Source organism: Hippopotamus amphibius, chromosome 10 (genome assembly GCF_030028045.1).
Source record: "Hippopotamus amphibius kiboko isolate mHipAmp2 chromosome 10, mHipAmp2.hap2, whole genome shotgun sequence".
Taxonomy (NCBI): domain Eukaryota; kingdom Metazoa; phylum Chordata; class Mammalia; order Artiodactyla; family Hippopotamidae; genus Hippopotamus; species Hippopotamus amphibius.
In genome coordinates, this window is record NC_080195.1 from 38,427,825 (window position 1) to 38,499,913 (window position 72,089).

A 72,089-nucleotide genomic window follows, 5' to 3' on the forward strand; every position below is an offset into this window, starting at 1 on the left:
AAGCAGAAAGAGCCAAAAAGGAAAAAGCAAAGAAATTAGGAAAAGTTCAATTTGCTTCATGAACTTCCACATGTCTCCTGGAAATATGCTCGTTTTCTCAGGGTCACAATGATGAAAACCAAAAGGATTTCACTGAGCAAACTTTCTCTAACTGAATATTTTACATAGACTGGTTTTGGAGATATGAAAATGATTCATTTGATGCCATGTTTCACCAGAATCTGTAGAATATGATGGCCATGCAATGTAAAAAAAAAAAAAAAATACTTGCTTGTCCCTTAGCGGACTACAAGATGGACTAGAGCTCTGCTGATCACAGCAGGTGTTATCCAATAGCAGAGAGACAAATGCAATGCCAAAAGGTCTCTCAGGATCGCAGTTCCCAGGCACCAAAGGGGAGATTCCTACCCATTGGAAAGGGAATATGTCAACCAATGTTCCACCACAGCTGAAACACAACGCATGAGGGAACGATACCTAGTGTGATCATATGCAAGCTCCGTTACTGACCAAAGACGTCTCAAGTACTCAATGCAAGTGCTGTTTCACACACCTACAATGTACGAATCACAAACAGGATCCCACAAACCAAAGCACAGACTGCCGTGATTAACACCACATTGACACACACAAACACATGAAGAACAAATAAACACTCCAATCACAAAGACAGAAAGCCAGAGAAGGCATTTTGTCAACTTCCACTTCCACTCCCACATGGAGGCCCCCAGTTCTCAAGAGGGAATGGACTCAGAGGGGCTCCCATCCGCTAAGGGGAGCAGCCCAGTTGGAGTAGACCTATTTCCCAGCCTGTGCAAGCTGTAGCCACTTACGCCCAAATGACATGAACTGTATACCGTTGCTCTGGACCTGTGTCCAAAACAAGCAGCCTCGTGCTGTAGGGCAGCCACTGCATATCAGGGAGAATCCCTGCCAGTATCCTGGAGCCAAATGTACTCTGGCATGTGCTGGGAACTATAAATGGCGACGCCCCTGATCGAGATCAACACACCATGGGCACAGACCTCCTGGCTGGCTCGCTATAATTGGTAACCAAAGGCCAGGATGTGTGTGCGACGCACACTGAGGCCAAACAACAGCAAAACATTGGACTTTGGAGCCGAGAAATATTTGTTGTTGAGACATTCAAGGAAATGGGTGGCTTATGCTGGGTAATCCCCAACCTTGAAAGCTTTTAGCAAAGCCCTCTTAGAGGTAAGGTGATGGAGGGGTGTGGCTTTTCGTTGAAAACTTCTCCCTGTCCAATCCATTGTTCTTGAGGACAGGTCATAGTCAGGTCTCAATGTTCCTATCAATCTCCAGCAAACAAATGTCACTCTCTGGGTGACAAGAAAGGGCAAGGTCCCAAGGCACAAGACTCACCCTCTGAGGTCCAGACCCACCTAAGAGAAAGGGGTCCTTGGGAGGGGTGGTGGTCCTCCTGCCATGGAGGGTTTGTCCAGGAGCTGGTCTGGGTCCTCCCACCAGTGCCCACGCCTCCCAGAGGAGGCAGCTCTGCCTTGGTGGCTCCCTCAGGGCCAGGTCCCAGACCCTTGCTAGCTCTCATCACTGAGGGAGCCGGGTGCACATGACCCAACAGGTCTTAATGCTCCTCAGGCCACCCAAACAGTGGCGGTCGGGTACCCCGGACTGTGAGCCATACCCTTAGGGTCACAGTGGCGGTGTGTGGTAGAGGTTCAACACTGCCTCAAGGCCTGGTCTGGGCCAATGGTCATTCATGGCCTTGGCTCTGGAGCCCTGCAGGACACACCCCCAGCCTGTTCTCTGGGCCCCCCAACACACCAGCTGGCCCAAGGCCGTGTGAGCAGAAGAATGCTGGGGAGAAGGCTGGCACTTGCCTCTTACCTCATGCTCCAGGTCTGAAGGGGCAGCACTCCACTGACTGCTGCCTAACAAAGGGCCCCCACTAAAGATGGCTGACAGACAGTGGCTTGCTTGGGGCAGGGGCCCACTACACTGCCCACCAATGGCTGAGCAGGGTGGTCACAGTGGCATTAGTGGTCTCCTGGTAACCATTGCCTGGTAACGGGGCAGTGGGTCACAGTGCACAGCAAGGGCTGCCTGGGAAGGGCTGCATTCAGCTGGCTATGGTACAATTCCCCTTTTTCTTTGGTCCTCTGCAACCCTGAGGAGAATATGTGCGTATGATTTGGCTAGAGTGGTTAATCATAAACTCAGCAGCGGATCTCTGTTTTAGGGGACTTGCTTTCAACGTAGATTCCTGGTTCACATTTTCCCAAGTCTTTCAGGGAATGGGGTGACGACCACTCTAGCTATTTGCTGCTGGAGGAAAGCAAAGCCCTACAGTGCATTCTGAGTTGGAAGCAATGCCACGTTGCAAGTCTTGATCCAAGTCTTATAAAAACTTGTATAAGGAATCCAGGAGAATAAGCCTGAAAAGCAGCGTGAGGGTGGCACTCTGGGGCAGACGTTCTGGCAGGTAATCCAGACACGCAGAAGCAGAAGGGAAGAAATTGTTGTAAGTTGTTAGGAAGTTGAGGGGAAGAGCTTCCCTTAACGGGAGAACACAGATCAAAATCAGCATTATTGCGAAGCAAATCCACAAACGTTAGTAGCATATGCATCTGCTTACTCAGTTTGTCAAAACTGCATTGGTAAGAGTCTTCTTGAAGTTGAAGCACTTTGGGAAAGCCTCAGCCTAACTATCTGTTAGACACTTAAAGAGGCAAGGTTAAAGATCGGATGACAAGGGGTTGAGAAGGAAGCTTAATCAAGTGGCTCTCATGTAACCGTCAGCATGGCTGACCGATTATCCCAAGGCATACCTGCATTTCAGAAACTTTGTACCCTTTCTAGAATATCGACAGGTGTGCCATGTATCCATCCTGTGTAATTGGAGAAGCTTCTCCCCCATTTCACAATGTTTTCTCTGTAATTTCCATACCAGATATACGACTGAAATAGTCCTCCTTGAGTTGCCTTAAGGGCCCCTCAACTAATCCAAAGTTCACAAACTATTTCAAAACACCTGGTCCAATAAGCTCATCAGTCCTTTGAAGAGAATTCTTCTTTCTTCTCCAAAGTGAGAAGAGATCTTAAAAGCAAATCGAGATCCCTTAAAGGCAGGACAGTTCACATACCATGTTATTGAAAGCAGCATTCCAAGTAAATGTGTTCTCTTGGCAGAGGGGAACCCAATCCAGCCTTGAAAAAAACGTATTTTTAATAACAGTATCCATTTCCCGAAGTGGAGTTTCGTTTCAGCCCAATGATGCATCAAATGTTGGTTTTTGGCTCAACACATTTATCCCACCTTCCTACTCTATCCTGAAATGTGTTCCTTTTCATGAGTTTCTTAGCTTTAATTGCATATTTCGATTACAATCCTCAAGTCCTTAACACCTTCACTTAGTGAAAACCAAGAAGCAAGCAATTGTCAGCTGGATGCCATACCAGCATTTCTGATTGCAAACGGATGCTTTTGAGACCTTCTGCTAAGTAGGCAAAGGTAGGGAATCTTAGATGTTCCGAGCATCCAATGTCCCAATCCTCTATCCTCTTTGAAATGACCCGGAGAGTCAAGGAATGCTTGCCACTTACCTTGGTGAAGTTTCATGCTACCCAAATCTAGAGAGGCCATTTAGAAAGACTTCAAGTGTCATCATTTCAACTTATGGTCCTTGCTGTCAAATTGGCAACAGATATAAGGTCTTTTTGGATCTCTAAGAAACCTAGGGACCGCAGAAGGTATATACTTCAGAATGCAAGAAGCTTAAGGCAGCTTCCATACCAGATATCAGTTCAGTACTAGCTATTTGCCAGATCATCAGGACCTGAAATCCATGGAGGCCAATTCTCTCAAGAGGAGGAAGTATTGAATAGGTAAGTGCTTCCCTTTCAGTGAAATAGAGCTCATTTACACATCAACTCGGCAGTTGATGTCAATTGCCTTATCCCTAAAAGTGGCCCAAATCTGGAGAATGCACCTGAAAGGGGTGCGTTGGGGAAGCACATTTGAGTTTCCCAGAGCCACAACACTTTCACACAAAACAAACGCAAAAGTACATGCAGAAAAGAAACTCTCAGTCCTGAGGACCAAAGCAAAGGGTGAGGATGAACAACATCCTCAGTGTTTTCGAACTACGTTCCCTCATTTTAACAACAAAACGACAAACAACATGCAAATTGAAAGATAGGGAATCAGGACCACAGTTGTCATGCCTACTGACCTGGGAAGCAGAAAGAGCCAAAAAGGAAAAAGCAAAGAAATTAGGAAAAGTTCAATTTGCTTCATGAACTTCCACATGTCTCCTGGAAATATGCTCGTTTTCTCAGGGTCACAATGATGAAAACCAAAAGGATTTCACTGAGCAAACTTTCTCTACCTGAATATTTTACATAGACTGGTTTTGGAGATATGAAAATGATTCATTTGATGCCATGTTTCAACAGAATCTGTAGAATATGATGGCCATGCAATGTAAAAAAAAAAAAAATACTTGCTTGTCCCTTAGCGGACTACAAGATGGACTAGAGCTCTGCTGATCACAGCAGGTGTTATCCAATAGCAGAGAGACAAATGCAATGCCAAAAGGTCTCTCAGGATCGCAGTTCCCAGGCACCAAAGGGGAGATTCCTACCCATTGGAAAGGGAATATGTCAACCAATGTTCCAACACAGCTGAAACACAACGCATGAGGGAACGATACCTAGTGTGATCATATGCAAGCTCCGTTACTGACCAAAGACGTCTCAAGTACTCAATGCAAGTGCTGTTTCACACACCTACAATGTACGAATCACAAACAGGATCCCACAAACCACAGCACAGACTGCCGTGATTAACACCACATTGACACACACAAACACATGAAGAACAAATAAACACTCCAATCACAAAGACAGAAAGCCAGAGAAGGCATTTTGTCAACTTCCACTTCCACTCCCACATGGAGGCCCCCAGTTCTCAAGAGGGAATGGACTCAGAGGGGCTCACATCCGCTAAGGGGAGCAGCCCAGTTGGAGTAGACCTATTTCCCAGCCTGTGCAAGCTGTAGCCACTTACGCCCAAATGACATGAACTGTATACCGTTGCTCTGGACCTGTGTCCAAAACAAGCAGCCTCGTGCTGTAGGGCAGCCACTGCATATCAGGGAGAATCCCTGCCAGTATCCTGGAGCCAAATGTACTCTGGCATGTGCTGGGAACTATAAATGGCGACGCCCCTGATCGAGATCAACACACCATGGGCACAGACCTCCTGGCTGGCTCGCTATAATTGGTAACCAAAGGCCAGGATGTGTGCGCGACGCACACTGAGGCCAAACAACAGCAAAACATTGGACTTTGGAGCCGAGAAATATTTGTTGTTGAGACATTCAAGGAAATGGGTGGCTTATGCTGGGTAATCCCCAACCTTGAAAGCTTTTAGCAAAGCCCTCTTAGAGGTAAGGTGATGGAGGGGTGTGGCTTTTCGTTGAAAACTTCTCCCTGTCCAATCCATTGTTCTTGAGGACAGGTCATAGTCAGGTCTCAATGTTCCTATCAATCTCCAGCAAACAAATGTCACTCTCTGGGTGACAAGAAAGGGCAAGGTCCCAAGGCACAAGACTCACCCTCTGAGGTCCAGACCCACCTAAGAGAAAGGGGTCCTTGGGAGGGGTGGTGGTCCTCCTGCCATGGAGGGTTTGTCCAGGAGCTGGTCTGGGTCCTCCCACCAGTGCCCACGCCTCCCAGAGGAGGCAGCTCTGCCTTGGTGGCTCCCTCAGGGCCAGGTCCCAGACCCTTGCTAGCTCTCATCACTGAGGGAGCCGGGTGCACATGACCCAACAGGTCTTAATGCTCCTCAGGCCACCCAAACAGTGGCGGTCGGGTACCCCGGACTGTGAGCCATACCCTTAGGGTCACAGTGGCGGTGTGTGGTAGAGGTTCAACACTGCCTCAAGGCCTGGTCTGGGCCAATGGTCATTCATGGCCTTGGCTCTGGAGCCCTGCAGGACACACCCCCAGCCTGTTCTCTGGGCCCCCCAACACACCAGCTGGCCCAAGGCCGTGTGAGCAGAAGAATGCTGGGGAGAAGGCTGGCACTTGCCTCTTACCTCATGCTCCAGGTCTGAAGGGGCAGCACTCCACTGACTGCTGCCTAACAAAGGGCCCCCACTAAAGATGGCTGACAGACAGTGGCTTGCTTGGGGCAGGGGCCCACTACACTGCCCACCAATGGCTGAGCAGGGTGGTCACAGTGGCATTAGTGGTCTCCTGGTAACCATTGCCTGGTAACGGGGCAGTGGGTCACAGTGCACAGCAAGGGCTGCCTGGGAAGGGCTGCATTCAGCTGGCTATGGTACAATTCCCCTTTTTCTTTGGTCCTCTGCAACCCTGAGGAGAATATGTGGGTATGATTTGGATAGAGTGGTTAATCATAAACTCAGCAGCGGATCTCTGTTTTAGGGGACTTGCTTTCAACGTAGATTCCTGGTTCACATTTTCCCAAGGCTTTCAGGGAATGGGGTGACGACCACTCTAGCTATTTGCTGCTGGAGGAAAGCAAAGCCCTACAGTGCATTCTGAGTTGGAAGCAATGCCACGTTGCAAGTCTTGATCCAAGTCTTATAAAAACTTGTATAAGGAATCCAGGAGAATAAGCCTGAAAAGCAGCGTGAGGGTGGCACTCTGGGGCAGACGTTCTGGCAGGTAATCCAGACACGCAGAAGCAGAAGGGAAGAAATTGTTGTAAGTTGTTAGGAAGTTGAGGGGAAGAGCTTCCCTTAACGGGAGAACACAGATCAAAATCAGCATTATTGCGAAGCAAATCCACAAACGTTAGTAGCATATGCATCTGCTTACTCAGTTTGTCAAAACTGCATTGGTAAGAGTCTTCTTGAAGTTGAAGCACTTTGGGAAAGCCTCAGCCTAACTATCTGTTAGACACTTAAAGAGGCAAGGTTAAAGATCGGATGACAAGGGGTTGAGAAGGAAGCTTAATTAAGTGGCTCTCATGTAACCGTCAGCATGGCTGACCGATTATCCCAAGGCATACCTGCATTTCAGAAACTTTGTACCCTTTCTAGAATATCGACAGGTGTGCCATGTATCCATCCTGTGTAATTGGAGAAGCTTCTCCCCCATTTCACAATGTTTTCTCTGTAATTTCCATACCAGATATACGACTGAAATAGTCCTCCTTGAGTTGCCTTAAGGGCCCCGCAACTAATCCAAAGTTCACAAACTATTTCAAAACACCTGGTCCAATAAGCTCATCAGTCCTTTGAAGAGAATTCTTCTTTCTTCTCCAAAGTGAGAAGAGATCTTAAAAGCAAATCGAGATCCCTTAAAGGCAGGACAGTTCACATACCATGTTATTGAAAGCAGCATTCCAAGTAAACGTGTTCTCTTGGCAGAGGGGAACCCAATCCAGCCTTGAAAAAAACGTATTTTTAATAACAGTATCCATTTCCCGAAGTGGAGTTTCGTTTCAGCCCAATGATGCATCAAATGTTGGTTTTTGGCTCAACACATTTATCCCACCTTCCTACTCTATCCTGAAATGTGTTCCTTTTCATGAGTTTCTTAGCTTTAATTGCATATTTCGATTACAATCCTCAAGGCCTTAACACCTTCACTTAGTGAAAACCAAGAAGCAAGCAATTGTCAGCTGGATGCCATACCAACATTTCTGATTGCAAACGGATGCTTTTGAGACCTTCTGCTAAGTAGGCAAAGGTAGGGAATCTTAGATGTGCCCAGCATCCAATGTCCCAATCCTCTATCCTCTTTGAAATGACCCGGAGAGTCAAGGAATGCTTGCCACTTACCTTGGTGAAGTTTCATGCTACCCAAATCTAGAGAGGCCATTTAGAAAGACTTCAAGTGTCATCATTTCAACTTATGGTCCTTGCTGTCAAATTGGCAACAGATATAAGGTCTTTTTGGATCTCTAAGAAACCTAGGGACCGCAGAAGGTTTATACTTCAGAATGCAAGAAGCTTAAGGCAGCTTCCATACCAGATATCAGTTCAGTACTAGCTATTTGCCAGATCATCAGGACCTGAAATCCATGGAGGCCAATTCTCTCAAGAGGAGGAAGTATTGAATAGGTAAGTGCTTCCCTTTCAGTGAAATAGAGCTCATTTACACATCAACTCGGCAGTTGATGTCAATTGCCTTATCCCTAAAAGTGGCCCAAATCTGGAGAATGCACCTGAAAGGGGTGCGTTGGGGAAGCACATTTGAGTTTCCCAGAGCCACAACACTTTCACACAAAACAAACGCAAAAGTACATGCAGAAAAGAAACTCTCAGTCCTGAGGACCAAAGCAAAGGGTGAGGATGAACAACATCCTCAGTGTTTTCGAACTACGTTCCCTCATTTTAACAACAAAACGACAAACAACATGCAAATTGAAAGATAGGGAATCAGGACCACAGTTGTCATGCCTACTGACCTGGGAAGCAGAAAGAGCCAAAAAGGAAAAAGCAAAGAAATTAGGAAAAGTTCAATTTGCTTCATGAACTTCCACATGTCTCCTGGAAATATGCTCGTTTTCTCAGGGTCACAATGATGAAAACCAAAAGGATTTCACTGAGCAAACTTTCTCTACCTGAATATTTTACATAGACTGGTTTTGGAGATATGAAAATGATTCATTTGATGCCATGTTTCACCAGAATCTGTAGAATATGCTGGCCATGCAATGTAAAAAAAAAAAAAAATACTTGCTTGTCCCTTAGCGGACTACAAGATGGACTAGAGCTCTGCTGATCACAGCAGGTGTTATCCAATAGCAGAGAGACAAATGCAATGCCAAAAGGTCTCTCAGGATCGCAGTTCCCAGGCACCAAAGGGGAGATTCCTACCCATTGGAAAGGGAATATGTCAACCAATGTTCCACCACAGCTGAAACACAACGCAGGAGGGAACGATACCTAGTGTGATCATATGCAAGCTCCGTTACTGACCAAAGACGTCTCAAGTACTCAATGCAAGTGCTGTTTCACACACCTACAATGTACGAATCACAAACAGGATCCCACAAACCAAAGCACAGACTGCCGTGATTAACACCACATTGACACACACAAACACATGAAGAACAAATAAACACTCCAATCACAAAGACAGAAAGCCAGAGAAGGCATTTTGTCAACGTCCACTTCCACTCCCACATGGAGGCCCCCAGTTCTCAAGAGGGAATGGACTCAGAGGGGCTCACATCCGCTAAGGGGAGCAGCCCAGTTGGAGTAGACCTATTTCCCAGCCTGTGCAAGCTGGAGCGACTTACCCCCAAATGACATGAACTGTATACCGTTGCTCTGGACATGTCTCCAAGACAAGCAGCCTCATGCTGTAGGGCAGCCACTGCATATCAGGGAGAATCCCTGCCAGTATCCTGGAGCCAAATGTACTCTGGCATGTGCTGGGAACTATAAATGGCGATGCCCCTGATCGAGATCAACACACCATGGGCACACACCTCCTGGCTGGCTAGCTATAATTGGTAACCAAGGGCCAGGATGTGTGCGCGACGCACAGTGAGGCCAAACAACAGCAAAACATTGGACTTTGGAGCCGAGAAATATTTGTTGTTGGGCCATTCAAGGAAATGGGTGGCTTATGCTGGGTAATCCCCAACCTTGAAAGCTTTTAGCAAAGTCCTCTTAGAGGTAATTTGATGGAGGGGTGTGGCTTTTCGTTGAAAACTTCTCCCTGTCCGATCCATTGTTCTTGAGGACAGGTCATAGTCAGGTCTCAATGTTCCTATCAATCTCCAGCAAACAAATGTCACTCTCTGGGTGACAAGAAAGGGCAAGGTCCCAAGGCACAAGACTCACCCTCTGAGGTCCAGACGCACCTAAGAGAAAGGGGTCCCTGGGAGGGGTGGTGGTCCTCCTGCCATGGAGGGTTTGTCCAGGAGCTGGTCTGGGTCCTCCCACCAGTGCCCATGCCTCACAGAGGAGGCAGCTCTGCCTTGGTGGCTCCCTCAGGGCCAGGTCCCAGACCCTTGCTAGCTCTCATCACTGAGGGAGCCAGGTGCACATGACCCAACAGGTCTTAATGCTCTTCCGGCCACCCATACAGTGGCGGTCAGGTACCCCAGACTGTGAGCCATACCCTTAGGGTCACAGTGGCGGTGTGTGGTAGAGGTTCAACACTGCCTCAAGGCCTGGTCTGGGCCAATGGTCATTCATGGCCTTGGCTCTGGAGCCCTGCAGGACACACCCCCAGCCTGTTCTCTGGGCCCCCCATCACACCAGCTGGCCCAAGGCCGTGTGAGCAGAAGAATGCTGGGGAGAAGGCTGGCACTTGCCTCTTACCTCACGCTCCAGGTCTGAAGGGGCAGCACTCCACTGCCTGCTGGCTAACAAAGGGCCCCCACTAAAGATGGCTGACAGACAGTGGCTTGCTTGGGGCAGGGGCCCACTACACTGCCCACCAATGGCTGAGCAGGGTGGTCACAGTGGCATTAGTGGTCTCCTGGTAACCATTGCCTGGTAACGGGGCAGTGGGTCACAGTGCACAGCAAGGGCTGCCTGGGAAGGGCTGCATTCAGCTGGCTATGGTACAATTCCCCCTTTTCTTTGGTCCTCTGCAACCCTGAGGAGAATATGTGGGTATGATTTGGCTAGAGTGGTTAATCATAAACTCAGCAGCGGATCTCTGTTTTAGGGGACTTGCTTTCAACCTCGATTCCTGGTACATCTTTTCCCAAGTCTTTCAGGGAATAGGGTGACGACCACTCTAGCTACGTCCTGCTGGAGGAAAGCAAAGCCCTACAGTGCATTCTGAGTTGGAAGCAATGCCACGTTGCAAGTCTTGATCCAAGTCTTATATAAACTTGTATAAGGAATCCAGGAGAATAAGCCTGAAAAGCAGCGTGAGGGTGGCACTCTGGGGCAGACGTTCTGGCAGGTAATCCAGACACGCAGAAGCAGAAGGGAAGAAATTGTTGTAAGTTGTTAGGAAGTTGAGGGGAAGAGCTTCCCTTAACGGGAGAACACAGATCAAAATCAGCATTATTGCGAAGCAAATCCACAAACGTTAGTAGCATATGCATCTGTTTACTCAGTTTGTCAAAACTGCATTGGTAAGAGTCTTCTTGAAGTTGAAGCACTTTGGGAAAGCCTCAGCCTAACTATCTGTTAGACACTTAAAGAGGCAAGGTTAAAGATCGGATGACAAGGGGTTGAGAAGGAAGCTTAATCAAGTGGCTCTCATGTAACCGTCAGCATGGCTGACCGATTATCCCAAGGCATACCTGCATTTCAGAAACTTTGTACCCTTTCTAGAATATCGACAGGTGTGCCATGTATCCATCCTGTGTAATTGGAGAAGCTTCTCCCCCATTTCACAATGTTTTCTCTGTAATTTCCATACCAGATATACGACTGAAATAGTCCTCCTTGAGTTGCCTTAAGGGCCCCGCAACTAATCCAAAGTTCACAAACTATTTCAAAACACCTGGTCCAATAAGCTCATCAGTCCTTTGAAGAGAATTCTTCTTTCTTCTCCAAAGTGAGAAGAGATCTTAAAAGCAAATCGAGATCCCTTAAAGGCAGGACAGTTCACATACCATGTTATTGAAAGCAGCATTCCAAGTAAACGTGTTCTCTTGGCAGAGGGGAACCCAATCCAGCCTTGAAAAAAACGTATTTTTAATAACAGTATCCATTTCCCGAAGTGGAGTTTCGTTTCAGCCCAATGATGCATCAAATGTTGGTTTTTGGCTCAACACATTTATCCCACCTTCCTACTCTATCCTGAAATGTGTTCCTTTTCATGAGTTTCTTAGCTTTAATTGCATATTTCGATTACAATCCTCAAGGCCTTAACACCTTCACTTAGTGAAAACCAAGAAGCAAGCAATTGTCAGCTGGATGCCATACCAGCATTTCTGATTGCAAACGGATGCTTTTGAGACCTTCTGCTAAGTAGGCAAAGGTAGGGTATCTTAGCTGTGCCCAGCTTACAATGTCCCAATCCTCTATCCTCTCTGAAATGACCGGGAGAGTCAAGGAATGCTTGCTACTTACCTTGGTGAAGTTTCATGCTACCCAAATCCAGAGAGGCCATTTAGAAAGACTTCAAGTGTCATCATTTCAACTTATGGACCTTGCTGTCAAATTGGCAACAAATATAAGGTCTTTTTGGAACTCTAAGAAAGCTAGGGACCGCAGAAGGTTTATACTTCAGAATGCAAAAGCTTAAGGCAGCTTCCATACCAGATATCAGTTCAGTACTAGCTATTTGCCAGATCATCAGGACCTGAAATCCATGGAGGCCAATTCTCTCAAGACGAGGAAGTATTGAATAGGTAAGCGCTTCCCTTTCAGTGAAATAGAGCTCATTTACACATCAACTCAGCAGTTGATGTCAATTGCCTTATCCCTAAAAGTGGCCCAAATCTGGAGAATGCACCTGAAAGGGGTGCGTTGGGGAAACACATTTGAGTTTCCCAGAGCCACAACACTTTCACACAAAACAAACGCAAAAGTACATGCAAAAAAGAAACTCTCAGTCCTGAGGACCAAAGCAAAGGGTGAGGATGAACAACATCCTCAGTGTTTTCGAACTACGTTCCCTCATTTTAACAACAAAATGACAAACAACATGCAAATTGAAAGATAGGGAATCAGGACCATAGTTGTCATGCCTACTGACCTGGGAAGCAGAAAGAGCCAAAAAGGAAAAAGCAAAAAATTAGGAAAAGTTCAATTTGCTTCATGAACTTCCACATGTCTCCTGGAAATATGCTCGTTTTCTCAGGGTCACAATGATGAAAACCAAAAGGATTTCACTGAGCAAACTTTCTCTAACTGAATATTTTACATAGACTGGTTTTGGAGATAGGAAAATGATTCATTTGATGCCATGTATCACCAGAATCTGTAGAATATGATGGCCATGCAATGTAAAAAAAAAAAAAAGATACTTGCTTGTCCCTTAGCGGACTACAAGATGGACTAGAGCTCTGCTGATCACAGCAGGTGTTATCCAATAGCAGAGAGACAAATGCAATGCCAAAAGGTCTCTCAGGATCGCAGTTCCCAGGCACCAAAGGGCAGATTCCTACCCATTGGAAAGGGAATATGTCAACCAATGTTCCACCACAGCTGAAACACAACGCAGGAGGGAACGCTACCTAGTGTGATCATATGCAAGCTCCGTTACTGACCAAAAACGTCTCAAGTACTCAATGCAAGTGCTGTTTCACACACCTACAATGTACGAATCACAAACAGGATCCCACAAACCAAAGCACAGACTGCCGTGATTAACACCACATTGACACACACAAACACATGAAGAACAAATAAACACTCCAATCACAAAGACAGAAAGCCAGAGAAGGCATTTTGTCAACTTCCACTTCCACTCCCACATGGATGCCCCCAGTTCTCAAGAGGGAATGGACTCAGAGGGGCTCACATCCGCTAAGGGGAGCAGCCCAGTTGGAGTAGACCTATTTCCCAGCCTGTGCAAGCTGGAGCGACTTACCCCCAAATGACATGAACTGTATACAGTTGCTCTGGACATGTGTCCAAGACAAGCAGCCTCGTGCTGTAGGGCAGCCACTGCATATCAGGGAGAATCCCTGTCAGTATCCTGGAGCAAAATGTACTCTGGCATGTGCTGGGAACTATAAATGGCGATGTCCCTGATCGAGATCAACACACCATGGGCACACACCTCCTGGCTGGCTCATTATAATTGGTAACCAAGGGCCAGGATGTGTGCGCGACGCACAGTGAGGCCAAACAACAGCAAAACATTGGACTTTGGAGCCGAGAAATATTTGTTGTTGAGACATTCAAGGAAATGGGTGGCTTATGCTGGGTAATCCCCAACCTTGAAAGCTTTTAGCAAAGCCCTCTTAGAGGTAAGGTGATGGAGCGGTGTGGCTGTTCGTTGAAAACTTCTCCCTGTCCGATCCATTGTTCTTGAGGACAGGTCATACTCAGGTCTCAATGTTCCTATCAATCTCCAGCAAACAAATGTCACTCTCTGGGTGACAAGAAAGGGCAAGGTCCCAAGGCACAAGACTCACCCTCTGAGGTCCAGACCCACCTAAGAGAAAGGGGTCCCTGGGAGGGGTGGTGGTCCTCCTGCCATGGAGGGTTTGTCCAGGAGCTGGTCTGGGTCCTCCCACCAGTGCCCACGCCTCACAGAGGAGGCAGCTCTGCCTTGGTGGCTCCCTCAGGGCCAGGTCCCAGACCCTTGCTAGCTCTCATCACTGAGGGAGCCGGGTGCACATGACCCAACAGGTCTTAATGCTCCTCAGGCCACCCAAACCGTGGCGGTCAGGTACCCCAGACTGTGAGCCATACCCTTAGGGTCACAGTGGCGGTGTGTGGTAGAGGTTCAACACTGCCTCAAGGCCTGGTCTGGGCCAATGGTCATTCATGGCCTTGGCTCTGGAGCCCTGCAGGACACACCCCCAGCCTGTTCTCTGGGCCCCCCTTCACACGAGCTGGCCCAAGGCCGTGTGAGCAGAAGAATGCTGGGGAGGAGGCTGGCACTTGCCTCTTACCTCACGCTCCAGGTCTGAAGGGGCAGCGCTCCACTGACTGCTGCCTAACAAAGGGCCCCACTAAAGATGGCTGACAGACAGTGGCTTGCTTGGGGCAGGGGCCCACTACACTGCCCACCAATGGCTGAGCAGGGTGGTCACAGTGACATTAGTGGTCTTCTGGTAACCATTGCCTGGTAACGGGGCAGTGGGTCACAGTGCACAGCAAGGGCTGCCTGGGAAGGGCTGCATTCAGCTGGCTATGGTACAATTCCCCCTTTTCTTTGGTCCTCTGCAACCCTGAGGAGAATATGTGGGTATGATTTGGCTAGAGTGGTTAATCATAAACTCAGCAGCGGATCTCTGTTTTAGGGGACTTGCTTTCAACCTCGAATCCTGGTTCATCTTTTCCCAAGTCTTTCAGGGAATGGGGTGACGACCACTGTAGCTACGTCCTGCTGGAGGAAAGCAAAGCGCTACAGTGCATTCTGAGTTGGAAGCAATGCCACGTTGCAAGTCTTGATCCAAGTCTTATATAAACTTGTATAAGGAATCCAGGAGAATAAGCCTGAAAAGCAGCGTGAGGGTGGCACTCTGGGGGAGACGTTCTGGCAGGTAATCCAGACACGCAGAAGCAGAAGGGAAGAAATTGCTGTAAGTTGTTAGGAAGTGGAGGGGAAGAGCTTCCCGTAACGGGAGAACACAGATCAAAATCAGCATTATTGCGAAGCAAATCCACAAACGTTAGTAGCATATGCATCTGTTTACTCAGTTTGTCAAAACTGCATTGGTAAGAGTCTTCTTGAAGTTGAAGCACTTTGGGAAAGCCTCAGCCTAACTATCTGTTAGACACTTAAAGAAGCAAGGTTAAAGATCGCATGACAAGGGGTTGAGGAGGAAGCTTATTCAAGTGGCTCTCATGTAACCGTCAGCATGGCTGACCGATTATCCCAAGGCATACCTGCATTTCAGAAACTTTGTACCCTTTCTAGAATATCGACAGGTGTGCCATGTATCCATCCTGTGTAATTGGAGAAGCTTCTCCCCCATTTCACAATGTTTTATCTGTAATTTCCATACCAGATATACGACTGAAATAGTCCTCCTTGAGTTGCCTTAAGGGCCCCGCAACTAATCCAAAGTTAACAAGCTATTTCAAAACACCTGGTCCAATAAGCTCATCAGTCCTTTGAAGAGAATTCTTCTTTCTTCTCCAAAGTGAGAAGAGATCTTAAAAGCAAATCGAGATCCCTTAAAGGCAGGACAGTTCACATACCATGTTATTGAAAGCAGCATTCCAAGTAAACGTGTTCTCTTGGCAGAGCGGAACCCAATCCAGCCTTGAAAAAAAAGTATTTTTAATAACAGTATCCATTTCCTGAAGTGGAGTTTCGTTTCAGCCCAATGATGCATCAAATGTTGGTTTTTGGCTCAACACATTTATCCCACCTTCCTACTCTATCCTGAAATGTGTTCCTTTTCATGAGTTTCTTAGCTTTAATTACATATATCGATTACAATCCTCAAGTCCTTAACACCTTCACTTAGTGAAAACCAAGAAGCAAGCAATTGTCAGCTGGATGTCATACCAGCATTTCTGATTGCAAACGGATGCTTTTGAGACCTTCTGCTAAGTAGGCAAAGGTAGGGAATCTTAGATGTGCCCAGCATCCAATGTTCCAATCTTCTATCCTCTTTGAAATGACCGGGAGAGTCAAGGAATGCTTGTTACTTACCTTGGTGAAGTTTCATGCTACCCAAATCTAGAGAGGCCATGTAGAAAGACTTCAAGTGTCATCATTTCAACTTATGGTCCTTGCTGTCAAATTGGCAACAGATATAAGGTCTTTTTGGATCTCTAAGAAACCTAGGGACCGCAGAAGGTTTATACTTCAGAATGCAAGAAGCTTAAGGCAGCTTCCATACCAGATATCAGTTCAGTACTAGCTATTTGCCAGATCATCAGGGCCTGAAATCCATGGAGGCCAATTCTCTCCAGAGGAGGAAGTATTGAATTGGTAAGTGCTTCCCTTTCAGTGAAATAGAGATCATTTACACATCAACTCGGCAGTTGATGTCAATTGCCTAATCCCTAAAAGTGGCCCAAATCTGGAGAATGCACCTGAAAGGGGTGCGTTGGGGAAGCACATTTGAGTTTCCCAGAGCCACAACACTTTCACACAAAACAAGCGCAAAAGTACATGCAAAAAAGAAACTCTCAGTCCTGAGGACCAAAGCAAAGGGTGAGGATGAACAACATCCTCAGTGTTTTCGAACTACGTTCCCTCATTTTAACAACAAAACGACAAACAGCATGCAAATTGAAAGATAGGGAATCAGGACCACAGTTGTCATGCCTACTGACCTGGGAAGCAGAAAGAGCCAAAAAGGAAAAAGCAAAGAAATTAGGAAAAGTTCAATTTGCTTCATGAACTTCCACATGTCTCCTGGAAATATGCTCGTTTTCTCAGGGTCACAATGATGAAAACCAAAAGGATTTCACTGAGCAAACTTTCTCTAACTGAATATTTTACATAGACTGGTTTTGGAGGTATGAAAATGATTCATTTGATGCCATGTTTCACCAGAATCTGTAGAATATGCTGGCCATGCAATGTAAAAAAAAGAAAAAAAATACTTGCTTCTCCCTTAGCGGACTACAAGATGGACTAGAGCTCTGCTGATCACAGCAGGTGTTATCCAATAGCAGAGAGACAAATGCAATGCCAAAAGGTCTCTCAGGATCACAGTTCCCAGGCACCAAAGGGGAGATTCCTACCCATTGGAAAGGGAATATGTCAACCAATGTTCTACCACAGCTGAAACACAACGCAGGAGGGAACAATACCTAGTGTGATCATATGCAAGCTCCGTTACTGACCAAAGACGTCTCAAGTACTCAATGCAAGTGCTGTTTCACACACCTACAATGTACGAATCACAAACAGGATCCCACAAACCAAAGCACAGACTGCCGTGATTAACATCACATTGACACACACAAACACATGAAGAACAAATAAACACTCCAATCACAAAGACAGAAAGCCAGAGAAGGCATTTTGTCAACTTCCACTTCCACTCCCACATGGAGGCCCCCAGTTCTCAAGAGGGAATGGACTCAGAGGGGCTCACATCCGCTAAGGGGAGCAGCCCAGTTGGAGTAGACCTATTTCCCAGCCTGTGCAAGCTGGAGCGACTTACCCCCAAATGACATGAACTGTATACCGTTGCTCTGGACATGTCTCCAAGACAAGCAGCCTCATGCTGTAGGGCAGCCACTGCATATCAGGGAGAATCCCTGCCAGTATCCTGGAGCCAAATGTACTCTGGCATGTGCTGGGAACTTTAAATGGCGACGCCCCTGATCGAGATCAACACACCATGGGCACACACCTCCTGGCTGGCTCGCTATAATTGGTAACCAAAGGCCAGGATGTGTGCCCGACGCACAGTGAGGCCAAGCAACAGCAAAACATTGGACTTTGGAGCCGAGAAATATTTGTTGTTGAGACATTCAAGGAAATGGGTGGCTTATGCTGGGTAATCCCCAACCTTGAAAGCTTTTAGCAAAGCCCTCTTAGAGGTAAGGTGATGGAGGGGTGTGGCTGTTCATTGAAAACTTCTCCCTGTCAGATCCTTTGTTCTTGAGGACAGGTCATACTCAGGTCTCAATGTTCCTATCAATCTCCAGCCAACAAATGTCACTCTCTGGGTGACAAGAAAGGGCAAGGTCCCAAGGCACATGTCTCACCCTCTAAGGTACAGACCCACCTAAGAGAAAGGGGTCCCTGGGAGGGTTGGTGGTCCTCCTGCCATGGAGGGTTTGTCCCGGAGCTGGTCTGGGTCCTCCCACCCGTGCCCATGCCTCACAGAGGAGGCAGCTCTGCCTTGGTGGCTCCCTCAGGGCCAGGTCCAAGACCCTTGCTAGCTGTCATCACTGAGGGAGCCGGGTGCACATGACCCAACAGGTCTTAATGCTCCTCAGGCAACCCAAATAGTGGCGGTCAGGTACCCCAGACTGTAAGCCATACCCTTAGGGTCACAGTGGCGGTGTGTGGTAGAGGTTCAACACTGCCTCTAGGCCTGTTCTGGGCCAGTGGGCATTCATGGCCTTGGCTCTGGAGCCCTGCAGGACACACCCCCAGCCTGTTCTCTGGGCCCCCCATCACACCAGCTGGCCCAAGGCCGTGTGAGCAGAAGAATGCTGGGGAGAAGGCTGGCACTTGACTCTTACCTCACGCTCCAGGTCTGAAGGGGCAGCACTCCACTGACTGCTGCCTAAAAAAGGGCCCCCACTAAAGATGGCTGACAGACAGTGGCTTGCTTGGGGCAGGGGCCCACTACACTGCCCACCAATGGCTGAGCAGGGTGGTCACAGTGGCATTAGTGGTCTCCTGGGAACCATTGCCTGGTAACGGGGCAGTGGGTCACAGTGCACAGCAAGGGCTGCCTGGGAAGGGCTGCATTCAGCTGGCTATGGTACAATTCCCCCTTTTCTTTGGTCCTCTGCAACCCTGAGGAGAATATGTGGGTATGATTTGGATAGAGTGGTTAATCATAAACTCAGCAGCGGATCTCTGTTTTAGGGGACTTGCTTTCAACCTAGATTCCTGGTTCATCTTTTCCCAAGTCTTTCAGGGAATGGGGTGACCACCACTCTAGCGACCTCCTGCTGCAGGAAAGCAAAGCCCTACAGTGCATTCTGAGTTGGAAGCAATGCTACGTTGCAAGTCTTGATCTAAGTCTTATATAAACTTGTATAAGGAATCCAGGAGAATAAGCCTGAAAAGCAGCGTGAGGGTGGCACTCTGGGGGAGACGTTCTGGCAGGTAATCCAGACACGCAGAAGCAGAAGGGAAGAAATTGTTGTAAGTTGTTAGGAAGTTGAGGGGAAGAGCTTCCCTTAACGGGAGAACACAGATCAAAATCAGCATTATTGCGAAGCAAATCCATAAACGTTAGTAGCATATGCATCTGTTTACTCAGTTTGTCAAAACTGCATTGGTAAGAGTCTTCTTGAAGTTGAAGCACTTTGGGAAAGCCTCAGCCTAACTATCTGTTAGACACTTAAAGAGGCAAGGTTAAAGATCGCATGACAAGGGGTTGAGAAGGAAGCTTAATCAAGTGGCTCTCATGTAACCGTCAGCATGGCTGACCGATTATCCCAAGGCATACCTGCATTTCAGAAACTTTGTACCCTTTCTAGAATATCGACAGGTGTGCCATGTATCCATCCTGTGTAATTGGAGAAGCTTCTCCCCCATTTCACAATGTTTTCTCTGTAATTTCCATACCAGATATACGACTGAAATAGTCCTCCTTGAGTTGCCTTAAGGGCCCCGCAACTAATCCAAAGTTAACAAAATGTTTCAAAACACCTGGTCCAATAAGCTCATCAGTCCTTTGAAGAGAATTCTTCTTTCTTCTCCAAAGTGAGAAGAGATCTTAAAAGCAAATCGAGATCCCTTAAAGGCAGGACAGTTCACATACCATGGTATTGAAAGCAGCATTCCAAGTAAACGTGTTCTCTTGGCAGAGGGGAACCCAATCCAACCTTGAAAAAAACGTATTTTTAATAACAGTATCCATTTCCCGAAGTGGAGTTTCGTTTCAGCCCAATGATACATCAAATGTTGGTTTTTGGCTCAACACATTGATCCCACCTTCCTACTCTATCCTGAAATGTGTTCCTTTTCCTGAGTTTCTTAGCTTTAATTACATATTTTGATTACAATTCTCAAGTCCTTAACACCTTCACTTAGTGAAAACCAAGAAGCAAGCAATTGTCAGCTGGATGCCATACCAGCATTTCTGATTGCAAACGGATGCTTTTGAGACCTTCTGCTAAGTAGGCAAAGGTAGGGAATCTTAGATGTGCCCAGCATCCAATGTCCCAATCCTCTATCCTCTTTGAAATGACCCAGAGAGTCAAGGAATGCTTGCCACTTACCTTGGTGAAGTTTCATGCTACCCAAATCTAGAGAGGCCATTTAGAAAGACTTCAAGTGTCATCATTTCAACTTATGGTCCTTGCTGTCAAATTGGCAACAGATATAAGGTCTTTTTGGATCTCTAAGAAACCGAGGGACCGCAGAAGGTTTATACTTCAGAATGCAAGAAGCTTAAGGCAGCTTCCATAGCAGATATCAGTTCAGTACTAGCTATTTGCCAGATCATCAGGACCTGAAATCCATGGAGGCCAATTCTCTTAAGAGGAGGAAGTATTGAATTGGTAAGCGCTTCCCTTTCAGTGAAATAGAGCTCATTTACACATCAACTCAGCAGTTGATGTCAATTGCCTTATCCCTAAAAGTGGCCCAAATCTGGAGAATGCACCTGAAAGGGGTGCGTTGGGGAAGCACATTTGAGTTTCCCAGAGCCACAACACTTTCACACAAAACAAACGCAAAAGTACATGCAGAAAAGAAACTCTCAGTCCTGAGGACCAAAGCAAAGGGTGAGGATGAACAACATCCTCAGTGTTTTCGAACTACGTTCCCTCATTTTAACAACAAAACGACAAACAACATGCAAATTGAAAGATAGGGAATCAGGACCACAGTTGTCATGCCTACTGACCTGGGAAGCAGAAAGAGCCAAAAAGGAAAAAGCAAAGAAATTAGGAAAAGTTCAATTTGCTTCATGAACTTCCACATGTCTCCTGGAAATATGCTCGTTTTCTCAGGGTCACAATGATGAAAACCAAAAGGATTTCACTGAGCAAACTTTCTCTACCTGAATATTTTACATAGACTGGTTTTGGAGATATGAAAATGATTCATTTGATGCCATGTTTCACCAGAATCTGTAGAATATGCTGGCCATGCAATGTAAAAAAAAAAAAAAATACTTGCTTGTCCCTTAGCGGACTACAAGATGGACTAGAGCTCTGCTGATCACAGCAGGTGTTATCCAATAGCAGAGAGACAAATGCAATGCCAAAAGGTCTCTCAGGATCGCAGTTCCCAGGCACCAAAGGGGAGATTCCTACCCATTGGAAAGGGAATATGTCAACCAATGTTCCACCACAGCTGAAACACAACGCAGGAGGGAACGATACCTAGTGTGATCATATGCAAGCTCCGTTACTGACCAAAGACGTCTCAAGTACTCAATGCAAGTGCTGTTTCACACACCTACAATGTACGAATCACAAACAGGATCCCACAAACCAAAGCACAGACTGCCGTGATTAACACCACATTGACACACACAAACACATGAAGAACAAATAAACACTCCAATCACAAAGACAGAAAGCCAGAGAAGGCATTTTGTCAACGTCCACTTCCACTCCCACATGGAGGCCCCCAGTTCTCAAGAGGGAATGGACTCAGAGGGGCTCACATCCGCTAAGGGGAGCAGCCCAGTTGGAGTAGACCTATTTCCCAGCCTGTGCAAGCTGGAGCGACTTACCCCCAAATGACATGAACTGTATACCGTTGCTCTGGACATGTCTCCAAGACAAGCAGCCTCATGCTGTAGGGCAGCCACTGCATATCAGGGAGAATCCCTGCCAGTATCCTGGAGCCAAATGTACTCTGGCATGTGCTGGGAACTATAAATGGCGATGCCCCTGATCGAGATCAACACACCATGGGCACACACCTCCTGGCTGGCTAGCTATAATTGGTAACCAAGGGCCAGGATGTGTGCGCGACGCACAGTGAGGCCAAACAACAGCAAAACATTGGACTTTGGAGCCGAGAAATATTTGTTGTTGGGCCATTCAAGGAAATGGGTGGCTTATGCTGGGTAATCCCCAACCTTGAAAGCTTTTAGCAAAGTCCTCTTAGAGGTAATTTGATGGAGGGGTGTGGCTTTTCGTTGAAAACTTCTCCCTGTCCGATCCATTGTTCTTGAGGACAGGTCATAGTCAGGTCTCAATGTTCCTATCAATCTCCAGCAAACAAATGTCACTCTCTGGGTGACAAGAAAGGGCAAGGTCCCAAGGCACAAGACTCACCCTCTGAGGTCCAGACGCACCTAAGAGAAAGGGGTCCCTGGGAGGGGTGGTGGTCCTCCTGCCATGGAGGGTTTGTCCAGGAGCTGGTCTGGGTCCTCCCACCAGTGCCCATGCCTCACAGAGGAGGCAGCTCTGCCTTGGTGGCTCCCTCAGGGCCAGGTCCCAGACCCTTGCTAGCTCTCATCACTGAGGGAGCCAGGTGCACATGACCCAACAGGTCTTAATGCTCTTCCGGCCACCCATACAGTGGCGGTCAGGTACCCCAGACTGTGAGCCATACCCTTAGGGTCACAGTGGCGGTGTGTGGTAGAGGTTCAACACTGCCTCAAGGCCTGGTCTGGGCCAATGGTCATTCATGGCCTTGGCTCTGGAGCCCTGCAGGACACACCCCCAGCCTGTTCTCTGGGCCCCCCATCACACCAGCTGGCCCAAGGCCGTGTGAGCAGAAGAATGCTGGGGAGAAGGCTGGCACTTGCCTCTTACCTCACGCTCCAGGTCTGAAGGGGCAGCACTCCACTGCCTGCTGGCTAACAAAGGGCCCCCACTAAAGATGGCTGACAGACAGTGGCTTGCTTGGGGCAGGGGCCCACTACACTGCCCACCAATGGCTGAGCAGGGTGGTCACAGTGGCATTAGTGGTCTCCTGGTAACCATTGCCTGGTAACGGGGCAGTGGGTCACAGTGCACAGCAAGGGCTGCCTGGGAAGGGCTGCATTCAGCTGGCTATGGTACAATTCCCCCTTTTCTTTGGTCCTCTGCAACCCTGAGGAGAATATGTGGGTATGATTTGGCTAGAGTGGTTAATCATAAACTCAGCAGCGGATCTCTGTTTTAGGGGACTTGCTTTCAACCTCGATTCCTGGTACATCTTTTCCCAAGTCTTTCAGGGAATAGGGTGACGACCACTCTAGCTACGTCCTGCTGGAGGAAAGCAAAGCCCTACAGTGCATTCTGAGTTGGAAGCAATGCCACGTTGCAAGTCTTGATCCAAGTCTTATATAAACTTGTATAAGGAATCCAGGAGAATAAGCCTGAAAAGCAGCGTGAGGGTGGCACTCTGGGGCAGACGTTCTGGCAGGTAATCCAGACACGCAGAAGCAGAAGGGAAGAAATTGTTGTAAGTTGTTAGGAAGTTGAGGGGAAGAGCTTCCCTTAACGGGAGAACACAGATCAAAATCAGCATTATTGCGAAGCAAATCCACAAACGTTAGTAGCATATGCATCTGTTTACTCAGTTTGTCAAAACTGCATTGGTAAGAGTCTTCTTGAAGTTGAAGCACTTTGGGAAAGCCTCAGCCTAACTATCTGTTAGACACTTAAAGAGGCAAGGTTAAAGATCGCATGACAAGGGGTTGAGAAGGAAGCTTAATCAAGTGGCTCTCATGTAACCGTCAGCATGGCTGACCGATTATCCCAAGGCATACCTGCATTTCAGAAACTTTGTACCCTTTCTAGAATATCGACAGGTGTGCCATGTATCCATCCTGTGTAATTGGAGAAGCTTCTCCCCCATTTCACAATGTTTTCTCTGTAATTTCCATACCAGATATACGACTGAAATAGTCCTCCTTGAGTTGCCTTAAGGGCCCCGCAACTAATCCAAAGTTCACAAACTATTTCAAAACACCTGGTCCAATAAGCTCATCAGTCCTTTGAAGAGAATTCTTCTTTCTTCTCCAAAGTGAGAAGAGATCTCAAAAGCAAATCGAGATCCCTTAAAGGCAGGACAGTTCACATACCATGTTATTGAAAGCAGCATTCCAAGTAAACGTGTTCTCTTGGCAGAGGGGAACCCAATCCAGCCTTGAAAAAAACGTATTTTTAATAACAGTATCCATTTCCCGAAGTGGAGTTTCGTTTCAGCCCAATGATGCATCAAATGTTGGTTTTTGGCTCAACACATTTATCCCACCTTCCTACTCTATCCTGAAATGTGTTCCTTTTCATGAGTTTCTTAGCTTTAATTGCATATTTCGATTACAATCCTCAAGGCCTTAACACCTTCACTTAGTGAAAACCAAGAAGCAAGCAATTGTCAGCTGGATGCCATACCAGCATTTCTGATTGCAAACGGATGCTTTTGAGACCTTCTGCTAAGTAGGCAAAGGTAGGGTATCTTAGCTGTGCCCAGCTTACAATGTCCCAATCCTCTATCCTCTCTGAAATGACCGGGAGAGTCAAGGAATGCTTGCTACTTACCTTGGTGAAGTTTCATGCTACCCAAATCCAGAGAGGCCATTTAGAAAGACTTCAAGTGTCATCATTTCAACTTATGGACCTTGCTGTCAAATTGGCAACAAATATAAGGTCTTTTTGGATCTCTAAGAAAGCTAGGGACCGCAGAAGGTTTATACTTCAGAATGCAAAAGCTTAAGGCAGCTTCCATACCAGATATCAGTTCAGTACTAGCTATTTGCCAGATCATCAGGACCTGAAATCCATGGAGGCCAATTCTCTCAAGACGAGGAAGTATTGAATAGGTAAGCGCTTCCCTTTCAGTGAAATAGAGCTCATTTACACATCAACTCAGCAGTTGATGTCAATTGCCTTATCCCTAAAAGTGGCCCAAATCTGGAGAATGCACCTGAAAGGGGTGCGTTGGGGAAACACATTTGAGTTTCCCAGAGCCACAACACTTTCACACAAAACAAACGCAAAAGTACATGCAAAAAAGAAACTCTCAGTCCTGAGGACCAAAGCAAAGGGTGAGGATGAACAACATCCTCAGTGTTTTCGAACTACGTTCCCTCATTTTAACAACAAAATGACAAACAACATGCAAATTGAAAGATAGGGAATCAGGACCACAGTTGTCATGCCTACTGACCTGGGAAGCAGAAAGAGCCAAAAAGGAAAAAGCAAAAAATTAGGAAAAGTTCAATTTGCTTCATGAACTTCCACATGTCTCCTGGAAATATGCTCGTTTTCTCAGGGTCACAATGATGAAAACCAAAAGGATTTCACTGAGCAAACTTTCTCTAACTGAATATTTTACATAGACTGGTTTTGGAGATAGGAAAATGATTCATTTGATGCCATGTATCACCAGAATCTGTAGAATATGATGGCCATGCAATGTAAAAAAAAAAAAAAGATACTTGCTTGTCCCTTAGCGGACTACAAGATGGACTAGAGCTCTGCTGATCACAGCAGGTGTTATCCAATAGCAGAGAGACAAATGCAATGCCAAAAGGTCTCTCAGGATCGCAGTTCCCAGGCACCAAAGGGCAGATTCCTACCCATTGGAAAGGGAATATGTCAACCAATGTTCCACCACAGCTGAAACACAACGCAGGAGGGAACGCTACCTAGTGTGATCATATGCAAGCTCCGTTATTGACCAAAAACGTCTCAAGTACTCAATGCAAGTGCTGTTTCACACACCTACAATGTACGAATCACAAACAGGATCCCACAAACCAAAGCACAGACTGCCGTGATTAACACCACATTGACACACACAAACACATGAAGAACAAATAAACACTCCAATCACAAAGACAGAAAGCCAGAGAAGGCATTTTGTCAACTTCCACTTCCACTCCCACATGGATGCCCCCAGTTCTCAAGAGGGAATGGACTCAGAGGGGCTCACATCCGCTAAGGGGAGCAGCCCAGTTGGAGTAGACCTATTTCCCAGCCTGTGCAAGCTGGAGCGACTTACCCCCAAATGACATGAACTGTATACAGTTGCTCTGGACATGTGTCCAAGACAAGCAGCCTCGTGCTGTAGGGCAGCCACTGCATATCAGGGAGAATCCCTGTCAGTATCCTGGAGCAAAATGTACTCTGGCATGTGCTGGGAACTATAAATGGCGATGTCCCTGATCGAGATCAACACACCATGGGCACACACCTCCTGGCTGGCTCATTATAATTGGTAACCAAGGGCCAGGATGTGTGCGCGACGCACAGTGAGGCCAAACAACAGCAAAACATTGGACTTTGGAGCCGAGAAATATTTGTTGTTGAGACATTCAAGGAAATGGGTGGCTTATGCTGGGTAATCCCCAACCTTGAAAGCTTTTAGCAAAGCCCTCTTAGAGGTAAGGTGATGGAGCGGTGTGGCTGTTCGTTGAAAACTTCTCCCTGTCCGATCCATTGTTCTTGAGGACAGGTCATAGTCAGGTCTCAATGTTCCTATCAATCTCCAGCAAACAAATGTCACTCTCTGGGTGACAAGAAAGGGCAAGGTCCCAAGGCACAAGACTCACCCTCTGAGGTCCAGAAACCACCTAAGAGAAAGGGGTCCCTGGGAGGGGTGGTGGTCCTCCTGCCATGGAGGGTTTGTCCAGGAGCTGGTCTGGGTCCTCCCACCAGTGCCCACGCCTCACAGAGGAGGCAGCTCTGCCTTGGTGGCTCCCTCAGGGCCAGGTCCCAGACCCTTGCTAGCTCTCATCACTGAGGGAGCCGGGTGCACATGACCCAACAGGTCTTAATGCTCCTCAGGCCACCCAAACCGTGGCGGTCAGGTACCCCAGACTGTGAGCCATACCCTTAGGGTCACAGTGGCGGTGTGTGGTAGAGGTTCAACACTGCCTCAAGGCCTGGTCTGGGCCAATGGTCATTCATGGCCTTGGCTCTGGAGCCCTGCAGGACACACCCCCAGCCTGTTCTCTGGGCCCCCCTTCACACGAGCTGGCCCAAGGCCGTGTGAGCAGAAGAATGCTGGGGAGAAGGCTGGCACTTGCCTCTTACCTCACGCTCCAGGTCTGAAGGGGCAGCGCTCCACTGACTGCTGCCTAACAAAGGGCCCCACTAAAGATGGCTGACAGACAGTGGCTTGCTTGGGGCAGGGGCCCACTACACTGCCCACCAATGGCTGAGCAGGGTGGTCACAGTGACATTAGTGGTCTTCTGGTAACCATTGCCTGGTAACGGGGCAGTGGGTCACAGTGCACAGCAAGGGCTGCCTGGGAAGGGCTGCATTCAGCTGGCTATGGTACAATTCCCCCTTTTCTTTGGTCCTCTGCAACCCTGAGGAGAATATGTGGGTATGATTTGGCTAGAGTGGTTAATCATAAACTCAGCAGCGGATCTCTGTTTTAGGGGACTTGCTTTCAACCTCGAATCCTGGTTCATCTTTTCCCAAGTCTTTCAGGGAATGGGGTGACGACCACTGTAGCTACGTCCTGCTGGAGGAAAGCAAAGCGCTACAGTGCATTCTGAGTTGGAAGCAATGCCACGTTGCAAGTCTTGATCCAAGTCTTATATAAACTTGTATAAGGAATCCAGGAGAATAAGCCTGAAAAGCAGCGTGAGGGTGGCACTCTGGGGGAGACGTTCTGGCAGGTAATCCAGACACGCAGAAGCAGAAGGGAAGAAATTGCTGTAAGTTGTTAGGAAGTGGAGGGGAAGAGCTTCCCGTAACGGGAGAACACAGATCAAAATCAGCATTATTGCGAAGCAAATCCACAAACGTTAGTAGCATATGCATCTGTTTACTCAGTTTGTCAAAACTGCATTGGTAAGAGTCTTCTTGAAGTTGAAGCACTTTGGGAAAGCCTCAGCCTAACTATCTGTTAGACACTTAAAGAAGCAAGGTTAAAGATCGCATGACAAGGGGTTGAGGAGGAAGCTTATTCAAGTGGCTCTCATGTAACCGTCAGCATGGCTGACCGATTATCCCAAGGCATACCTGCATTTCAGAAACTTTGTACCCTTTCTAGAATATCGACAGGTGTGCCATGTATCCATCCTGTGTAATTGGAGAAGCTTCTCCCCCATTTCACAATGTTTTATCTGTAATTTCCATACCAGATATACGACTGAAATAGTCCTCCTTGAGTTGCCTTAAGGGCCCCGCAACTAATCCAAAGTTAACAAGCTATTTCAAAACACCTGGTCCAATAAGCTCATCAGTCCTTTGAAGAGAATTCTTCTTTCTTCTCCAAAGTGAGAAGAGATCTTAAAAGCAAATCGAGATCCCTTAAAGGCAGGACAGTTCACATACCATGTTATTGAAAGCAGCATTCCAAGTAAACGTGTTCTCTTGGCAGAGCGGAACCCAATCCAGCCTTGAAAAAAAAGTATTTTTAATAACAGTATCCATTTCCTGAAGTGGAGTTTCGTTTCAGCCCAATGATGCATCAAATGTTGGTTTTTGGCTCAACACATTTATCCCACCTTCCTACTCTATCCTGAAATGTGTTCCTTTTCATGAGTTTCTTAGCTTTAATTACATATATCGATTACAATCCTCAAGTCCTTAACACCTTCACTTAGTGAAAACCAAGAAGCAAGCAATTGTCAGCTGGATGTCATACCAGCATTTCTGATTGCAAACGGATGCTTTTGAGACCTTCTGCTAAGTAGGCAAAGGTAGGGAATCTTAGATGTGCCCAGCATCCAATGTTCCAATCTTCTATCCTCTTTGAAATGACCGGGAGAGTCAAGGAATGCTTGTTACTTACCTTGGTGAAGTTTCATGCTACCCAAATCTAGAGAGGCCATGTAGAAAGACTTCAAGTGTCATCATTTCAACTTATGGTCCTTGCTGTCAAATTGGCAACAGATATAAGGTCTTTTTGGATCTCTAAGAAACCTAGGGACCGCAGAAGGTTTATACTTCAGAATGCAAGAAGCTTAAGGCAGCTTCCATACCAGATATCAGTTCAGTACTAGCTATTTGCCAGATCATCAGGGCCTGAAATCCATGGAGGCCAATTCTCTCCAGAGGAGGAAGTATTGAATTGGTAAGTGCTTCCCTTTCAGTGAAATAGAGATCATTTACACATCAACTCGGCAGTTGATGTCAATTGCCTAATCCCTAAAAGTGGCCCAAATCTGGAGAATGCACCTGAAAGGGGTGCGTTGGGGAAGCACATTTGAGTTTCCCAGAGCCACAACACTTTCACACAAAACAAGCGCAAAAGTACATGCAAAAAAGAAACTCTCAGTCCTGAGGACCAAAGCAAAGGGTGAGGATGAACAACATCCTCAGTGTTTTCGAACTACGTTCCCTCATTTTAACAACAAAACGACAAACAGCATGCAAATTGAAAGATGGGGAATCAGGACCACAGTTGTCATGCCTACTGACCTGGGAAGCAGAAAGAGCCAAAAAGGAAAAAGCAAAGAAATTAGGAAAAGTTCAATTTGCTTCATGAACTTCCACATGTCTCCTGGAAATATGCTCGTTTTCTCAGGGTCACAATGATGAAAACCAAAAGGATTTCACTGAGCAAACTTTCTCTAACTGAATATTTTACATAGACTGGTTTTGGAGGTATGAAAATGATTCATTTGATGCCATGTTTCACCAGAATCTGTAGAATATGCTGGCCATGCAATGTAAAAAAAAGAAAAAAAATACTTGCTTCTCCCTTAGCGGACTACAAGATGGACTAGAGCTCTGCTGATCACAGCAGGTGTTATCCAATAGCAGAGAGACAAATGCAATGCCAAAAGGTCTCTCAGGATCACAGTTCCCAGGCACCAAAGGGGAGATTCCTACCCATTGGAAAGGGAATATGTCAACCAATGTTCTACCACAGCTGAAACACAACGCAGGAGGGAACAATACCTAGTGTGATCATATGCAAGCTCCGTTACTGACCAAAGACGTCTCAAGTACTCAATGCAAGTGCTGTTTCACACACCTACAATGTACGAATCACAAACAGGATCCCACAAACCAAAGCACAGACTGCCGTGATTAACATCACATTGACACACACAAACACATGAAGAACAAATAAACACTCCAATCACAAAGACAGAAAGCCAGAGAAGGCATTTTGTCAACTTCCACTTCCACTCCCACATGGAGGCCCCCAGTTCTCAAGAGGGAATGGACTCAGAGGGGCTCACATCCGCTAAGGGGAGCAGCCCAGTTGGAGTAGACCTATTTCCCAGCCTGTGCAAGCTGGAGCGACTTACCCCCAAATGACATGAACTGTATACCGTTGCTCTGGACATGTCTCCAAGACAAGCAGCCTCGTGCTGTAGGGCAGCCACTGCATATCAGGGAGAATCCCTGCCAGTATCCTGGAGCCAAATGTACTCTGGCATGTGCTGGGAACTTTAAATGGCGACGCCCCTGATCGAGATCAACACACCATGGGCACACACCTCCTGGCTGGCTCGCTATAATTGGTAACCAAAGGCCAGGATGTGTGCCCGACGCACAGTGAGGCCAAGCAACAGCAAAACATTGGACTTTGGAGCCGAGAAATATTTGTTGTTGAGACATTCAAGGAAATGGGTGGCTTATGCTGGGTAATCCCCAACCTTGAAAGCTTTTAGCAAAGCCCTCTTAGAGGTAAGGTGATGGAGGGGTGTGGCTGTTCATTGAAAACTTCTCCCTGTCAGATCCTTTGTTCTTGAGGACAGGTCATACTCAGGTCTCAATGTTCCTATCAATCTCCAGCCAACAAATGTCACTCTCTGGGTGACAAGAAAGGGCAAGGTCCCAAGGCACATGTCTCACCCTCTAAGGTACAGACCCACCTAAGAGAAAGGGGTCCCTGGGAGGGTTGGTGGTCCTCCTGCCATGGAGGGTTTGTCCCGGAGCTGGTCTGGGTCCTCCCACCCGTGCCCATGCCTCACAGAGGAGGCAGCTCTGCCTTGGTGGCTCCCTCAGGGCCAGGTCCAAGACCCTTGCTAGCTGTCATCACTGAGGGAGCCGGGTGCACATGACCCAACAGGTCTTAATGCTCCTCAGGCAACCCAAATAGTGGCGGTCAGGTACCCCAGACTGTAAGCCATACCCTTAGGGTCACAGTGGCGGTGTGTGGTAGAGGTTCAACACTGCCTCTAGGCCTGTTCTGGGCCAGTGGGCATTCATGGCCTTGGCTCTGGAGCCCTGCAGGACACACCCCCAGCCTGTTCTCTGGGCCCCCCATCACACCAGCTGGCCCAAGGCCGTGTGAGCAGAAGAATGCTGGGGAGAAGGCTGGCACTTGACTCTTACCTCACGCTCCAGGTCTGAAGGGGCAGCACTCCACTGACTGCTGCCTAAAAAAGGGCCCCCACTAAAGATGGCTGACAGACAGTGGCTTGCTTGGGGCAGGGGCCCACTACACTGCCCACCAATGGCTGAGCAGGGTGGTCACAGTGGCATTAGTGGTCTCCTGGGAACCATTGCCTGGTAACGGGGCAGTGGGTCACAGTGCACAGCAAGGGCTGCCTGGGAAGGGCTGCATTCAGCTGGCTATGGTACAATTCCCCCTTTTCTTTGGTCCTCTGCAACCCTGAGGAGAATATGTGGGTATGATTTGGATAGAGTGGTTAATCATAAACTCAGCAGCGGATCTCTGTTTTAGGGGACTTGCTTTCAACCTAGATTCCTGGTTCATCTTTTCCCAAGTTTTTCAGGGAATGGGGTGACCACCACTCTAGCGACCTCCTGCTGCAGGAAAGCAAAGCCCTACAGTGCATTCTGAGTTGGAAGCAATGCTACGTTGCAAGTCTTGATCTAAGTCTTATATAAACTTGTATAAGGAATCCAGGAGAATAAGCCTGAAAAGCAGCGTGAGGGTGGCACTCTGGGGGAGACGTTCTGGCAGGTAATCCAGACACGCAGAAGCAGAAGGGAAGAAATTGTTGTAAGTTGTTAGGAAGTTGAGGGGAAGAGCTTCCCTTAACGGGAGAACACAGATCAAAATCAGCATTATTGCGAAGCAAATCCATAAACGTTAGTAGCATATGCATCTGTTTACTCAGTTTGTCAAAACTGCATTGGTAAGAGTCTTCTTGAAGTTGAAGCACTTTGGGAAAGCCTCAGCCTAACTATCTGTTAGACACTTAAAGAGGCAAGGTTAAAGATCGCATGACAAGGGGTTGAGAAGGAAGCTTAATCAAGTGGCTCTCATGTAACCGTCAGCATGGCTGACCGATTATCCCAAGGCATACCTGCATTTCAGAAACTTTGTACCCTTTCTAGAATATCGACAGGTGTGCCATGTATCCATCCTGTGTAATTGGAGAAGCTTCTCCCCCATTTCACAATGTTTTCTCTGTAATTTCCATACCAGATATACGACTGAAATAGTCCTCCTTGAGTTGCCTTAAGGGCCCCGCAACTAATCCAAAGTTAACAAAATGTTTCAAAACACCTGGTCCAATAAGCTCATCAGTCCTTTGAAGAGAATTCTTCTTTCTTCTCCAAAGTGAGAAGAGATCTTAAAAGCAAATCGAGATCCCTTAAAGGCAGGACAGTTCACATACCATGTTATTGAAAGCAGCATTCCAAGTAAACGTGTTCTCTTGGCAGAGGGGAACCCAATCCAGCCTTGAAAAAAACGTATTTTTAATAACAGTATCCATTTCCCGAAGTGGAGTTTCGTTTCAGCCCAATGATGCATCAAATGTTGGTTTTTGGCTCAACACATTTATCCCACCTTCCTACTCTATCCTGAAATGTGTTCCTTTTCATGAGTTTCTTAGCTTTAATTACATATTTCGATTACAATCCTCAAGTCCTTAACACCTTCACTTAGTGAAAACCAAGAAGCAAGCAATTGTCAGCTCGATGCCATACCAGCATTTCTGATTGCAAACGGATGCTTTTGAGACCTTCTGCTAAGTAGGCAAAGGTAGGGAATCTTAGATGTGCCCAGCATCCAATGTTCCAATCCTCTATCCTCTTTGAAATGACCCGGAGAGTCAAGGAATGCTTGCCACTTACCTTGGTGAAGTTTCATGCTACCCAAATCTAGAGAGGCCATTTAGAAAGACTTCAAGTGTCATCATTTCAACTTATGTTCCTTGCTGTCAAATTGGCAACAGATATAAGGTCTTTTTGGATCTCTAAGAAACCTAGGGACCACAGAAGGTTTATACTTCAGAATGCAAGAAGCTTAAGGCAGCTTCCATACCAGATATCAGTTCAGTACTAGCTATTTGCCAGATCATCGGGGCCTGAAATCCATGGAGGCCAATTCTCTCCAGAGGAGGAAGTATTGAATTTTTAAGTGCTTCCCTTTCAGTGAAATAGAGCTCATTTACACATCAACTCGGCAGTTGATGTCAATTGCCTTATCCCTAAAAGTGGCCCAAATCTGGAGAATGCACCTGAAAGGGGTGCGTTGGAGAAGCACATTTGAGTTTCCCAGAGCCACAACAATTTCACACAAAACAAACGAAAAGTACATGCAAAAAGGAAACTCTCAGTCCTGAGGACCAAAGCAAAGGGTGAGGATGAACAACATCCTCAGTGTTTTCGAACTACGTTCCCTCATTTTAACAACAAAACGACAAACAACATGCAAATTGAAAGATAGGGAATCACGACCACAGTTGTCATGCCTACTGACCTGGGAAGCAGAAAGAGCCAAAAAGGAAAAAGCAAAGAAATTAGGAAAAGTTCAATTTGCTTCATTAACTTCCACATGTCTCCTGGAAATATGCTCGTTTTCTCAGGGTCACAATGATGAAAACCAAAAGGATTTCACTGAGCAAACTTTCTCTAACTGAATATTTTATATAGACTGGTTTTGCAGATATGAAAATGATTCATTTGATGCCATGTTTCACCAGAATCTGTGGAATATGCTGGCCATGCAATGTAAAAAAAAAAAAAAAAATACTTGCTTGTCCCTTAGCGGACTACAAGATGGACTAGAGCTCTGCTGATCACAGCAGGTGTTATCCAATAGCAGAGAGACAAATGCAATGCCAAAAGGTCTCTGAGAATCGCAGTTCCCAGGCACCAAAGGGGAGATTCCTACCCATTGGAAAGGGAATATGTCAACCAATGTTCCACCACAGCTGAAACACAACGTAGGAGGGAACGATACCTAGTGTGATCATATGCAAGCTCCGTTACTGACCAAAGACGTCTCAAGTACTCAATGCAAGAGCTGTTTCACACACCTACAATGTACGAATCACAAACAGGATCCCACAAACCACAGCACAGGCTGCCGTGATTAACACCACATTGACACACACAAACACATGAAGAACAAATAAACACTCCAATCACAAAGACAGAAAGCCAGAGAAGGCATTTTGTCAACTTCCACTTCCACTCCCACATGGAGGCCCCCAGTTCTCAAGAGGGAATGGATTCAGAGGGGCTCCCATCCGCTAAGGGGAGCAGCCCAGTTGGAGTAGACCTATTTCCCAGCATGTGCAAGCTGTAGCGACTTAACCCCAAATGACATGAACTGTATACCGTTGCTCTGCACATGTCTCCAAGAAAAGCAGCCTCGTGCTGTAGGGCAGCCACTGCATAACAGGGAGAATCCCTGCCAGTATGCTGGAGCCAAATGTACTCTGGCATGTGCTGGGAACTTTAAATGGGGACGCCCCTGATCGAGATCAACAAACCATGGGCACACACCTCCTGTCTGGCTCGCTATAACTGGTAACCAAAGGCCAGGATGTGTGCCCGACGCACAGTGAGGGCAAGCAACAGCAAAACATTGGACTTTGGAGCCGAGAAATATTTGTTGTTGAGACATTCAAGGAAATGGGTGGCTTATGCCGGGTAATCCCCAACCTTGAAAGCTTTTAGCAAAGCCCTCTTAGAGGTAAGGTGATGGAGGGGTGTGGCTGTTCGTTGAAAACTTCTCCCTGTCCGATCCTTTGTTCTTGAGGACAGATCATAGTCAGGTCTCAATGTTCCTATCAATCTCCAGCAAACAAATGTCACTCTCTGGGTGACAAGAAAGGGCAAGGTCCCAAGGCACAAGGCTCACCCTCTAAGTTACAGACCCACCTAAGAGAAAGGTGTCCCTGGGAGGGGTGAAGGTACTCCTGCCATGGAGGGTTTGTCCAGCAGTTGGTCTGGGTCCTCCCACCCGTGCCCATGCCTCCCAGAGGAGGCAGCTCTGCCTTGGTGGCTCCCTCAGGGCCAGGTCCCAGACCCTTGCTAGCTCTCATCACTGAGAGAGCCAGGTGCACATGACCCAACAGGTCTTAATGCTCCTCAGGCAACCCAAATAGTGGCGGTCAGGTACCCCAGACTGTAAGCCATACCCTTAGGGTCACAGTGGCGGTGTGTGGTAGAGGTTCAACACTGCCTCTAGGCCTGTTCTGGGCAAGTGGGCATTCATGGCCTTGGCTCTGGAGCCCTGCAGGACACACCCCCAGCCTGTTCTCTGGGCCCCCCATCACACCAGCTGGCCCAAGGCCGTGTGAGCAGAAGAATGCTGGGGAGAAGGCTGGCACTTGCCTCTTACCTCACGCTCCAGGTCTGAAGGGGCAGCACTCCACTGACTGCTGCCTAAAAAAGGGCCCCCACTAAAGATGGCTGACAGACAGTGGCTTGCTTGGGGCAGGGGCCCACTACACTGCCCACCAATGGCTGAGCAGGGTGGTCACAGTGGCATTAGTGGTCTCCTGGGAACCATTGCCTGGTAACGGGGCAGTGGGTCACAGTGCACAGCAAGGGCTGCCTGGGAAGGGCTGCATTCAGCTGGCTATGGTACAATTCCCCCTTTTCTTTGGTCCTCTGCAACCCTGAGGAGAATATGTGGGTATGATTTGGATAGAGTGGTTAATCATAAACTCAGCAGCGGATCTCTGTTTTAGGGGACTTGCTTTCAACCTAGATTCCTGGTTCATCTTTTCCCAAGTTTTTCAGGGAATGGGGTGACCACCACTCTAGCGACCTCCTGCTGCAGGAAAGCAAAGCCCTACAGTGCATTCTGAGTTGGAAGCAATGCTACGTTGCAAGTCTTGATCTAAGTCTTATATAAACTTGTATAAGGAATCCAGGAGAATAAGCCTGAAAAGCAGCGTGAGGGTGGCACTCTGGGGGAGACGTTCTGGCAGGTAATCCAGACACGCAGAAGCAGAAGGGAAGAAATTGCTGTAAGTTGTTAGGAAGTTGAGGGGAAGAGCTTCCCTTAACGGGAGAACACAGATCAAAATCAGCATTATTGCGAAACAAATCCATAAACGTTAGTAGCATATGCATCTGTTTACTCAGTTTGTCAAAACTGCATTGGTAAGAGTCTTCTTGAAGTTGAAGCACTTTGGGAAAGCCTCAGCCTAACTATCTGTTAGACACTTAAAGAGGCAAGGTTAAAGATCGGATGACAAGGGGTTGCGAAGGAAGCTTAATCAAGTGGCTCTCATGTAACCGTCAGCATGGCTTACCGATTATCCCAAGGCATACCTGCATTTCAGAAACTTTGTACCCTTTCTAGAATATCGACAGGTGTGCCATGTATCCATCCTGTGTAATTGGAGAAGCTTCTCCCCCATTTCACAATGTTTTCTATGTAATTTCCATACCAGATATATGACTGAAATAGTCCTCCTTGAGTTGCCTTAAGGGCCCCACAACTAATCCAAAGTTAACAAAATGTTTCAAAACACCTGGTCCAATAAGCTCATCAGTCCTTTGAAGAGAATTCTTCTTTCTTCTGCAAAGTGAGAAGAGATCTTAAAAGCAAAAAGAGATCCCTTAAAGGCAGGACAGTTCACATACCATGTTATTGAAAGCAGCATTCCAAGTAAACGTGTTCTCTTGGCAGAGGGGAACCCAATCCAGCCTTGAAAAAAACATATTTTTAATAACAGTATCCATTTCCCGAAGTGGAGTTTCGTTTCAGCCCAATGATGCATCAAATGTTGGTTTTTGGCTCAACACATTTATCCCACCTTCCTACTCTATCCTGAAATGTGTTCCTTTTCATGAGTTTCTGAGCTTTAATTACATATTTCGATTACAATCCTCAAGTCCTTAACACCTTCACTTAGTGAAAACCAAGAAGCAAGCAATTGTCAGCTGGATGCCATACCAGCATTTCTGATTGCAAACGGATGCTTTTGAGACCTTCTGCTAAGTAGGCAAAGGTAGGGAATCTTAGATGTGCCCAGCATCCAATGTTCCAATCCTCTATCCTCTTTGAAATGACCCGGAGAGTCAAGGAATGCTTGCCACTTACCTTGGTGAAGTTTCATGCTACCCAAATCTAGAGAGGCCATTTAGAAAGACTTCAAGTGTCATCATTTCAACTTATGGTCCTTGCTGTCAAATTTGCAACAGATATAAGGTCTTTTTGGATCTCTAAGAAACCTAGGGACCACAGAAGGTTTATACTTCAGAATGCAAGAAGCTTAAGGCAGCTTCCATACCAGATATCAGTTCAGTACTAGCTATTTGCCAGATCATCAGGACCTGAAATCCATGGAGGCCAATTCTCTCCAGAGGAGGAAGTATTGAATTTTTAAGTGCTTCCCTTTCAGTGAAATAGAGCTCATTTACACATCAACTCGGCAGTTGATGTCAATTGCCTTATCCCTAAAAGTGGCCCAAATCTGGAGAATGCACCTGAAAGGGGTGCGTTGGGGAAGCACATTTGAGTTTCCCAGAGCCACAACACTTTCACACAAAACAAACGCAAAAGTACATGCAAAAAAGAAACTCTCAGTGCTGAGGACCTAAACAAAGGGTGAGGATGAACAACATCCTCAGTGTTTTCGAACTACGTTCCCTCATTTTAACAACAAAACGACAAACAACATGCAAATTGAAAGATAGGGAATCACGACCACAGTTGTCATGCCTACTGACCTGGGAAGCAGAAAGAGCCAAAAAGGAAAAAGCAAAGAAATTAGGAGAAGTTCAATTTGCTTCATTAACTTCCACATGTCTCCTGGAAATATGCTCGTTTTCTCAGGGTCACAATGATGAAAACCAAAAGGATTTCACTGAGCAAACTTTCTCTAACTGAATATTTTACATAGACTGGTTTTGGAGATATGAAAATGATTCATTTGATGCCATGTTTCACCAGAATCTGTAGAATATGATGGCCATGCAATGTAAAAAAAAAAAAAAAATACTTGCTTGTCCCTTAGCGGACCACAAGATGGACTAGAGCTCTGCTGATCACAGCAGGTGTTATCCAATAGCAGAGAGACAAATGCAATGCCAAAAGGTCTCTCAGGATCGCAGTTCCCAGGCACCAAAGGGCAGATTCTTACCCATTGGAAAGGGAATATGTCAACCAATGTTCCACCACAGCTGAAACACAACGCAGGAGGGAACGATACCTAGTGTGATCATATGCAAGCTCCGTTACTGACCAAAGACGTCTCAAGTACTCAATGCAAGTGCTGTTTCACACACCTACAATGTACGAATCACAAACAGGATCCCACAAACCAAAGCACAGACTGCCGTGATTAACACCACATTGACACACACAAACACATGAAGAACAAATAAACACTCCAATCACAAAGACAGAAAGCCAGAGAAGGCATTTTGTCAACTTCCACTTCCACTCCCACATGGAGGCCCCCAGTTCTCAAGAGGGAATGGACTCAGAGGGGCTCCCATCCGCTAAGGGGAGCAGCCCAGTTGGAGTAGACCTATTTCCCAGCCTGTGCAAGCTGGAGCGACTTACCCCCAAATGACATGAACTGTATACCGCTGCTCTGGACATGTCTCCAAGACAAGCAGCCTCGTGCTGTAGGGCAGCCACTGCATATCAGGGAGAATCCCTGCCAGTATCCTGGAGCCAAATGTACTCTGGCATGAGCTGGGAACTATAAATGGCAATGCCCCTGATCGAGATCAACACACCATGGGCACAGACCTCCTGGCTGGCTCGGTATAATTGGTAACCAATGGCCAGGATGTGTGCGCGACGCACAGTGAGGCCAAACAACAGCAAAACATTGGACTTTGGAGCCGAGAAATATTTGTTGTTGAGACATTCAAGGAAATGGGTGGCTTATGCTGGGTAATCCCCAACCTTGAAAGCTTTTAGCAAAGCCCTCTTAGAGGTAAGGTGATGGAGGGGTGTGGCTTTTCGTTTAAAACTTCTCCCTGTAAAATCCATTGTTCTTGAGGACAGGTCATAGTCAGGTCTCAATGTTCCTATCAATCTCCAGCAAACAAATGTCACTCTCTGGGTGACAAGAAAGGGCAAGGTCCCAAGGCACAAGACTCACCCTCTGAGGTCCAGACCCACCTAAGAGAAAGGGGTCCCTGGGAGGGGTGGTGGTCCTCCTGCAATGGAGGGTTTGTCCAGGCGCTGGTCTGGGTCCTCCCACCAGTGCCCATGCCTCACAGAGGAGGCAGCTCTGCCTCGGTGGCTCCCTCAGGGCCAGGTCCCAGACCCTTGCTAGCTCTCATCACTGAGGGAGCCGGGTGCACATGACCCAACAGGTCTTAATGCTCCTCAGGCCACCCAAACAGTGGCGGTCAGGTACCCCAGACTGTGAGCCATACCCTAGGGTCACAGTGGCGGTGTGTGGTAGAGGTTCAACACTGCCTCAAGGCCTGGTCTGGGCCAATGATCATTCATGGCCTTGGCTCTGGAACCCTGCAGGACACACCCCCAGCCTGTTCTCTGGGCCCCCCATCACACCAGCTGGCCCAAGGCCGTGTGAGCAGAAGAATGCTGGGGAGAAGGCTGGCACTTGCCTCTTACCTCATGCTCCAGGTCTGAAGGGGCAGCACTCCACTGACTGCTGCCTAACAAAGGGCCCCCACTAAAGATGGCTGACAGACAGTGGCTTGCTTGGGGCAGGGGCCCACTACACTGCCCACCAATGGCTGAGCAGGGTGGTCACAGTGGCATTAGTGGTCTCCTGGTAACCATTGCCTGGTAACGGGGCAGTGGGTCACAGTGCACAGCAAGGGCTGCCTGGGAAGGGCTGCATTCAGCTGGCTATGGTACAATTCCCCCTTTTCTTTGGTCCTCTGCAACCCTGAGGAGAATATGTGGGTATGATTTGGATAGAGTGGTTAATCATAAACTCAGCAGCAGATCTCTGTTTTCGGGAACTTGCTTTCAACCTAGATTCCTGGTTCATCTTTTCCCAAGTCTTTCAGGGAATGGGGTGACGACCACTCTAGCTACGTCCTGCTGCAGGAAAGCAAAGCCCTACAGTGCATTCTGAGTTGGAAGCAATGCCACGTTGCAAGGCTTGATCCAAATCTTATATAAACTTGTATAAGGAATCCAGGAGAATAAGCCTGAAAAGCAGCGTGAGGGTGGCACTCTGGGGGAGACGTTCTGGCAGGTAATCCAGAGACGCAGAAGCAGAAGGGAAGAAATTGTTGTAAGTTGTTAGGAAGTTGAGGGGAAGAGCTTCCCTTAACGGGAGAACACAGATCAAAATCAGCATTATTGCGAAGCAAATCCACAAACGTTAGTAGCATATGCATCTGTTTACTCAGTTTGTCAAAACTGCATTGGTAAGAGTCTTCTTGAAGTTGAAGCACTTTGGGAAAGCCTCAGCCTAACTATCTGTTAGACACTTAAAGAGGCATGGTTAAAGATCGGATGACAAGGGGTTGAGAAGGAAGCTTAATCAAGTGGCTCTCATGTAACCGTCAGCATGGCTGACCGATTATCCCAAGGCATACCTGCATTTCAGAAACTTTGTACCCTTTCTAGAATATCGACAGGTGTGCCATGTATCCATCCTGTGTAATTGGAGAAGCTTCTCCCCCATTTCACAATGTTTTCTCTGTAATTTCCATACCAGATATAAGACTGAAATAGTCCTCCTTGAGTTGCCTTAAGGGCCCCGCAACTAATCCAAAGTTAACAAACTATTTCAAAACACCTGGTCCAATAAGCTCATCAGTCCTTTGAAGAGAATTCTTCTTTCTTCTCCAAAGTGAGAAGAGATCTTAAAAGCAAATCAAGATCCCTTAAAGGCAGGACAGTTCACATACCATGGTATTGAAAGCAGCATTCCAAGTAAACATGTTCTCTTGGCAGAGGGGAACCCAATCCAGCCTTGAAAAAACCGTATTTTTAATAACAGTATCCATTTCCCGAGGTGGAGTTTCCTTTCAGCCCAATGATGCATCAAATGTTGGTTTTTGGCTCAACACATTTATCCCACCTTCCTACTCTATCCTGAAATGTGTTCCTTTTCATGAGTTTCTTAGCTTTAATTACATATTTCGATTACAATCCTCAAGTCCTTAACACCTTCACTTAGTGAAAACCAAGAAGCAAGCAATTGTCAGCTGGATGTCATACCAGCATTTCTGATTGCAAACGGATGCTTTTGAGACCTTCTGCTAAGTAGGCAAAGGTAGGGAATCTTAGATGTGCGCAGCATCCAATGTTCCAATCCTCTATCCCCTTCGAAATGACCCAGAGAGTCAAGGAATGCTTGCCACTTACCTTGGTGAAGTTTCATGCTACCCAAATCTAGAGAGGCCATTTAGAAAGACTTCAAGTGTCATCATTTCAATTTATGGTCCTTGCTGTCAAATTGGCAACAGATATAAGGTCTTTTTGGATCTCTAAGAAACCTAGGGACCGCAGAAGGTTTATACTTCAGAATGCAAGAAGCTTAAGGCAGCTTCCATACCAGATATCAGTTCAGTACTAGCTATTTGCCAGATCATCAGGACCTGAAATCCATGGAGGCCAATTCTCTCAAGAGGAGGAAGTATTGAATAGGTAAGTGCTTCCCTTTCAGTGAAATAGAGCTCATTTACACATCAACTCGGCAGTTGATGTCAATTGCCTTATCCCTAAAAGTGGCCCAAATCTGGAGAATGCACCTGAAAGGGGTGCGTTGGGGAAGCACATTTGAGTTTCCCAGAGCCACAACACTTTCACACAAAACAAATGCAAAAGTACATGCAAAAAAGAAACTCTCAGTGCTGAGGACCTAAACAAAGGGTGAGGATGAACAACATCCTCAGTGTTTTCGAACTACGTTCCCTCATTTTAACAACAAAACGACAAACAACATGCAAATTGAAAGATAGGGAATCACGACCACAGTTGTCATGCCTACTGACCTGGGAAGCAGAAAGAGCCAAAAAGGAAAAAGCAAAGAAATTAGGAAAAGTTCAATTTGCTTCATTAACTTCCACATGTCTCCTGGAAATATGCTCGTTTTCTCAGGGTCACAATGATGAAAACCAAAAGGATTTCACTGAGCAAACTTTCTCTAACTGAATATTTTACATAGACTGGTTTTGGAGATATGAAAATGATTCATTTGATGCCATGTTTCACCAGAATCTGTAGAATATGATGGCCATGCAATGTAAAAAAAAAAAAAAAATACTTGCTTGTCCCTTAGCGGACTACAAGATGGACTAGAGCTCTGCTGATCACAGCAGGTGTTATCCAATAGCAGAGAGACAAATGCAATGCCAAAAGGTCTCTCAGGATCGCAGTTCCCAGGCACCAAAGGGGAGATTCCTACCCATTGGAAAGGGAATATGTCAACCAATGTTCCACCACAGCTGAAACACAACGCATGAGGGAACGATACCTAGTGTGATCATATGCAAGCTCCGTTACTGACCAAAGACGTCTCAAGTACTCAATGCAAGTGCTGTTTCACACACCTACAATGTACGAATCACAAAGAGGATCCCACAAACCAAAGCACAGACTGCCGTGATTAACACCACATTGACACACACAAACACATGAAGAACAAATAAACACTCCAATCACAAAGACAGAAAGCCAGAGAAGGCATTTTGTCAACTTCCACTTCCACTCCCACATGGAGGCCCCCAGTTCTCAAGAGGGAATGGACTCAGAGGGGCTCACATCCGCTAAGGGGAGCAGCCCAGTTGGAGTAGACCTATTTCCCAGCCTGTGCAAGCTGTAGCCACTTACGCCCAAATGACATGAACTGTATACCGTTGCTCTGGACCTGTGTCCAAAACAAGCAGCCTCGTGCTGTAGGGCAGCCACTGCATATCAGGGAGAATCCCTGCCAGTATCCTGGAGCCAAATGTACTCTGGCATGTGCTGGGAACTATAAATGGCGACGCCCCTGATCGAGATCAACACACCATGGGCACAGACCTCCTGGCTGGCTCGCTATAATTGGTAACCAAAGGCCAGGATGTGTGCGCGACGCACACTGAGGCCAAACAACAGCAAAACATTGGACTTTGGAGCCGAGAAATATTTGTTGTTGAGACATTCAAGGAAATGGGTGGCTTATGCTGGGTAATCCCCAACCTTGAAAGCTTTTAGCAAAGCCCTCTTAGAGGTAAGGTGATGGAGGGGTGTGGCTTTTCGTTGAAAACTTCTCCCTGTCCAATCCATTGTTCTTGAGGACAGGTCATAGTCAGGTCTCAATGTTCCTATCAATCTCCAGCAAACAAATGTCACTCTCTGGGTGACAAGAAAGGGCAAGGTCCCAAGGCACAAGGCTCACCCTCTGAGGTCCAGACCCACCTAAGAGAAAGGGGTCCTTGGGAGGGGTGGTGGTCCTCCTGCCATGGAGGGTTTGTCCAGGAGCTGGTCTGGGTCCTCCCACCAGTGCCCACGCCTCACAGAGGAGGCAGCTCTGCCTTGGTGGCTCCCTCAGGGCCAGGTCCCAGACCCTTGCTAGCTCTCATCACTGAGGGAGCCGGGTGCACATGACCCAACAGGTCTTAATGCTCCTCAGGCCACCCAAACAGTGGCGGTCGGGTACCCCGGACTGTGAGCCATACCCTTAGGGTCACAGTGGCGGTGTGTGGTAGAGGTTCAACACTGCCTCAAGGCCTGGTCTGGGCCAATGGTCATTCATGGCCTTGGCTCTGGAGCCCTGCAGGACACACCCCCAGCCTGTTCTCTGGGCCCCCCAACACACCAGCTGGCCCAAGGCCGTGTGAGCAGAAGAATGCTGGGGAGAAGGCTGGCACTTGCCTCTTACCTCATGCTCCAGGTCTGAAGGGGCAGCACTCCACTGACTGCTGCCTAACAAAGGGCCCCCACTAAAGATGGCTGACAGACAGTGGCTTGCTTGGGGCAGGGGCCCACTACACTGCCCACCAATGGCTGAGCAGGGTGGTCACAGTGGCATTAGTGGTCTCCTGGTAACCATTGCCTGGTAACGGGGCAGTGGGTCACAGTGCACAGCAAGGGCTGCCTGGGAAGGGCTGCATTCATCTGGCTATGGTACAATTCCCCTTTTTCTTTGGTCCTCTGCAACCCTGAGGAGAATATGTGCGTATGATTTGGCTAGAGTGGTTAATCATAAACTCAGCAGCGGATCTCTGTTTTAGGGGACTTGCTTTCAACGTAGATTCCTGGTTCACATTTTCCCAAGTCTTTCAGGGAATGGGGTGACGACCACTCTAGCTATTTGCTGCTGGAGGAAAGCAAAGCCCTACAGTGCATTCTGAGTTGGAAGCAATGCCACGTTGCAAGTCTTGATCCAAGTCTTATAAAAACTTGTATAAGGAATCCAGGAGAATAAGCCTGAAAAGCAGCGTGAGGGTGGCACTCTGGGGCAGACGTTCTGGCAGGTAATCCAGACACGCAGAAGCAGAAGGGAAGAAATTGTTGTAAGTTGTTAGGAAGTTGAGGGGAAGAGCTTCCCTTAACGGGAGAACACAGATCAAAATCAGCATTATTGCGAAGCAAATCCACAAACGTTAGTAGCATATGCATCTGCTTACTCAGTTTGTCAAAACTGCATTGGTAAGAGTCTTCTTGAAGTTGAAGCACTTTGGGAAAGCCTCAGCCTAACTATCTGTTAGACACTTAAAGAGGCAAGGTTAAAGATCGGATGACAAGGGGTTGAGAAGGAAGCTTAATCAAGTGGCTCTCATGTAACCGTCAGCATGGCTGACCGATTATCCCAAGGCATACCTGCATTTCAGAAACTTTGTACCCTTTCTAGAATATCGACAGGTGTGCCATGTATCCATCCTGTGTAATTGGAGAAGCTTCTCCCCCATTTCACAATGTTTTCTCTGTAATTTCCATACCAGATATACGACTGAAATAGTCCTCCTTGAGTTGCCTTAAGGGCCCCGCAACTAATCCAAAGTTCACAAACTATTTCAAAACACCTGGTCCAATAAGCTCATCAGTCCTTTGAAGAGAATTCTTCTTTCTTCTCCAAAGTGAGAAGAGATCTTAAAAGCAAATCGAGATCCCTTAAAGGCAGGACAGTTCACATACCATGTTATTGAAAGCAGCATTCCAAGTAAATGTGTTCTCTTGGCAGAGGGGAACCCAATCCAGCCTTGAAAAAAACGTATTTTTAATAACAGTATCCATTTCCCGAAGTGGAGTTTCGTTTCAGCCCAATGATGCATCAAATGTTGGTTTTTGGCTCAACACATTTATCCCACCTTCCTACTCTATCCTGAAATGTGTTCCTTTTCATGAGTTTCTTAGCTTTAATTGCATATTTCGATTACAATCCTCAAGTCCTTAACACCTTCACTTAGTGAAAACCAAGAAGCAAGCAATTGTCAGCTGGATGCCATACCAGCATTTCTGATTGCAAACGGATGCTTTTGAGACCTTCTGCTAAGTAGGCAAAGGTAGGGAATCTTAGATGTTCCGAGCATCCAATGTCCCAATCCTCTATCCTCTTTGAAATGACCCGGAGAGTCAAGGAATGCTTGCCACTTACCTTGGTGAAGTTTCATGCTACCCAAATCTAGAGAGGCCATTTAGAAAGACTTCAAGTGTCATCATTTCAACTTATGGTCCTTGCTGTCAAATTGGCAACAGATATAAGGTCTTTTTGGATCTCTAAGAAACCTAGGGACCGCAGAAGGTATATACTTCAGAATGCAAGAAGCTTAAGGCAGCTTCCATACCAGATATCAGTTCAGTACTAGCTATTTGCCAGATCATCAGGACCTGAAATCCATGGAGGCCAATTCTCTCAAGAGGAGGAAGTATTGAATAGGTAAGTGCTTCCCTTTCAGTGAAATAGAGCTCATTTACACATCAACTCGGCAGTTGATGTCAATTGCCTTATCCCTAAAAGTGGCCCAAATCTGGAGAATGCACCTGAAAGGGGTGCGTTGGGGAAGCACATTTGAGTTTCCCAGAGCCACAACACTTTCACACAAAACAAACGCAAAAGTACATGCAGAAAAGAAACTCTCAGTCCTGAGGACCAAAGCAAAGGGTGAGGATGAACAACATCCTCAGTGTTTTCGAACTACGTTCCCTCATTTTAACAACAAAACGACAAACAACATGCAAATTGAAAGATAGGGAATCAGGACCACAGTTGTCATGCCTACTGACCTGGGAAGCAGAAAGAGCCAAAAAGGAAAAAGCAAAGAAATTAGGAAAAGTTCAATTTGCTTCATGAACTTCCACATGTCTCCTGGAAATATGCTCGTTTTCTCAGGGTCACAATGATGAAAACCAAAAGGATTTCACTGAGCAAACTTTCTCTAACTGAATATTTTACATAGACTGGTTTTGGAGGTATGAAAATGATTCATTTGATGCCATGTTTCACCAGAATCTGTAGAATATGCTGGCCATGCAATGTAAAAAAAAAAAAAAAATACTTGCTTGTCCCTTAGCGGACTACAAGATGGACTAGAGCTCTGCTGATCACAGCAGGTGTTATCCAATAGCAGAGAGACAAATGCAATGCCAAAAGGTCTCTCAGGATCGCAGTTCCCAGGCACCAAAGGGGAGATTCCTACCCATTGGAAAGGGAATATGTCAACCAATGTTCCACGACAGCTGAAACACAACGCATGAGGGAACGATACCTAGTGTGATCATATGCAAGCTCCGTTACTGACCAAAGACGTCTCAAGTACTCAATGCAAGTGCTGTTTCACACACCTACAATGTACGAATCACAAACAGGATCCCACAAACCAAAGCACAGACTGCCGTGATTAACACCACATTGACACACACAAACACATGAAGAACAAATAAACACTCCAATCACAAAGACAGAAAGCCAGAGAAGGCATTTTGTCAACTTCCACTTCCACTCCCACATGGAGGCCCCCAGTTCTCAAGAGGGAATGGACTCAGAGGGGCTCACATCCGCTAAGGGGAGCAGCCCAGTTGGAGTAGACCTATTTCCCAGCCTGTGCAAGCTGTAGCCACTTACGCCCAAATGACATGAACTGTATACCGTTGCTCTGGACCTGTGTCCAAAACAAGCAGCCTCGTGCTGTAGGGCAGCCACTGCATATCAGGGAGAATCCCTGCCAGTATCCTGGAGCCAAATGTACTCTGGCATGTGCTGGGAACTATAAATGGCGACGCCCCTGATCGAGATCAACACACCATGGGCACAGACCTCCTGGCTGGCTCGCTATAATTGGTAACCAAAGGCCAGGATGTGTGCGCGACGCACACTGAGGCCAAACAACAGCAAAACATTGGACTTTGGAGCCGAGAAATATTTGTTGTTGAGACATTCAAGGAAATGGGTGGCTTATGCTGGGTAATCCCCAACCTTGAAAGCTTTTAGCAAAGCCCTCTTAGAGGTAAGGTGATGGAGGGGTGTGGCTTTTCGTTGAAAACTTCTCCCTGTCCAATCCATTGTTCTTGAGGACAGGTCATAGTCAGGTCTCAATGTTCCTATCAATCTCCAGCAAACAAATGTCACTCTCTGGGTGACAAGAAAGGGCAAGGTCCCAAGGCACAAGACTCACCCTCTGAGGTCCAGACCCACCTAAGAGAAAGGGGTCCTTGGGAGGGGTGGTGGTCCTCCTGCCATGGAGGGTTTGTCCAGGAGCTGGTCTGGGTCCTCCCACCAGTGCCCACGCCTCCCAGAGGAGGCAGCTCTGCCTTGGTGGCTCCCTCAGGGCCAGGTCCCAGACCCTTGCTAGCTCTCATCACTGAGGGAGCCGGGTGCACATGACCCAACAGGTCTTAATGCTCCTCAGGCCACCCAAACAGTGGCGGTCGGGTACCCCGGACTGTGAGCCATACCCTTAGGGTCACAGTGGCGGTGTGTGGTAGAGGTTCAACACTGCCTCAAGGCCTGGTCTGGGCCAATGGTCATTCATGGCCTTGGCTCTGGAGCCCTGCAGGACACACCCCCAGCCTGTTCTCTGGGCCCCCCAACACACCGGCTGGCCCAAGGCCGTGTGAGCAGAAGAATGCTGGGGAGAAGGCTGGCACTTGCCTCTTACCTCATGCTCCAGGTCTGAAGGGGCAGCACTCCACTGACTGCTGCCTAACAAAGGGCCCCCACTAAAGATGGCTGACAGACAGTGGCTTGCTTGGGGCAGGGGCCCACTACACTGCCCACCAATGGCTGAGCAGGGTGGTCACAGTGGCATTAGTGGTCTCCTGGTAACCATTGCCTGGTAACGGGGCAGTGGGTCACAGTGCACAGCAAGGGCTGCCTGGGAAGGGCTGCATTCATCTGGCTATGGTACAATTCCCCTTTTTCTTTGGTCCTCTGCAACCCTGAGGAGAATATGTGGGTATGATTTGGATAGAGTGGTTAATCATAAACTCAGCAGCGGATCTCTGTTTTAGGGGACTTGCTTTCAACGTAGATTCCTGGTTCACATTTTCCCAAGTCTTTCAGGGAATGGGGTGACGACCACTCTAGCTATTTGCTGCTGGAGGAAAGCAAAGCCCTACAGTGCATTCTGAGTTGGAAGCAATGCCACGTTGCAAGTCTTGATCCAAGTCTTATAAAAACTTGTATAAGGAATCCAGGAGAATAAGCCTGAAAAGCAGCGTGAGGGTGGCACTCTGGGGCAGACGTTCTGGCAGGTAATCCAGACACGCAGAAGCAGAAGGGAAGAAATTGTTGTAAGTTGTTAGGAAGTTGAGGGGAAGAGCTTCCCTTAACGGGAGAACACAGATCAAAATCAGCATTATTGCGAAGCAAATCCACAAACGTTAGTAGCATATGCATCTGCTTACTCAGTTTGTCAAAACTGCATTGGTAAGAGTCTTCTTGAAGTTGAAGCACTTTGGGAAAGCCTCAGCCTAACTATCTGTTAGACACTTAAAGAGGCAAGGTTAAAGATCGGATGACAAGGGGTTGAGAAGGAAGCTTAATCAAGTGGCTCTCATGTAACCGTCAGCATGGCTGACCGATTATCCCAAGGCATACCTGCATTTCAGAAACTTTGTACCCTTTCTAGAATATCGACAGGTGTGCCATGTATCCATCCTGTGTAATTGGAGAAGCTTCTCCCCCATTTCACAATGTTTTCTCTGTAATTTCCATACCAGATATACGACTGAAATAGTCCTCCTTGAGTTGCCTTAAGGGCCCCGCAACTAATCCAAAGTTCACAAACTATTTCAAAACACCTGGTCCAATAAGCTCATCAGTCCTTTGAAGAGAATTCTTCTTTCTTCTCCAAAGTGAGAAGAGATCTTAAAAGCAAATCGAGATCCCTTAAAGGCAGGACAGTTCACATACCATGTTATTGAAAGCAGCATTCCAAGTAAATGTGTTCTCTTGGCAGAGGGGAACCCAATCCAGCCTTGAAAAAAACGTATTTTTAATAACAGTATCCATTTCCCGAAGTGGAGTTTCGTTTCAGCCCAATGATGCATCAAATGTTGGTTTTTGGCTCAACACATTTATCCCACCTTCCTACTCTATCCTGAAATGTGTTCCTTTTCATGAGTTTCTTAGCTTTAATTGCATATTTCGATTACAATCCTCAAGTCCTTAACACCTTCACTTAGTGAAAACCAAGAAGCAAGCAATTGTCAGCTGGATGCCATACCAGCATTTCTGATTGCAAACGGATGCTTTTGAGACCTTCTGCTAAGTAGGCAAAGGTAGGGAATCTTAGATGTTCCGAGCATCCAATGTCCCAATCCTCTATCCTCTTTGAAATGACGCGGAGAGTCAAGGAATGCTTGCCACTTACCTTGGTGAAGTTTCATGCTACCCAAATCTAGAGAGGCCATTTAGAAAGACTTCAAGTGTCATCATTTCAACTTATGGTCCTTGCTGTCAAATTGGCAACAGATATAAGGTCTTTTTGGATCTCTAAGAAACCTAGGGACCGCAGAAGGTATATACTTCAGAATGCAAGAAGCTTAAGGCAGCTTCCATACCAGATATCAGTTCAGTACTAGCTATTTGCCAGATCATCAGGACCTGAAATCCATGGAGGCCAATTCTCTCAAGAGGAGGAAGTATTGAATAGGTAAGTGCTTCCCTTTCAGTGAAATAGAGCTCATTTACACATCAACTTGGCAGTTGATGTCAATTGCCTTATCCCTAAAAGTGGCCCAAATCTGGAGAATGCACCTGAAAGGGGTGCGTTGGGGAAGCACATTTGAGTTTCCCAGAGCCACAACACTTTCACACAAAACAAACGCAAAAGTACATGCAGAAAAGAAACTCTCAGTCCTGAGGACCAAAGCAAAGGGTGAGGATGAACAACATCCTCAGTGTTTTCGAACTACGTTCCCTCATTTTAACAACAAAACGACAAACAACATGCAAATTGAAAGATAGGGAATCAGGACCACAGTTGTCATGCCTACTGACCTGGGAAGCAGAAAGAGCCAAAAAGGAAAAAGCAAAGAAATTAGGAAAAGTTCAATTTGCTTCATGAACTTCCACATGTCTCCTGGAAATATGCTCGTTTTCTCAGGGTCACAATGATGAAAACCAAAAGGATTTCACTGAGCAAACTTTCTCTAACTGAATATTTTACATAGACTGGTTTTGGAGGTATGAAAATGATTCATTTGATGCCATGTTTCACCAGAATCTGTAGAATATGCTGGCCATGCAATGTAAAAAAAAAAAAAAAAATACTTGCTTGTCCCTTAGCGGACTACAAGATGGACTAGAGCTCTGCTGATCACAGCAGGTGTTATCCAATAGCAGAGAGACAAATGCAATGCCAAAAGGTCTCTCAGGATCGCAGTTCCCAGGCACCAAAGGGGAGATTCCTACCCATTGGAAAGGGAATATGTCAACCAATGTTCCACCACAGCTGAAACACAACGCATGAGGGAACGATACCTAGTGTGATCATATGCAAGCTCCGTTACTGACCAAAGACGTCTCAAGTACTCAATGCAAGTGCTGTTTCACACACCTACAATGTACGAATCACAAACAGGATCCCACAAACCAAAGCACAGACTGCCGTGATTAACACCACATTGACACACACAAACACATGAAGAACAAATAAACACTCCAATCACAAAGACAGAAAGCCAGAGAAGGCATTTTGTCAACTTCCACTTCCACTCCCACATGGAGGCCCCCAGTTCTCAAGAGGGAATGGACTCAGAGGGGCTCACATCCGCTAAGGGGAGCAGCCCAGTTGGAGTAGACCTATTTCCCAGCCTGTGCAAGCTGTAGCCACTTACGCCCAAATGACATGAACTGTATACCGTTGCTCTGGACCTGTGTCCAAAACAAGCAGCCTCGTGCTGTAGGGCAGCCACTGCATATCAGGGAGAATCCCTGCCAGTATCCTGGAGCCAAATGTACTCTGGCATGTGCTGGGAACTATAAATGGCGACGCCCCTGATCGAGATCAACACACCATGGGCACAGACCTCCTGGCTGGCTCGCTATAATTGGTAACCAAAGGCCAGGATGTGTGCGCGACGCACACTGAGGCCAAACAACAGCAAAACATTGGACTTTGGAGCCGAGAAATATTTGTTGTTGAGACATTCAAGGAAATGGGTGGCTTATGCTGGGTAATCCCCAACCTTGAAAGCTTTTAGCAAAGCCCTCTTAGAGGTAAGGTGATGGAGGGGTGTGGCTTTTCGTTGAAAACTTCTCCCTGTCCAATCCATTGTTCTTGAGGACAGGTCATAGTCAGGTCTCAATGTTCCTATCAATCTCCAGCAAACAAATGTCACTCTCTGGGTGACAAGAAAGGGCAAGGTCCCAAGGCACAAGACTCACCCTCTGAGGTCCAGACCCACCTAAGAGAAAGGGGTCCTTGGGAGGGGTGGTGGTCCTCCTGCCATGGAGGGTTTGTCCAGGAGCTGGTCTGGGTCCTCCCACCAGTGCCCACGCCTCCCAGAGGAGGCAGCTCTGCCTTGGTGGCTCCCTCAGGGCCAGGTCCCAGACCCTTGCTAGCTCTCATCACTGAGGGAGCCGGGTGCACATGACCCAACAGGTCTTAATGCTCCTCAGGCCACCCAAACAGTGGCGGTCGGGTACCCCGGACTGTGAGCCATACCCTTAGGGTCACAGTGGCGGTGTGTGGTAGAGGTTCAACACTGCCTCAAGGCCTGGTCTGGGCCAATGGTCATTCATGGCCTTGGCTCTGGAGCCCTGCAGGACACACCCCCAGCCTGTTCTCTGGGCCCCCCAACACACCAGCTGGCCCAAGGCCGTGTGAGCAGAAGAATGCTGGGGAGAAGGCTGGCACTTGCCTCTTACCTCATGCTCCAGGTCTGAAGGGGCAGCACTCCACTGACTGCTGCCTAACAAAGGGCCCCCACTAAAGATGGCTGACAGACAGTGGCTTGCTTGGGGCAGGGGCCCACTACACTGCCCACCAATGGCTGAGCAGGGTGGTCACAGTGGCATTAGTGGTCTCCTGGTAACCATTGCCTGGTAACGGGGCAGTGGGTCACAGTGCACAGCAAGGGCTGCCTGGGAAGGGCTGCATTCAGCTGGCTATGGTACAATTCCCCTTTTTCTTTGGTCCTCTGCAACCCTGAGGAGAATATGTGCGTATGATTTGGCTAGAGTGGTTAATCATAAACTCAGCAGCGGATCTCTGTTTTAGGGGACTTGCTTTCAACGTAGATTCCTGGTTCACATTTTCCCAAGTCTTTCAGGGAATGGGGTGACGACCACTCTAGCTATTTGCTGCTGGAGGAAAGCAAAGCCCTACAGTGCATTCTGAGTTGGAAGCAATGCCACGTTGCAAGTCTTGATCCAAGTCTTATAAAAACTTGTATAAGGAATCCAGGAGAATAAGCCTGAAAAGCAGCGTGAGGGTGGCACTCTGGGGCAGACGTTCTGGCAGGTAATCCAGACACGCAGAAGCAGAAGGGAAGAAATTGTTGTAAGTTGTTAGGAAGTTGAGGGGAAGAGCTTCCCTTAACGGGAGAACACAGATCAAAATCAGCATTATTGCGAAGCAAATCCACAAACGTTAGTAGCATATGCATCTGCTTACTCAGTTTGTCAAAACTGCATTGGTAAGAGTCTTCTTGAAGTTGAAGCACTTTGGGAAAGCCTCAGCCTAACTATCTGTTAGACACTTAAAGAGGCAAGGTTAAAGATCGGATGACAAGGGGTTGAGAAGGAAGCTTAATCAAGTGGCTCTCATGTAACCGTCAGCATGGCTGACCGATTATCCCAAGGCATACCTGCATTTCAGAAACTTTGTACCCTTTCTAGAATATCGACAGGTGTGCCATGTATCCATCCTGTGTAATTGGAGAAGCTTCTCCCCCATTTCACAATGTTTTCTCTGTAATTTCCATACCAGATATACGACTGAAATAGTCCTCCTTGAGTTGCCTTAAGGGCCCCGCAACTAATCCAAAGTTCACAAACTATTTCAAAACACCTGGTCCAATAAGCTCATCAGTCCTTTGAAGAGAATTCTTCTTTCTTCTCCAAAGTGAGAAGAGATCTTAAAAGCAAATCGAGATCCCTTAAAGGCAGGACAGTTCACATACCATGGTATTGAAAGCAGCATTCCAAGTAAATGTGTTCTCTTGGCAGAGGGGAACCCAATCCAGCCTTGAAAAAAACGTATTTTTAATAACAGTATCCATTTCCCGAAGTGGAGTTTCGTTTCAGCCCAATGATGCATCAAATGTTGGTTTTTGGCTCAACACATTTATCCCACCTTCCTACTCTATCCTGAAATGTGTTCCTTTTCATGAGTTTCTTAGCTTTAATTGCATATTTCGATTACAATCCTCAAGTCCTTAACACCTTCACTTAGTGAAAACCAAGAAGCAAGCAATTGTCAGCTGGATGCCATACCAGCATTTCTGATTGCAAACGGATGCTTTTGAGACCTTCTGCTAAGTAGGCAAAGGTAGGGAATCTTAGATGTTCCGAGCATCCAATGTCCCAATCCTCTATCCTCTTTGAAATGACCCGGAGAGTCAAGGAATGCTTGCCACTTACCTTGGTGAAGTTTCATGCTACCCAAATCTAGAGAGGCCATTTAGAAAGACTTCAAGTGTCATCATTTCAACTTATGGTCCTTGCTGTCAAATTGGCAACAGATATAAGGTCTTTTTGGATCTCTAAGAAACCTAGGGACCGCAGAAGGTATATACTTCAGAATGCAAGAAGCTTAAGGCAGCTTCCATACCAGATATCAGTTCAGTACTAGCTATTTGCCAGATCATCAGGACCTGAAATCCATGGAGGCCAATTCTCTCAAGAGGAGGAAGTATTGAATAGGTAAGTGCTTCCCTTTCAGTGAAATAGAGCTCATTTACACATCAACTCGGCAGTTGATGTCAATTGCCTTATCCCTAAAAGTGGCCCAAATCTGGAGAATGCACCTGAAAGGGGTGCGTTGGGGAAGCACATTTGAGTTTCCCAGAGCCACAACACTTTCACACAAAACAAACGCAAAAGTACATGCAGAAAAGAAACTCTCAGTCCTGAGGACCAAAGCAAAGGGTGAGGATGAACAACATCCTCAGTGTTTTCGAACTACGTTCCCTCATTTTAACAACAAAACGACAAACAACATGCAAATTGAAAGATAGGGAATCAGGACCACAGTTGTCATGCCTACTGACCTGGGAAGCAGAAAGAGCCAAAAAGGAAAAAGCAAAGAAATTAGGAAAAGTTCAATTTGCTTCATGAACTTCCACATGTCTCCTGGAAATATGCTCGTTTTCTCAGGGTCACAATGATGAAAACCAAAAGGATTTCACTGAGCAAACTTTCTCTAACTGAATATTTTACATAGACTGGTTTTGGAGATATGAAAATGATTCATTTGATGCCATGTTTCACCAGAATCTGTAGAATATGCTGGCCATGCAATGTAAAAAAAAAAAAAAAAATACTTGCTTGTCCCTTAGCGGACTACAAGATGGACTAGAGCTCTGCTGATCACAGCAGGTGTTATCCAATAGCAGAGAGACAAATGCAATGCCAAAAGGTCTCTCAGGATCGCAGTTCCCAGGCACCAAAGGGGAGATTCCTACCCATTGGAAAGGGAATATGTCAACCAATGTTCCACCACAGCTGAAACACAACGCATGAGGGAACGATACCTAGTGTGATCATATGCAAGCTCCGTTACTGACCAAAGACGTCTCAAGTACTCAATGCAAGTGCTGTTTCACACACCTACAATGTACGAATCACAAACAGGATCCCACAAACCAAAGCACAGACTGCCGTGATTAACACCACATTGACACACACAAACACATGAAGAACAAATAAACACTCCAATCACAAAGACAGAAAGCCAGAGAAGGCATTTTGTCAACTTCCACTTCCACTCCCACATGGAGGCCCCCAGTTCTCAAGAGGGAATGGACTCAGAGGGGCTCCCATCCGCTAAGGGGAGCAGCCCAGTTGGAGTAGACCTATTTCCCAGCCTGTGCAAGCTGTAGCCACTTACGCCCAAATGACATGAACTGTATACCGTTGCTCTGGACCTGTGTCCAAAACAAGCAGCCTCGTGCTGTAGGGCAGCCACTGCATATCAGGGAGAATCCCTGCCAGTATCCTGGAGCCAAATGTACTCTGGCATGTGCTGGGAACTATAAATGGCGACGCCCCTGATCGAGATCAACACACCATGGGCACAGACCTCCTGGCTGGCTCGCTATAATTGGTAACCAAAGGCCAGGATGTGTGTGCGACGCACACTGAGGCCAAACAACAGCAAAACATTGGACTTTGGAGCCGAGAAATATTTGTTGTTGAGACATTCAAGGAAATGGGTGGCTTATGCTGGGTAATCCCCAACCTTGAAAGCTTTTAGCAAAGCCCTCTTAGAGGTAAGGTGATGGAGGGGTGTGGCTTTTCGTTGAAAACTTCTCCCTGTCCAATCCATTGTTCTTGAGGACAGGTCATAGTCAGGTCTCAATGTTCCTATCAATCTCCAGCAAACAAATGTCACTCTCTGGGTGACAAGAAAGGGCAAGGTCCCAAGGCACAAGACTCACCCTCTGAGGTCCAGACCCACCTAAGAGAAAGGGGTCCTTGGGAGGGGTGGTGGTCCTCCTGCCATGGAGGGTTTGTCCAGGAGCTGGTCTGGGTCCTCCCACCAGTGCCCACGCCTCCCAGAGGAGGCAGCTCTGCCTTGGTGGCTCCCTCAGGGCCAGGTCCCAGACCCTTGCTAGCTCTCATCACTGAGGGAGCCGGGTGCACATGACCCAACAGGTCTTAATGCTCCTCAGGCCACCCAAACAGTGGCGGTCGGGTACCCCGGACTGTGAGCCATACCCTTAGGGTCACAGTGGCGGTGTGTGGTAGAGGTTCAACACTGCCTCAAGGCCTGGTCTGGGCCAATGGTCATTCATGGCCTTGGCTCTGGAGCCCTGCAGGACACACCCCCAGCCTGTTCTCTGGGCCCCCCAACACACCAGCTGGCCCAAGGCCGTGTGAGCAGAAGAATGCTGGGGAGAAGGCTGGCACTTGCCTCTTACCTCATGCTCCAGGTCTGAAGGGGCAGCACTCCACTGACTGCTGCCTAACAAAGGGCCCCCACTAAAGATGGCTGACAGACAGTGGCTTGCTTGGGGCAGGGGCCCACTACACTGCCCACCAATGGCTGAGCAGGGTGGTCACAGTGGCATTAGTGGTCTCCTGGTAACCATTGCCTGGTAACGGGGCAGTGGGTCACAGTGCACAGCAAGGGCTGCCTGGGAAGGGCTGCATTCATCTGGCTATGGTACAATTCCCCTTTTTCTTTGGTCCTCTGCAACCCTGAGGAGAATATGTGCGTATGATTTGGCTAGAGTGGTTAATCATAAACTCAGCAGCGGATCTCTGTTTTAGGGGACTTGCTTTCAACGTAGATTCCTGGTTCACATTTTCCCAAGTCTTTCAGGGAATGGGGTGACGACCACTCTAGCTATTTGCTGCTGGAGGAAAGCAAAGCCCTACAGTGCATTCTGAGTTGGAAGCAATGCCACGCTGCAAGTCTTGATCCAAGTCTTATAAAAACTTGTATAAGGAATCCAGGAGAATAAGCCTGAAAAGCAGCGTGAGGGTGGCACTCTGGGGCAGACGTTCTGGCAGGTAATCCAGACACGCAGAAGCAGAAGGGAAGAAATTGTTGTAAGTTGTTAGGAAGTTGAGGGGAAGAGCTTCCCTTAACGGGAGAACACAGATCAAAATCAGCATTATTGCGAAGCAAATCCACAAACGTTAGTAGCATATGCATCTGCTTACTCAGTTTGTCAAAACTGCATTGGTAAGAGTCTTCTTGAAGTTGAAGCACTTTGGGAAAGCCTCAGCCTAACTATCTGTTAGACACTTAAAGAGGCAAGGTTAAAGATCGGATGACAAGGGGTTGAGAAGGAAGCTTAATCAAGTGGCTCTCATGTAACCGTCAGCATGGCTGACCGATTATCCCAAGGCATACCTGCATTTCAGAAACTTTGTACCCTTTCTAGAATATCGACAGGTGTGCCATGTATCCATCCTGTGTAATTGGAGAAGCTTCTCCCCCATTTCACAATGTTTTCTCTGTAATTTCCATACCAGATATACGACTGAAATAGTCCTCCTTGAGTTGCCTTAAGGGCCCCTCAACTAATCCAAAGTTCACAAACTATTTCAAAACACCTGGTCCAATAAGCTCATCAGTCCTTTGAAGAGAATTCTTCTTTCTTCTCCAAAGTGAGAAGAGATCTTAAAAGCAAATCGAGATCCCTTAAAGGCAGGACAGTTCACATACCATGTTATTGAAAGCAGCATTCCAAGTAAATGTGTTCTCTTGGCAGAGGGGAACCCAATCCAGCCTTGAAAAAAACGTATTTTTAATAACAGTATCCATTTCCCGAAGTGGAGTTTCGTTTCAGCCCAATGATGCATCAAATGTTGGTTTTTGGCTCAACACATTGATCCCACCTTCCTACTCTATCCTGAAATGTGTTCCTTTTCATGAGTTTCTTAGCTTTAATTGCATATTTCGATTACAATCCTCAAGTCCTTAACACCTTCACTTAGTGAAAACCAAGAAGCAAGCAATTGTCAGCTGGATGCCATACCAGCATTTCTGATTGCAAACGGATGCTTTTGAGACCTTCTGCTAAGTAGGCAAAGGTAGGGAATCTTAGATGTTCCGAGCATCCAATGTCCCAATCCTCTATCCTCTTTGAAATGACCCGGAGAGTCAAGGAATGCTTGCCACTTACCTTGGTGAAGTTTCATGCTACCCAAATCTAGAGAGGCCATTTAGAAAGACTTCAAGTGTCATCATTTCAACTTATGGTCCTTGCTGTCAAATTGGCAACAGATATAAGGTCTTTTTGGATCTCTAAGAAACCTAGGGACCGCAGAAGGTATATACTTCAGAATGCAAGAAGCTTAAGGCAGCTTCCATACCAGATATCAGTTCAGTACTAGCTATTTGCCAGATCATCAGGACCTGAAATCCATGGAGGCCAATTCTCTCAAGAGGAGGAAGTATTGAATAGGTAAGTGCTTCCCTTTCAGTGAAATAGAGCTCATTTACACATCAACTCGGCAGTTGATGTCAATTGCCTTATCCCTAAAAGTGGCCCAAATCTGGAGAATGCACCTGAAAGGGGTGCGTTGGGGAAGCACATTTGAGTTTCCCAGAGCCACAACACTTTCACACAAAACAAACGCAAAAGTACATGCAGAAAAGAAACTCTCAGTCCTGAGGACCAAAGCAAAGGGTGAGGATGAACAACATCCTCAGTGTTTTCGAACTACGTTCCCTCATTTTAACAACAAAACGACAAACAACATGCAAATTGAAAGATAGGGAATCAGGACCACAGTTGTCATGCCTACTGACCTGGGAAGCAGAAAGAGCCAAAAAGGAAAAAGCAAAGAAATTAGGAAAAGTTCAATTTGCTTCATGAACTTCCACATGTCTCCTGGAAATATGCTCGTTTTCTCAGGGTCACAATGATGAAAACCAAAAGGATTTCACTGAGCAAACTTTCTCTACCTGAATATTTTACATAGACTGGTTTTGGAGATATGAAAATGATTCATTTGATGCCATGTTTCAACAGAATCTGTAGAATATGATGGCCATGCAATGTAAAAAAAAAAAAAAAATACTTGCTTGTCCCTTAGCGGACTACAAGATGGACTAGAGCTCTGCTGATCACAGCAGGTGTTATCCAATAGCAGAGAGACAAATGCAATGCCAAAAGGTCTCTCAGGATCGCAGTTCCCAGGCACCAAAGGGGAGATTCCTACCCATTGGAAAGGGAATATGTCAACCAATGTTCCACCACAGCTGAAACACAACGCATGAGGGAACGATACCTAGTGTGATCATATGCAAGCTCCGTTACTGACCAAAGACGTCTCAAGTACTCAATGCAAGTGCTGTTTCACACACCTACAATGTACGAATCACAAACAGGATCCCACAAACCAAAGCACAGACTGCCGTGATTAACACCACATTGACACACACAAACACATGAAGAACAAATAAACACTCCAATCACAAAGACAGAAAGCCAGAGAAGGCATTTTGTCAACTTCCACTTCCACTCCCACATGGAGGCCCCCAGTTCTCAAGAGGGAATGGACTCAGAGGGGCTCACATCCGCTAAGGGGAGCAGCCCAGTTGGAGTAGACCTATTTCCCAGCCTGTGCAAGCTGTAGCCACTTACGCCCAAATGACATGAACTGTATACCGTTGCTCTGGACCTGTGTCCAAAACAAGCAGCCTCGTGCTGTAGGGCAGCCACTGCATATCAGGGAGAATCCCTGCCAGTATCCTGGAGCCAAATGTACTCTGGCATGTGCTGGGAACTATAAATGGCGACGCCCCTGATCGAGATCAACACACCATGGGCACAGACCTCCTGGCTGGCTCGCTATAATTGGTAACCAAAGGCCAGGATGTGTGCGCGACGCACACTGAGGCCAAACAACAGCAAAACATTGGACTTTGGAGCCGAGAAATATTTGTTGTTGAGACATTCAAGGAAATGGGTGGCTTATGCTGGGTAATCCCCAACCTTGAAAGCTTTTAGCAAAGCCCTCTTAGAGGTAAGGTGATGGAGGGGTGTGGCTTTTCGTTGAAAACTTCTCCCTGTCCAATCCATTGTTCTTGAGGACAGGTCATAGTCAGGTCTCAATGTTCCTATCAATCTCCAGCAAACAAATGTCACTCTCTGGGTGACAAGAAAGGGCAAGGTCCCAAGGCACAAGACTCACCCTCTGAGGTCCAGACCCACCTAAGAGAAAGGGGTCCTTGGGAGGGGTGGTGGTCCTCCTGCCATGGAGGGTTTGTCCAGGAGCTGGTCTGGGTCCTCCCACCAGTGCCCACGCCTCCCAGAGGAGGCAGCTCTGCCTTGGTGGCTCCCTCAGGGCCAGGTCCCAGACCCTTGCTAGCTCTCATCACTGAGGGAGCCGGGTGCACATGACCCAACAGGTCTTAATGCTCCTCAGGCCACCCAAACAGTGGCGGTCGGGTACCCCGGACTGTGAGCCATACCCTTAGGGTCACAGTGGCGGTGTGTGGTAGAGGTTCAACACTGCCTCAAGGCCTGGTCTGGGCCAATGGTCATTCATGGCCTTGGCTCTGGAGCCCTGCAGGACACACCCCCAGCCTGTTCTCTGGGCCCCCCAACACACCAGCTGGCCCAAGGCCGTGTGAGCAGAAGAATGCTGGGGAGAAGGCTGGCACTTGCCTCTTACCTCATGCTCCAGGTCTGAAGGGGCAGCACTCCACTGACTGCTGCCTAACAAAGGGCCCCCACTAAAGATGGCTGACAGACAGTGGCTTGCTTGGGGCAGGGGCCCACTACACTGCCCACCAATGGCTGAGCAGGGTGGTCACAGCGGCATTAGTGGTCTCCTGGTAACCATTGCCTGGTAACGGGGCAGTGGGTCACAGTGCACAGCAAGGGCTGCCTGGGAAGGGCTGCATTCAGCTGGCTATGGTACAATTCCCCTTTTTCTTTGGTCCTCTGCAACCCTGAGGAGAATATGTGGGTATGATTTGGATAGAGTGGTTAATCATAAACTCAGCAGCGGATCTCTGTTTTAGGGGACTTGCTTTCAACGTAGATTCCTGGTTCACATTTTCCCAAGGCTTTCAGGGAATGGGGTGACGACCACTCTAGCTATTTGCTGCTGGAGGAAAGCAAAGCCCTACAGTGCATTCTGAGTTGGAAGCAATGCCACGTTGCAAGTCTTGATCCAAGTCTTATAAAAACTTGTATAAGGAATCCAGGAGAATAAGCCTGAAAAGCAGCGTGAGGGTGGCACTCTGGGGCAGACGTTCTGGCAGGTAATCCAGACACGCAGAAGCAGAAGGGAAGAAATTGTTGTAAGTTGTTAGGAAGTTGAGGGGAAGAGCTTCCCTTAACGGGAGAACACAGATCAAAATCAGCATTATTGCGAAGCAAATCCACAAACGTTAGTAGCATATGCATCTGCTTACTCAGTTTGTCAAAACTGCATTGGTAAGAGTCTTCTTGAAGTTGAAGCACTTTGGGAAAGCCTCAGCCTAACTATCTGTTAGACACTTAAAGAGGCAAGGTTAAAGATCGGATGACAAGGGGTTGAGAAGGAAGCTTAATCAAGTGGCTCTCATGTAACCGTCAGCATGGCTGACCGATTATCCCAAGGCATACCTGCATTTCAGAAACTTTGTACCCTTTCTAGAATATCGACAGGTGTGCCATGTATCCATCCTGTGTAATTGGAGAAGCTTCTCCCCCATTTCACAATGTTTTCTCTGTAATTTCCATACCAGATATACGACTGAAATAGTCCTCCTTGAGTTGCCTTAAGGGCCCCGCAACTAATCCAAAGTTCACAAACTATTTCAAAACACCTGGTCCAATAAGCTCATCAGTCCTTTGAAGAGAATTCTTCTTTCTTCTCCAAAGTGAGAAGAGATCTTAAAAGCAAATCGAGATCCCTTAAAGGCAGGACAGTTCACATACCATGTTATTGAAAGCAGCATTCCAAGTAAACGTGTTCTCTTGGCAGAGGGGAACCCAATCCAGCCTTGAAAAAAACGTATTTTTAATAACAGTATCCATTTCCCGAAGTGGAGTTTCGTTTCAGCCCAATGATGCATCAAATGTTGGTTTTTGGCTCAACACATTTATCCCACCTTCCTACTCTATCCTGAAATGTGTTCCTTTTCATGAGTTTCTTAGCTTTAATTGCATATTTCGATTACAATCCTCAAGGCCTTAACACCTTCACTTAGTGAAAACCAAGAAGCAAGCAATTGTCAGCTGGATGCCATACCAACATTTCTGATTGCAAACGGATGCTTTTGAGACCTTCTGCTAAGTAGGCAAAGGTAGGGAATCTTAGATGTGCCCAGCATCCAATGTCCCAATCCTCTATCCTCTTTGAAATGACCCGGAGAGTCAAGGAATGCTTGCCACTTACCTTGGTGAAGTTTCATGCTACCCAAATCTAGAGAGGCCATTTAGAAAGACTTCAAGTGTCATCATTTCAACTTATGGTCCTTGCTGTCAAATTGGCAACAGATATAAGGTCTTTTTGGATCTCTAAGAAACCTAGGGACCGCAGAAGGTTTATACTTCAGAATGCAAGAAGCTTAAGGCAGCTTCCATACCAGATATCAGTTCAGTACTAGCTATTTGCCAGATCATCAGGACCTGAAATCCATGGAGGCCAATTCTCTCAAGAGGAGGAAGTATTGAATAGGTAAGTGCTTCCCTTTCAGTGAAATAGAGCTCATTTACACATCAACTCGGCAGTTGATGTCAATTGCCTTATCCCTAAAAGTGGCCCAAATCTGGAGAATGCACCTGAAAGGGGTGCGTTGGGGAAGCACATTTGAGTTTCCCAGAGCCACAACACTTTCACACAAAACAAACGCAAAAGTACATGCAGAAAAGAAACTCTCAGTCCTGAGGACCAAAGCAAAGGGTGAGGATGAACAACATCCTCAGTGTTTTCGAACTACGTTCCCTCATTTTAACAACAAAACGACAAACAGCATGCAAATTGAAAGATAGGGAATCAGGACCACAGTTGTCATGCCTACTGACCTGGGAAGCAGAAAGAGCCAAAAAGGAAAAAGCAAAGAAATTAGGAAAAGTTCAATTTGCTTCATGAACTTCCACATGTCTCCTGGAAATATGCTCGTTTTCTCAGGGTCACAATGATGAAAACCAAAAGGATTTCACTGAGCAAACTTTCTCTAACTGAATATTTTACATAGACTGGTTTTGGAGATATGAAAATGATTCATTTGATGCCATGTTTCACCAGAATCTGTAGAATATGCTGGCCATGCAATGTAAAAAAAAAAAAAAATACTTGCTTGTCCCTTAGCGGACTACAAGATGGACTAGAGCTCTGCTGATCACAGCAGGTGTTATCCAATAGCAGAGAGACAAATGCAATGCCAAAAGGTCTCTCAGGATCGCAGTTCCCAGGCACCAAAGGGCAGATTCCTACCCATTGGAAAGGGAATATGTCAACCAATGTTCCACCACAGCTGAAACACAACGCAGGAGGGAACGATACCTAGTGTGATCATATGCAAGCTCCGTTACTGACCAAAGACGTCTCAAGTACTCAATGCAAGTGCTGTTTCACACACCTACAATGTACGAATCACAAACAGGATCCCACAAACCACAGCACAGACTGCCGTGATTAACACCACATTGACACACACAAACACATGAAGAACAAATAAACACTCCAATCACAAAGACAGAAAGCCAGAGAAGGCATTTTGTCAACGTCCACTTCCACTCCCACATGGAGGCCCCCAGTTCTCAAGAGGGAATGGACTCAGAGGGGCTCACATCCGCTAAGGGGAGCAGCCCAGTTGGAGTAGACCTATTTCCCAGCCTGTGCAAGCTGGAGCGACTTACCCCCAAATGACATGAACTGTATACCGTTGCTCTGGACATGTCTCCAAGACAAGCAGCCTCATGCTGTAGGGCAGCCACTGCATATCAGGGAGAATCCCTGCCAGTATCCTGGAGCCAAATGTACTCTGGCATGTGCTGGGAACTATAAATGGCGATGCCCCTGATCGAGATCAACACACCATGGGCACACACCTCCTGGCTGGCTAGCTATAATTGGTAACCAAGGGCCAGGATGTGTGCGCGACGCACAGTGAGGCCAAACAACAGCAAAACATTGGACTTTGGAGCCGAGAAATATTTGTTGTTGGGCCATTCAAGGAAATGGGTGGCTTATGCTGGGTAATCCCCAACCTTGAAAGCTTTTAGCAAAGTCCTCTTAGAGGTAATTTGATGGAGGGGTGTGGCTTTTCGTTGAAAACTTCTCCCTGTCCGATCCATTGTTCTTGAGGACAGGTCATAGTCAGGTCTCAATGTTCCTATCAATCTCCAGCAAACAAATGTCACTCTCTGGGTGACAAGAAAGGGCAAGGTCCCAAGGCACAAGACTCACCCTCTGATGTCCAGACGCACCTAAGAGAAAGGGGTCCCTGGGAGGGGTGGTGGTCCTCCTGCCATGGAGGGTTTGTCCAGGAGCTGGTCTGGGTCCTCCCACCAGTGCCCATGCCTCACAGAGGAGGCAGCTCTGCCTTGGTGGCTCCCTCAGGGCCAGGTCCCAGACCCTTGCTAGCTCTCATCACTGAGGGAGCCGGGTGCACATGACCCAACAGGTCTTAATGCTCTTCCGGCCACCCATACAGTGGCGGTCAGGTACCCCAGACTGTGAGCCATACCCTTAGGGTCACAGTGGCGGTGTGTGGTAGAGGTTCAACACTGCCTCAAGGCCTGGTCTGGGCCAATGGTCATTCATGGCCTTGGCTCTGGAGCCCTGCAGGACACACCCCCAGCCTGTTCTCTGGGCCCCCCATCACACCAGCTGGCCCAAGGCAGTGTGAGCAGAAGAATGCTGGGGAGAAGGCTGGCACTTGCCTCTTACCTCACGCTCCAGGTCTGAAGGGGCAGCACTCCACTGCCTGCTGGCTAACAAAGGGCCCCCACTAAAGATGGCTGACAGACAGTGGCTTGCTTGGGGCAGGGGCCCACTACACTGCCCACCAATGGCTGAGCAGGGTGGTCACAGTTGCATTAGTGGTCTCCTGGTAACCATTGCCTGGTAACGGGGCAGTGGGTCACAGTGCACAGCAAGGGCTGCCTGGGAAGGGCTGCATTCAGCTGGCTATGGTACAATTCCCCCTTTTCTTTGGTCCTCTGCAACCCTGAGGAGAATATGTGGGTATGATTTGGATAGAGTGGTTAATCATAAACTCAGCAGCGGATCTCTGTTTTAGGGGACTTGCTTTCAACCTCGATTCCTGGTACATCTTTTCCCAAGTCTTTCAGGGAATAGGGTGACGACCACTCTAGCTACGTCCTGCTGGAGGAAAGCAAAGCCCTACAGTGCATTCTGAGTTGGAAGCAATGCCACGTTGCAAGTCTTGATCCAAGTCTTATATAAACTTGTATAAGGAATCCAGGAGAATAAGCCTGAAAAGCAGCGTGAGGGTGGCACTCTGGGGCAGACGTTCTGGCAGGTAATCCAGACACGCAGAAGCAGAAGGGAAGAAATTGTTGTAAGTTGTTAGGAAGTTGAGGGGAAGAGCTTCCCTTAACGGGAGAACACAGATCAAAATCAGCATTATTGCGAAGCAAATCCACAAACGTTAGTAGCATATGCATCTGTTTACTCAGTTTGTCAAAACTGCATTGGTAAGAGTCTTCTTGAAGTTGAAGCACTTTGGGAAAGCCTCAGCCTAACTATCTGTTAGACACTTAAAGAGGCAAGGTTAAAGATCGGATGACAAGGGGTTGAGAAGGAAGCTTAATCAAGTGGCTCTCATGTAACCGTCAGCATGGCTGACCGATTATCCCAAGGCATACCTGCATTTCAGAAACTTTGTACCCTTTCTAGAATATCGACAGGTGTGCCATGTATCCATCCTGTGTAATTGGAGAAGCTTCTCCCCCATTTCACAATGTTTTCTCTGTAATTTCCATACCAGATATACGACTGAAATAGTCCTCCTTGAGTTGCCTTAAGGGCCCCGCAACTAATCCAAAGTTCACAAACTATTTCAAAACACCTGGTCCAATAAGCTCATCAGTCCTTTGAAGAGAATTCTTCTTTCTTCTCCAAAGTGAGAAGAGATCTTAAAAGCAAATCGAGATCCCTTAAAGGCAGGACAGTTCACATACCATGTTATTGAAAGCAGCATTCCAAGTAAACGTGTTCTCTTGGCAGAGGGGAACCCAATCCAGCCTTGAAAAAAACGTATTTTTAATAACAGTATCCATTTCCCGAAGTGGAGTTTCGTTTCAGCCCAATGATGCATCAAATGTTGGTTTTTGGCTCAACACATTTATCCCACCTTCCTACTCTATCCTGAAATGTGTTCCTTTTCATGAGTTTCTTAGCTTTAATTGCATATTTCGATTACAATCCTCAAGGCCTTAACACCTTCACTTAGTGAAAACCAAGAAGCAAGCAATTGTCAGCTGGATGCCATACCAGCATTTCTGATTGCAAACGGATGCTTTTGAGACCTTCTGCTAAGTAGGCAAAGGTAGGGTATCTTAGCTGTGCCCAGCTTACAATGTCCCAATCCTCTATCCTCTCTGAAATGACCGGGAGAGTCAAGGAATGCTTGCTACTTACCTTGGTGAAGTTTCATGCTACCCAAATCCAGAGAGGCCATTTAGAAAGACTTCAAGTGTCATCATTTCAACTTATGGACCTTGCTGTCAAATTGGCAACAAATATAAGGTCTTTTTGGATCTCTAAGAAAGCTAGGGACCGCAGAAGGTTTATACTTCAGAATGCAAAAGCTTAAGGCAGCTTCCATACCAGATATCAGTTCAGTACTAGCTATTTGCCAGATCATCAGGACCTGAAATCCATGGAGGCCAATTCTCTCAAGACGAGGAAGTATTGAATAGGTAAGCGCTTCCCTTTCAGTGAAATAGAGCTCATTTACACATCAACTCAGCAGTTGATGTCAATTGCCTTATCCCTAAAAGTGGCCCAAATCTGGAGAATGCACCTGAAAGGGGTGCGTTGGGGAAACACATTTGAGTTTCCCAGAGCCACAACACTTTCACACAAAACAAACGCAAAAGTACATGCAAAAAAGAAACTCTCAGTCCTGAGGACCAAAGCAAAGGGTGAGGATGAACAACATCCTCAGTGTTTTCGAACTACGTTCCCTCATTTTAACAACAAAATGACAAACAACATGCAAATTGAAAGATAGGGAATCAGGACCACAGTTGTCATGCCTACTGACCTGGGAAGCAGAAAGAGCCAAAAAGGAAAAAGCAAAAAATTAGGAAAAGTTCAATTTGCTTCATGAACTTCCACATGTCTCCTGGAAATATGCTCATTTTCTCAGGGTCACAATGATGAAAACCAAAAGGATTTCACTGAGCAAACTTTCTCTAACTGAATATTTTACATAGACTGGTTTTGGAGATAGGAAAATGATTCATTTGATGCCATGTATCACCAGAATCTGTAGAATATGATGGCCATGCAATGTAAAAAAAAAAAAAAGATACTTGCTTGTCCCTTAGCGGACTACAAGATGGACTAGAGCTCTGCTGATCACAGCAGGTGTTATCCAATAGCAGAGAGACAAATGCAATGCCAAAAGGTCTCTCAGGATCGCAGTTCCCAGGCACCAAAGGGCAGATTCCTACCCATTGGAAAGGGAATATGTCAACCAATGTTCCACCACAGCTGAAACACAACGCAGGAGGGAACGCTACCTAGTGTGATCATATGCAAGCTCCGTTACTGACCAAAAACGTCTCAAGTACTCAATGCCAGTGCTGTTTCACACACCTACAATGTACGAATCACAAACAGGATCCCACAAACCAAAGCACAGACTGCCGTGATTAACACCACATTGACACACACAAACACATGAAGAACAAATAAACACTCCAATCACAAAGACAGAAAGCCAGAGAAGGCATTTTGTCAACTTCCACTTCCACTCCCACATGGATGCCCCCAGTTCTCAAGAGGGAATGGACTCAGAGGGGCTCACATCCGCTAAGGGGAGCAGCCCAGTTGGAGTAGACCTATTTCCCAGCCTGTGCAAGCTGGAGCGACTTACCCCCAAATGACATGAACTGTATACAGTTGCTCTGGACATGTGTCCAAGACAAGCAGCCTCGTGCTGTAGGGCAGCCACTGCATATCAGGGAGAATCCCTGTCAGTATCCTGGAGCAAAATGTACTCTGGCATGTGCTGGGAACTATAAATGGCGATGTCCCTGATCGAGATCAACACACCATGGGCACACACCTCCTGGCTGGCTCATTATAATTGGTAACCAAGGGCCAGGATGTGTGCGCGACGCACAGTGAGGCCAAAAAACAGCAAAACATTGGACTTTGGAGCCGAGAAATATTTGTTGTTGAGACATTCAAGGAAATGGGTGGCTTATGCTGGGTAATCCCCAACCTTGAAAGCTTTTAGCAAAGCCCTCTTAGAGGTAAGGTGATGGAGCGGTGTGGCTGTTCGTTGAAAACTTCTCCCTGTCCGATCCATTGTTCTTGAGGACAGGTCATAGTCAGGTCTCAATGTTCCTATCAATCTCCAGCAAACAAATGTCACTCTCTGGGTGACAAGAAAGGGCAAGGTCCCAAGGCACAAGACTCACCCTCTGAGGTCCAGACCCACCTAAGAGAAAGGGGTCCCTGGGAGGGGTGGTGGTCCTCCTGCCATGGAGGGTTTGTCCAGGAGCTGGTCTGGGTCCTCCCACCAGTGCCCACGCCTCACAGAGGAGGCAGCTCTGCCTTGGTGGCTCCCTCAGGGCCAGGTCCCAGACCCTTGCTAGCTCTCATCACTGAGGGAGCCGGGTGCACATGACCCAACAGGTCTTAATGCTCCTCAGGCCACCCAAACCGTGGCGGTCAGGTACCCCAGACTGTGAGCCATACCCTTAGGGTCACAGTGGCGGTGTGTGGTAGAGGTTCAACACTGCCTCAAGGCCTGGTATGGGCCAATGGTCATTCATGGCCTTGGCTCTGGAGCCCTGCAGGACACACCCCCAGCCTTTTCTCTGGGCCCCCCTTCACACGAGCTGGCCCAAGGCCGTGTGAGCAGAAGAATGCTGGGGAGGAGGCTGGCACTTGCCTCTTACCTCACGCTCCAGGTCTGAAGGGGCAGCGCTCCACTGACTGCTGCCTAACAAAGGGCCCCACTAAAGATGGCTGACAGACAGTGGCTTGCTTGGGGCAGGGGCCCACTACACTGCCCACCAATGGCTGAGCAGGGTGGTCACAGTGACATTAGTGGTCTCCTGGTAACCATTGCCTGGTAACGGGGCAGTGGGTCACAGTGCACAGCAAGGGCTGCCTGGGAAGGGCTGCATTCAGCTGGCTATGGTACAATTCCCCCTTTTCTTTGGTCCTCTGCAACCCTGAGGAGAATATGTGGGTATGATTTGGCTAGAGTGGTTAATCATAAACTCAGCAGCGGATCTCTGTTTTAGGGGACTTGCTTTCAACCTCGAATCCTGGTTCATCTTTTCCCAAGTCTTTCAGGGAATGGGGTGACGACCACTCTAGCTACGTCCTGCTGGAGGAAAGCAAAGCGCTACAGTGCATTCTGAGTTGGAAGCAATGCCACGTTGCAAGTCTTGATCCAAGTCTTATATAAACTTGTATAAGGAATCCAGGAGAATAAGCCTGAAAAGCAGCGTGAGGGTGGCACTCTGGGGGAGACGTTCTGGCAGGTAATCCAGACACGCAGAAGCAGAAGGGAAGAAATTGCTGTAAGTTGTTAGGAAGTGGAGGGGAAGAGCTTCCCGTAACGGGAGAACACAGATCAAAATCAGCATTATTGCGAAGCAAATCCACAAACGTTAGTAGCATATGCATCTGTTTACTCAGTTTGTCAAAACTGCATTGGTAAGAGTCTTCTTGAAGTTGAAGCACTTTGGGAAAGCCTCAGCCTAACTATCTGTTAGACACTTAAAGAAGCAAGGTTAAAGATCGCATGACAAGGGGTTGAGGAGGAAGCTTATTCAAGTGGCTCTCATGTAACCGTCAGCATGGCTGACCGATTATCCCAAGGCATACCTGCATTTCAGAAACTTTGTACCCTTTCTAGAATATCGACAGGTGTGCCATGTATCCATCCTGTGTAATTGGAGAAGCTTCTCCCCCATTTCACAATGTTTTATCTGTAATTTCCATACCAGATATACGACTGAAATAGTCCTCCTTGAGTTGCCTTAAGGGCCCCGCAACTAATCCAAAGTTAACAAGCTATTTCAAAACACCTGGTCCAATAAGCTCATCAGTCCTTTGAAGAGAATTCTTCTTTCTTCTCCAAAGTGAGAAGAGATCTTAAAAGCAAATTGAGATCCCTTAAAGGCAGGACAGTTCACATACCATGTTATTGAAAGCAGCATTCCAAGTAAACGTGTTCTCTTGGCAGAGCGGAACCCAATCCAGCCTTGAAAAAAAAGTATTTTTAATAACAGTATCCATTTCCTGAAGTGGAGTTTCGTTTCAGCCCAATGATGCATCAAATGTTGGTTTTTGGCTCAACACATTTATCCCACCTTCCTACTCTATCCTGAAATGTGTTCCTTTTCATGAGTTTCTTAGCTTTAATTACATATATCGATTACAATCCTCAAGTCCTTAACACCTTCACTTAGTGAAAACCAAGAAGCAAGCAATTGTCAGCTGGATGTCATACCAGCATTTCTGATTGCAAACGGATGCTTTTGAGACCTTCTGCTAAGTAGGCAAAGGTAGGGAATCTTAGATGTGCCCAGCATCCAATGTTCCAATCTTCTATCCTCTTTGAAATGACCGGGAGAGTCAAGGAATGCTTGTTACTTACCTTGGTGAAGTTTCATGCTACCCAAATCTAGAGAGGCCATGTAGAAAGACTTCAAGTGTCATCATTTCAACTTATGGTCCTTGCTGTCAAATTGGCAACAGATATAAGGTCTTTTTGGATCTCTAAGAAACCTAGGGACCGCAGAAGGTTTATACTTCAGAATGCAAGAAGCTTAAGGCAGCTTCCATACCAGATATCAGTTCAGTACTAGCTATTTGCCAGATCATCAGGGCCTGAAATCCATGGAGGCCAATTCTCTCCAGAGGAGGAAGTATTGAATTGGTAAGTGCTTCCCTTTCAGTGAAATAGAGATCATTTACACATCAACTCGGCAGTTGATGTCAATTGCCTAATCCCTAAAAGTGGCCCAAATCTGGAGAATGCACCTGAAAGGGGTGCGTTGGGGAAGCACATTTGAGTTTCCCAGAGCCACAACACTTTCACACAAAACAAGCGCAAAAGTACATGCAAAAAAGAAACTCTCAGTCCTGAGGACCAAAGCAAAGGGTGAGGATGAACAACATCCTCAGTGTTTTCGAACTACGTTCCCTCATTTTAACAACAAAACGACAAACAGCATGCAAATTGAAAGATAGGGAATCAGGACCACAGTTGTCATGCCTACTGACCTGGGAAGCAGAAAGAGCCAAAAAGGAAAAAGCAAAGAAATTAGGAAAAGTTCAATTTGCTTCATGAACTTCCACATGTCTCCTGGAAATATGCTCGTTTTCTCAGGGTCACAATGATGAAAACCAAAAGGATTTCACTGAGCAAACTTTCTCTAACTGAATATTTTACATAGACTGGTTTTGGAGGTATGAAAATGATTCATTTGATGCCATGTTTCACCAGAATCTGTAGAATATGCTGGCCATGCAATGTAAAAAAAAGAAAAAAAATACTTGCTTCTCCCTTAGCGGACTACAAGATGGACTAGAGCTCTGCTGATCACAGCAGGTGTTATCCAATAGCAGAGAGACAAATGCAATGCCAAAAGGTCTCTCAGGATCACAGTTCCCAGGCACCAAAGGGGAGATTCCTACCCATTGGAAAGGGAATAT